Raw genomic sequence first — 72,089 nt, forward strand, 5'->3', positions numbered from 1 at the left:
AGGAGTCGTCACCTGGCTCCAATCTGTAATCATTATCACCTGCCTGTGATTAGCAGGCAGGTATATAGAATGATCAGAAAAGATGCAAGCCCGTGTTTTTGTTTTAAAAAATAAATTAACAAGCACTTTGTGAAGATCACAATTGAGTTTACAGTATATACGATCTGTGTTCATTTACATGTTCGCTCAGCTAATACAAACCTCATTCGCTGACATACATAGCTACACGTAAATGCTGTGTGCATACACAACCAATTTACAGACACTCGCAAATTTGTATTTTCAGTGCATGACAGACTGCATTTTTAAAGGAAATAAAGGCAGTGCCTAACCAAATGTGTTTTTACATCCATTTCCAAGATTGTTCAAATTCACGATTTTCACAATTTCTGTGACCTCTGTGGCCTCCGTGATAAAATCGTATCCTTAATAATTAAGGTTTCTGGTTTTCTATGTTTTATCACGATTTTCTACAATTCAATTGATGCCTGTTAAGCCATTTGTGTATCTCGATCACTACTGAGAAACGTGTTAATAGTAAAGTTGATTTCATTTTAAACCATAAGTCTTACTTTTTCATTTATAACCAAGATATGTAAATGTGTTTTTGCGCAGGAAACTTTATAAAAGAAAAAAGTCACTGTTAGAAATCCACCTTCAAGGTTGTATGTCTTCTTTCAGTGTCACTGTCACAATTTACCCATGCTGTTGTACAGTGATGCTAATTTATAAACAACTTGCATTTTATTATTATTATTATTTGTTTATTTAGCAGACGCCTTTATCCAAGGCGACTTACAGAGACTAGGGTGTGTGAACTATGCATCAGCTGCAGAGTCACTTACAACTACGTCTCACCCAAAAGACGGAGCACAAGGAGGTTAAGTGACTTGCTCAGGGTCACACAATGAGTCAGTGGCTGAGGTCGGATTTTGAATCGGGGACCTCCTGGTTACAAGCCCTTTTCTTTAACCACTGGACCACACAGCCTTTGCACCAGCTGTGGGGATGCCTATGCTCGGACACAGGCCCATGACTGCATTTTCCCAGTCTATCATTATACTTGGGTCCCCAGTGTTTCTCACTCACAATGTTTTTTCCCAGTACATCGTTATACTTTCCCCAGTGTTTCTCACTCACAATGTTTTTTCCCAGTACATCGTTATACTTTCCCCAGTGTTTCTCACTCACAATGTTTTTTCCCAGTACATCGTTATACTTTCCCCAGTGTTTCTCACTCACAATGTTTTTTCCCAGTACATCGTTATACTTTCCCCAGTGTTTCTCACTCACAATGTTTTTTCCCAGTACATCGTTATACTTTCCCCAGTGTTTCTCACTCACAATGTATTTTCTTGACGCTGGCCTTTTTATTCTTGGCCCCATCGACTGATCCTGAAAACAAAGCAAATGGTGCAACCGATTTGATTGATGGATATACAGTACCATTATAAAATCTTGCCACAGTAAATCATAGCAAAGTGTAATAATGCAGAGTGAAAGTATGATAAAGCACAGGTAAGCATTGAGAGGTATGGCAAAGCACAGGTAAGCATTGAGAGGTATGGTAAAGCATTGATAAGCATTGAGAGGTATGGTAAAGCACAGGTAAGTATTGAGAGGTATGGTAAAGCACAGGTAAGCATTGAGAGGTATGGTAAAGCACAGGTAAGCATTGAGAGGTATGGCAAAGCAAAGGTAAGCATTGAGAGATATGGCAAAGCACAGGTAAGCATTGAGAGGTATGGCAAAACACAGGTAAGCATTGAGAGGTATTGCAAAGCATAATAAAGAACATGGCAAAACATGGTAAACTGCAAAGTATAACCATGGGAAAACTACTAAATGAATGTGCAAAAATGCAGTAATACACTTTAAGCCAGATGGTTATAGAGATAGACTGAAAGATGAACAGTAAGACAGACACAAGGATAGAGAAGGCATTTAGATAAACAGGTGGAAGGAAGGAAGTACACAATGTGCCAAGCTGAAAGAGGATTGCCGACTGCTTTCACTCACCATTTTCTACCTTCTTGTCGCTGGTCTGCTTGTTCTTGTCATCGACGAATCCTGAAACAAAGCCATCAATACAATCAGATAGGTTTATTGATCAGCACTGAAAGCATGCAAATGTAAATGTATTTAGATTATCAATCCTTTATATACATGATATATACAAACCGGGGCCCAATTCATAAAGATTTAACAATGTTTTTTAAAGAGTGCTTTTTTAAACCTTGGTCTGATGCATTAAAATACATTTTGTTCAACACTACAACAGTCATGAATATCAAACCTGATTTCACCCTTGACTTCTTTAAATACTGAGTAGAGTAGAAATGTTGTGAAGGGGGCTGAGGCTCATGAATGCACATCTGCCCTGTTTGTTACCTACCATTACCAACTGTCTTGGGGCTGCTCTGGATGTTGTCGTCCTTAACAAATCCTGAAACAAAGCCATCAAGAGACAGCAAGATGTCATTGAGAAAATGAACCAACTACTTTCAGCCCTCGATCTCTGGTAGTCGGAGGGGTTTAAGATATACTGCATACAGACTGATTGAAATTGTTTGTGTTTTAGATAATGAACGAGACCCTTTTTCTCAAGTCTGGCCCATCACTTGTAGTAACTTGTTGACCCAAGACAGCACTGAATGGCTTCTTGAATGAGACCTTTGGTCTGTTTGCTATGCACTGGCCTGGTAAACAGCCCCACAGCATGCTTCCTGGCCTGTTATGGAATTGTATTTCTGATAGGATTACTGGTTCGTTTGATCAATAGGTACTTGGTAATAGACAGTAGAGATGATCATCTACTCAAAGACCCTTGTCGCCATAACCCTCTTCAATTTCCTTGATTTCTTTGCATGAAAAACCCCAATGTTTACAAATATCTCTCTCTGTCTCCTCTCCGTTTGCAAACTATTTTCTTCATCACCGTTATGATTTCACCTGTTTCTGTGGTGGTACATATACTAATATGGTATACTCAATGGTGGTACATATACTAATAGTTCAATGACATTATTATTATTATTATTATTATTATTATTATTATTATTATTATTATTATTATTTATTTATTAGCAGACACCCTTATCCAGGGCAACTTACAATCATAAGCAAATACATTTCAAGTGTTACAATACAAGTAAACCAATAAGAGCGATAAATACAATAACTTTTGTTCAAGCAAAGTACAAGTGTGACAAAATACAATTCAATAATATAGCAGATAATAGTGATAGTTACATCAGGATATGATTAAATACAAAATACTACAGGTTAAACACTTGGCAGATTACAGTATTCTCAAGTACAGGATTAAATGCAGTAAAATAGTCAGTTTGCTTCTCTCCTTTAAAGAGGGGTGTGATAATAATAAACATGCATCACCCTATCAAGCTCATAAAAACAACACCACAGCAGTAGAGCTGAACTCATGCAGTGAAACAGACATGCACTGATACAGACATGCACTGATACAGACATGCACTGATACAGACATGCACTAGAACCTTTGTCTTCTGAGTTTTGTCTCCTTACCTGGACTAGTGTGTGAATCAGTGGTGTCCCTCTGTCGGCTCAGCGAGGATTTCCCCTCTTCAGCGCGCTCTGTGAGAAACATGCAGCTGTACCAGTCAGGTTTAACAAATGGAAGAAACATTGAGAACAGCTTGCTCCTGTCCATGCCACCCTTTGCCCTGTCTCACCTAGAAGCACTGAAGCTCTCTTCAGTTAGTGCACTCTCCTTGTTCAGCTGGGTAAGTCTGTACATTAAGTGAACATTAAGTCTGCTTGTCTTAGTATTCATGGTGCCCCCCATGTGCCTGATCATTGATTAAGCAGTGGCAGGCTCAGTCAGATCTCTGTGAATATTCCTTGTTTCTTCCACACTACACCGCTGCTCCACTCCCTCCACTGGCTCCCTATTGCTGCTCTCATCAATTTAAAAACTCTTGTACTCGCCTATCACTGTCTCAACCTTCCTGCTCCCTCCTATCTCCCTCTCATTTCTCCCGACACCCCCTCTCGCCCCCTCCACTCCTCCACCATCAGCAGAATAGCTATAAACCCCCCTCCGCTCCCCTGCTTCCAGAGTCTGCTCCTTCTCCACCCGTGCACCTCAGTGGTGGAACAACCTACCCACGGATATCAGGACTGTCCCTGACCACCTTACAGAGCCTCCTCAAGACACACCTGTTCAGACAGCATCTGTAAACCTCACCTTTCGACTATACTGGACTATATGGCACCCAGTTGTACCAGCACTTGCATCAGCTTGTAATCGCACTGAACTGCTCCATACCCTGCCATATTCTACCACTGTTCTTAATTAAATCTACTTCCTGTATCTTGTATTTGATTTTATTTTTATAGGTATCCGTATTCACGTTTTTTGTAATTGTTTGTATTTGAAATCGTTCGCATCCATTTATCGTACTTACTACATGCTCTTAATGGACTTAACTTGTCTAAGCAAATATTTTTATTATAAGTTTAACTACTCTTAGTTGAATTCGCTCAAATATAATTATTTACTGTATCCTTTATTTTGCTCTTATTTTAATTTGATCTTATTTTCTACTGATTTTACTGTACTTTATAACTGCTCTTATCTGTAATGTGATATTTTATGTGATATTTTGCCCTGGATAGGGGCGTCTGCTAAGAAATAAATACAGTACACCCTTGCTATAACACCCTTCATTATAACGAACCTGGCCTCTATAAAAAAACTAAAAACGCTAATATTGTACTATATGTGACGTAGGTTAAGTGCAATAACGCTTGGAGTGGGAGGAGCTGTGTATATCACATCGGTCGAACAGCCTATGGGCGACAGGCACGGAACACAGGAGCTGCTGGCGATTGCCCATGAAGTGGGACGAGGCGGAACTAACTGGGGCTAAAGCCCAGTGACAGGGGGAGTATTTGTTGTTGTTGTAAAGCAGAGAGAGAGAAGCGAATAAACAGACAGAATTAAAGAAAGAAAAAAAAGACAACTCAAGGACCTGATTAACTTTTCATGTCAAACTTTTCATGTCGGGTTGATTTGGAATAATGATGGGATTCTTGCATGTTGGATTGAGATTTGGTGCACTTTGAAACTAATCACGTCAGGTTGATTCTGAATAAAAGTTTAAATTCAGGATTATTGTTTCATGTACTGGGTTTTAATTCTTTAACAAATTGGATAAAGCAAAAGCAGAATACTGCATGCATGAGACAAACAGGTACATGTAATTCTACTTTTATTCACAATCTCATCTCATTAACTTACTCCAACAGTTTTTCATTTTGATTGTCCGTTCACTGTAACGAACCTCTCCAGAAAAACGAACAAAAGGCTTGGACCCCGACAGGTTCATTATAGCAAGGGTGTACTATTATAATAATAATAATAATAATAATAATAATAATAATAATAATAATAATAATAATAATAATAATATGATCCTGTATTTGCCAGATACAGTATAGCGTGTGTATATCCAGGGATGATGTGTCAGTGAGCCCCTCCTGCTCAGCTGCCACAGCTGTGCAGCCCATGATGAGAACTGATCACATCAGCATGGCAATGCAGACAGACCGACAGTGGCAACACAATGGTAATGCAATCATGGTTCTGTATGGGCCAAAAGTTGCAGACAAGGGCAACTACAGTGAGAGAATGGTACTTTGTAACTATAACGCTCCTAAAAGACATTCAATGGCAATTCAGACAATAGCTCTAAAAATGAAACAGCAATCCCTTCCAAAATGAAGGATTAGGGTACCGATATTTCTAACATGTGGTGGCTTGTTTTTTTTCTCTCATTATAATTTGAAGTTTTACCTGGTGTGATGTGTGAATTGGTGGAGTCCTCTTTTGTGCTCTGGCTGGGTTTCTTCTCTTCAATGAGCACTGTGAAAACATGCAGCTGTATCAGGGGGTGTATCAGAGGGAAGAACCATTAGATTTCTAATAGTCTGATTTTGTATGCCAGGTCTCCCTTGATAGAGATTTTGATCTCAATGGGACTTTCCTGGTTAAATGAACGTTTTAACATAGAAAGCAGGATTTCAACCCTCCTCCCCATGGAATCTTTTAAATGAAAGATGAGCCCTGCAGTTCTGTTGTGTAGCTGTTAAAAACCAAGGGTCATTTCTTAAACAATGACCATGTATACTTTTTAAAACACACTGAAGAGATTCCCTACAGTGGTTAATGCATATCTGTTCTACGCATTTTAAATACACTACACTACATTATTTTTTATTTGAATTTGTTTCTGCTTTTTTGTGTTTGTCATGGGACGCACATGAAGTCTGGTACTTTCCCATAGGCAATAATGGAAAAGAAAATTACTTTTTCCTAAAGAAACAATCATGGAGCCCCCTATTAATTTTTGCTTTACATTAAAATATATGAAAAAACATAAGATTCATGACCAAATTGTATTGGTACATAATACAGCATCGTTGCATTGAGGACATATTCTCTATTTTGTCTTTGTCTTACAACCTGTGCAGTTTTTATAGTTTTTTTGATATGAATCTGGGATGCTTATGTTAATTTCCTCCCCCCCCCTCCTCAAAACAATAATGAATAATACATTTCTTCCTAAAACAACAACCATGAGCAGAAAGACATTTCCATGGATATCCAACACTGTAGGGAAGCACCTCAATGAAAGTATAAAACAATGTGAAGCCTCCAACAGTATTCTATTTCTCTGAGTGTAGGGTGTGAAAACCAAAAAAGAGCATGTGTTTTTCTTCCTTTAACCCCCAAGAGTGTAAAATAAAGCCAGGCCAGCCTGTTGCTTTCCATGCCAGCCCTTCCCCGTTCTCATTATTAGACTGGCTGATTATAAAGAAGCAATGCTGGACAGAAGGAACGAGTCACAGCAGGGGGGTTGTTGAGCTCCACTGTGAGGCCCATTGGAGGAGCTGTTTCCAAGTATTTACAAGTTTTGTGTGATTTCCATTTGCTTCAATTACAGAATTCATTCTTGGCAGGATGTTATGAACAGCTGATCTGAGCATCATCACTGCACTTTGTGTAAATCAGGGAAGCACAGCACCACCTAATGGGCCACAGTGGAAGTGTAACAATGTGAAGAACATCAATTCCAGATTAGTGTGTTCTTTACAAATTGCAAGCGTGCCCTGCAGAGGGACCAACGGTGCGCTGATATGCCTTTGCAGTCATTAATCTGTCTTCTGCAGTGTAAGCTGACATCACAGAGCAGCATTCCACAGCATGCAGTGCAGGGGCACTCCTCCGACAGGATTCCTCTGCTTACTAAAATCCTGTCCTTTCCATGGCTCATCCTTGTCCTCCTTACTTCTAATACAGCCTGCAAAACAAAGTATTGTTCTGGTTTTGTAGTACAGTACTATCATTTGGGATATACAGATTTTTGTTTTAAATTTGAAAATCGACAGATGAAAAAATATATTGCTACTTCTTCCTGTGCTGTAGGTCACATGGCCCGATTGGAACTAGACCACTGGAATGAAATGGACCGACAAGCACAGGAAGTGGTTAGGTATCAGGGAAGCAGGAGCAACTACTAAACTATAGTGTTGTATTGGAATATCTGCACATTCCGGATTGAAGTATGACAAAGCATACAAAGAACCAGATCTTCAACAGTAAGTGAACTGCGTGGATGTAAAATTGAGCCCTGTGGCACACTTGTAGATACCGTGCTAGGGTGAGATGTATAGCCGCCCATAGAAACACACTGCCTATGATCTGACAAGTATGATGGGCACCACTGTAAGACAATGCCAGTAATACCCACACAACATTCCAAGCGGTGAATTAGAATTGCCTGGTTTACGGTATCGAATGCAGCACTAAGCTCTAATAGGACCAGTGCACCCGAGTCAGCGGTCATGAACAGATCATTAACAACCTTAACAAGGGCTGTTTCAGTGTATAATAACTGTGTAAAGAGTGCTTGGTAAAGATTTATTTATTTTGAATTGATATCTATATTTATTTGCACAAGGTAATTTATAAACACAGAAGTCATTGTAAGTTTACTATTTCAGTTTAACAGGAAAAGTTAAAAACCTCAGCGTAATGACATTTGTAAATAACACAGAGCTACGGTGAATTCAAAAATGAAAATGTTTTCTTCTTGTTGACATAAAATAAAGTGTTTTGGATACAGTAGCCTGGATTTACATTATTTAATGAATGCAATGCTGCTCTATCTCTGTGGATTCACATTGTTTAATGAATGCAATGCTGCTCTATCTCTGTGGATTCACATTGTTTAATGAATGCAATGCTGCTCTATCTCTGTGGATTCACATTGTTTAATGAATGCAGTGCTGCTCTATCTCTGTGGATTCACATTGTTTAATGAATGCAATGCTGCTCTCTCTCTGTGGATTCACATTGTTTAATGAATGCAATGCTGCTCTATCTCTGTGGATTCACATTGTTTAATGAATGCAGTGCTGCTCTATCTCTGTGGATTCACATTGTTTAATGAATGCAATGCTGCTCTCTCTCTGTGGATTTATATTGTTTAATGAATGCAGTGCTGCTCTATCTCTGTGGATTCACATTGTTTAATGAATGCAATGCTGCTCTATCTCTGTGGATTCACATTGTTTAATGAATGCAATGCTGCTCTATCTCTGTGGATTCACATTGTTTAATGAATGCAATGCTGCTCTATCTCTGTGGATTCACATTGTTTAATGAATGCAGTGCTGCTCTATCTCTGTGGATTCACATTGTTTAATGAATGCAATGCTGCTCTCTCTCTGTGGATTTATATTGTTTAATGAATGCAGTGCTGCTCTATCTCTGTGGATTCACATTGTTTAATGAATGCAATGCTGCTCTATCTCTGTGGATTCACATTGTTTAATGAATGCAATGCTGCTCTATCTCTGTGGATTCACATTGTTTAATGAATGCAATGCTGCTCTATCTCTGTGGATTCACATTGTTTAATGAATGCAGTGCTGCTCTATCTCTGTGGATTCACATTGTTTAATGAATGCAATGCTGCTCTCTCTCTGTGGATTTATATTGTTTAATGAATGCAGTGCTGCTCTATCTCTGTGGATTCACATTGTTTAATGAATGCAATGCTGCTCTATCTCTGTGGATTCACATTGTTTAATGAATGCAATACTGCTCTATCTCTGTGGATTCACATTGTTTAATGAATGCAATGCTGCTCTATCTCTGTGGATTCACATTGTTTAATGAATGCAATACTGCTCTATCTCTGTGGATTCACATTGTTTAATGAATGCAATGCTGCTCTATCTCTGTGAATTTACATTGTTTAATGAATGCAATGCTGCTCTATCTCTGTGAATTCACATTGTTTAATGAATGCAGTACTGCTCTATCTCTGTCCATCTGTTTGCCGCTTCTTAGAACATAACTGTGATCTCAGGCTGTATACAAATTTGCGTCTCATTGGTTAGTTTCCCAAGTTACGGCGCGTGCAGCTCCTGGACTGGATCAAGATTACGGATCAGTGGAGCCAGATCCAGATCCACTTAGTAAAACACCTTTGCATGACCTGGCTCCAGTGATCCGAGATCCGATCCTGCGTTTTGATCTCGTTACTACAACTGGCCCTAGTGATGCCGGATCCGATCCAATTTTTCTTCCCATTGACTTCTATACTGACTAGTGATTTTACCAATCAACTATTGTGAAATAAAAGTTTTAGTACTTTTGCAATGTGAGAGAGACATTTCCCCATCACTGAAAAAGTTAGGGGGACATGTCCCCACGTGTAATTTATGCCTATGGCAGGACTAAATGGCTGCAAAAAAGACATTGTAGGATTTTTTTAGGTGAAAAAAAAGAAAAGCTATGTGTACAGTATTTATTGAAAGTACCTATGACTTCAAGGTAATGTTGCATTTTACTCAACTACAGCCTGTTTTTCAGAAGGCGCGTTTTAGAGAGAAAATAGAGGTTGCAATGCATTTGCACTGAGAGTTTTTTTGCCACCTAATGATACATCTCGATTTTCAACAAGGGCAGGTTAATTTCTCCTACTCACAACACCCTTTGCGACTCCTGCTTATGACTGATTTAATTGAGATGACAATTGATTTTCAGGTTCATTAACAAGCCAATTAGTCACATTTCAATAGTCTGGCCTTCCATTTAAAGGTGGTGTACAGTGAACATTTTTCTTTTGTATGGTACTGTTGGAGTGTCAATAAAAGTATCAGTGTAGTTTTAAGTGCCGGTTTTAACGCTAAGTGCATAAAAAACAACATTGAAGCTGATGCTGCTGATCAGTCTAGCTACCTGGAAGCCTGTGGTTAATGTATGTGTGACGTCACACCAGGATAAGCTAGCCGAGCAGCCCGCTGCTTTCATGCATTGTAATAATAATAATAATAATAATAATAATAATAATAATAATAATAATAATAATTTTATATAGCGCAATTCATACAATCTAAAAACACACTAATACATAATCATAAATTATCTATAACAATATCCTGGGAGACAGTCAGCATGGTTTTAGGAAAGGGAGATCGTGTCTAACTAACCTGCTTGATTTTTTTGAGGATGCAACATCGACAATGGATAATTGCAAAGCATACGACATGGTTTATTTAGATTTCCAGAAAGCTTTTGACAAAGTCCCGCATAAAAGATTAATTCTCAAATTGAACGCAGTAGGGATTCAAGGAAATGCATGCACATGGATTAGGGAGTGGTTAACATGTAAAAAACAGAAAGTACTGATTAGAGGAGAAACCTCAAAATGGAGCCAGGTAACCAGTGGTGTACCACAGGGATCAGTATTAGAGCCTCTGCTATTCCTAATATACTGTAACGGATGTAGCAGGACAGGGGGCCTGCGATATGAAAAATGTTTTGTTTTATGGCAGGGACAGAAGTAAAGCCTCCCTGCCAAGGTAATTGGTTTTGTTTGATTTAATTGTTTTATTGTTTGTTTAATTATCACCGGCACCTGGCAATGATTGGAAAGTAGAGCCAGGTGCAGAGTACAAAAAAGAAGCAGTCAGACTGCTCTAGGCTGCTGAGGAGAAGGAGTGTGCTGCTTCCAAGCAGTCAAGAAAGTTTACAGGAAAAGTTTAAGTTGAAAGAACGTTGTGTTTTTGTGTAGCAGGTAAACAGCTTAGCCGCCCTACCTTATAGCTGAGGTTCCTGTGTGTTTAGTTAGTGCTCAATGAGAGCTAGGTTTTTGTTTTGTTTATTTTTGTTTTGTAATAAAAGTGCACTAAAGTGCTTCACTGTGCAGGTCTGGGTCTGTGTTTTTAAAGGGCAAACAAGCCGATAACAGAGAGGCAACGTTACAATACATTAATGATTTAGATTCTGGTATAGTAAGCAAACTTGTTAAATTTGCAGACGACACAAAAATAGGAGGAGTGGCAAACACTGTTGCAGCAGCAAAGGTCATTCAAAATGATCTAGACAGCATTTAGAACTGGGCAGACACATGGCAAATGACATTTAATAGAGAAACATGTAAAGTACTGTCTAGATCATTTTGAATGACCTTTGCTGCTGCAACAGCGTTTGCCACTCCTATTTTTGTGTCGTCTGCAAATTTAACAAGTTTACTTACTATACCAGAAGTCACTCTCATAGCATGACTGCGGGCTGTTTGTTATTCTAAATCAAACTTAAGCAGATCACACAGCTCTGTTATAGTGCCTATATCCAATTTGTATCTACGCATAACTTGTTTCAGAGTTAGATCTAGAAATGTCTGACGGGGATGAAATATTCTGGGTTTAGTGTAGGGTCGTTTTTTTCCTCCTCCCTTCGCTCTCGTGAAGCGCTTTGATATTCTCCATTGTAGATTGCAGCTCAGCAGCCCTGTCAGCGGTCGCAGTTTAAGACACGAGCGGGGGCATGTCTTAATTAGTGAGTATATTTGGGTGTTTTGCACCTTTTGAAAATAAGGCGTTATTTTTAAAATAGAACCAATTATGAATTTCAATTCCTTAACAAGCTGTAATGCGAGTGTGTTTTTAAAAAAGTGTAAAGCCTAAAATTCCACTGTGTCTGCACTGACTTGTACGACTTTTAAAATACATTTTGCAACTTATCTGCAGTCGTAAATGTGTTTTGCAACCTGTTTTTCCCTCTGCCCCTTTTGAAAATCAGGCTGATAGTGTCTAAATTGGAGAGTAAATGACTCAATGACCCAAACCCTTATCTGGAGCGCTATTTCAGAACTATTATTTATGCCCCCTGTCTACACTATTTCCACATACAGAGATACAGGTTGAGGGGCAGCAGTGGAAAACAAAGTATGGCCAGCAATATTTTCTGTGGACGAGACATCTGTTTATAAAGATCCATGCTGGTCTTGGTGCCACGCCTGTTAAGACAAGGAAAAAACAAACAGTTAATTCAAATCTGTTCTTCCTTCCCTCAATATTCAAGTAGGTAAACTATTTACTTGATACATTTTTAAATGAGGGATTTAACCAGCTAATGCTGAACTTTAAACGTAACCTGACTGATCCCTTCAGTTAAGTGTACAATAGCATAAACTAGAAATGGGAGTTTTCCTAATCAAAAGGGAATGCTGTATTTGCAACCTTCTACAAGCCCACGCCATTACGAAGAAATACAGCACATGTTTAAAGCACAACACTGTAGTGCTTGTATTTTGAAGTTGTATTTAGAATATGCATATTTCTCAGAGACATCCTTATCAATGAGAAGGTGCTGCTGCTTCCTGTGTTGCAGCTCATACTCACCCCACTGGTCTAACAGCAGAGGGACCAAGATGAAACACTTTGTCTATAGTGCATACTGTTGTGTGTCCTGAACTGGCAAAAAAGCCAGAGAAGATGTGCTTGTACTGATGACAATAACAATAAACTGTCAAGCTAAACTTACCCCACTCTGTTTTTCTTTCCAAACATCAGAAATGAATTTGATAAACAAGCCTGTATCCTGAGGGGAAATCTATAGTTATGAGTGCCTTGTGTCTCCCTCCTCCTCCTTCCCCTCAGTGAACAGAGCTCTGTAAAGGTAAACCAGCCACACACACTGGAAGCTTTACAAGCCCAGTGTGGCAAGAACCAGTTCATTCTCCTCTAGTTACAACATTCCACACAAGACAACATCTGTATACACAAAACTAAACCCTGTATATAACTGAATATATTCGTTACAATGTTATTCAACCATACCAACATAATAGGGTAATTTATATTAGAGACCACACACACCTGCTGAAAAATGATCCACGGCAAATTCCAAAAGAAAAACCAACGAACTTACCACGCGCGAACGCTGCCATTCCATGTGGTTCTCTTTAGAGACATCTAGTGGCGAACACGAGAATCGCAGCCCTTTTCTTCATATCAATACTGTACTGATGTACATGCAGCAATGTATGTAGTCGAAAGCACTGTAGTCTGTTCCTACTTTGCGTACTGCGCATGCCCAGACTATTTTCTCCTGCACTGCGCATGGCTAGATTTAAGACCGAGAGGACGTTCAAAAACTGCTACCTATTTTTTGATGAGAAAGTACATGTTTTGTAACGTTACATTTTACTCCACATGTAATAATTAGTTTTATATTAAATACAGAGAGCTGGTACGTTTTAACGAACGGTAAAGTGTACTATGGAGCTAGCTACATCTTTTTTTTATTTTTTTTTTTATAAAATTCAGAGGTAGTTGTTCAGAAATCCATCTCTAATACATGTAAGAAATGGACACTTTAATACTAGCAAGTGATTCTAAAAGAAAAAGAAAACTAGATAAGGTGCTCAAAACATCTTAATTTTTGATTCGCAATGGTAGCAAAAGGCTTTTTCATTTTGGTAATGTTTTCTTTTGTTTGCTCATCAATGGCACCTGAGCACCTGAACTTGTAATTAAAATGAACGTTACTTTGGGCTCCCGGGTGGTGCATCCAGTAAAAGCACTCGCTAGAGTGCAGGACGCGCTCTATAGCCTGGACGTAGCCGGTTCGAGTCCAGGCTATTCCACAGCCGACCGTGGACGGGAGCACCCAGGAGGCGGCGCTCAATTTGCCGAGCGTCGACCGGGGGGGGAGGGAGGGTTAGGTCGGCCAGGGTGTCCTCGGCTCACCGCGCACTAGCGACCCCTGTAGTCTGGCCGGGCGCCTGCGGGCTTGCCTGTAAGCTGCCCAGAGCTGCGTTGTCCTCCGACACTGTAGCTCTGAGGCGGCTGCATGGTGAGTTCGCAGTGTGTAAAGAAGTGGGCGGCTGACGGCACATGCTTCGGAGGACAGCGTGTGTTCATCTTCGCCCCTCCCGAGTCAGCGCAGGGGTGGTAGTGGTGAGCTGAGCCAAAAAAAATTTGGGGCATTTCAAATTGGGGAGAAAATAATAAAAACTAATTGGCAACGACTAAATTTTTAAAAAAATTAAATAAATAACGTTACTTGTTGTACTGTAGCTGGTCGCATTAGCAGACTCAACAAATTGAGTATAAATTGGCAATCAAACCAGCTACGAGATGCTGCATATGAGAGATCATATGCGTTTGAAGCAGACACACCACAAAGCCATTGTTGTTGTGCTCCCTTCGGAGATGCAGCCACACTTGGTTTCAGCAACAGGGACAAAACAGCATTTCGACGGAGACAACCATGTCTTTCCTTCCACCTTGCAAAGGGTTGCTGGGATACCGTCTTCCACAAGCCCAATGCAGTATGTTTCAACAACCAGAAATGCGCTCAGCTAAGCAAACGATCGCAAACGTCTTTGAACTTTTTTCTGTTGGTGGTCTGTTCATGGCTGCGGTCTGGAGAGGTTGTGTGCAGTGGAATAAAATAATACAAATAATACAAATGAAACAAAAGAAAGCACTGTTTTGGCTGTGCGCTACAGCCAACTAAGTGCAGTCTCTGGTCCTTGGTAGTCCCGCTTCTCTCTCTCTCTCTCTCTCTCTCTCTCTCTCTCTCTCACACACACACACACACACCCACCAGCTTATCTCTCTCTGCATTGCAGCACAGCAGCCGCAGCCCGTTATATATTTCTATCCAGGGCACACCCCCCGTGCACCAGCCACCAATCCCAAGCAGACACTTCTTCCCGCTCTTGATCCCCTGAAGTTGCAACATCTGGTCCCTTGATTCTGCCAACAATGTTGTAACTGAGGACACTCGCGCAGCAAGCCCAGCCCTGATTGGTGGAGATTCTTCCATCTCTGACGTCACTGAACACCTGATGCATTGAACTGTAGACCCTGGGTCACAGAACTTTCCCGAAACACGGCTACAGCAGACCCACGGTCGTTACAATACGTTAAAAGGGCCAAAGTGAGTATAAGCTAATTCCTGTTCCTTTAATTATGAATGTTTTCAGTGTTTTATTTCTAGGTTACAGCATACAAATAGAACATCCCCAAATATTACAAACCTCTATTAGTGCTTCTCAAAATGCATAACAAAATCATACAATCCAGATCACCATTCAACATTACAAGCAACATTATCTATTACCGTACCTGTTACTGCTGCGCAGACAGCATGTTTAGTAATATGAAGGAGCTGGAAAGCAACTGCTCCAGTCTGGGTTGAATTTGCATCTACAGTGTTTGCGCTTCTTTGAGTTTTCCGCCATGACTAATGTATATCTTTCGAAAAGCGAAAAATCCTGAGATCCCACAGTACTGTTGTGAGATCCTGAGCAGGTCTCTGAATTTAACTGTCTAGCGATGAATTTGTGAGAGTTGGCAATGCTGTAAATCACAGTGTAGGCTACTGTAGCTCAGAATAGCTGTGCCACAAACAGTATGGAATTACAGATGCAAATTATTCTATCAAACCTTGCTCCACCAGAAATATGCTGTTAGATAATATGGATGATTATAAAATAAAAAACACCATTGTATCCGTATCTTGTGGGAGCACAAACGTTACTATGTAACATTTTACTATAAACGTTACTATGTAACATGATTTCCATTACATGAGAATAGGTGTTAAAACTTCATGCTGATATTGGATTCAACTCTCACCAAGATAAGCACCAACTAAGACATAGCTTCTTTTACTGTAAACTAATGTGAACCATCTGCGTTTCCTTCCATCTGATGATGTAGATATCCTTCTGCCTGGTGTTGATAGCTGAAGTGTAATGCTGGCTCCAGGGATCAACCACAGTGCGGCCTCCCTAGCGCATCAGCATGACAACCGTCTGGACTGAGCTGAGTAGGGTACTTCTCAGGGGTCTTCAAGTGGGCACCTTCCATCCTTGGTGTTTCATTGACTAGCCCACGACACCTTAAGAGGGCTTGACAGTGATTCTGGCGTCCCAGCATCACCCCCCTCCGCCCCCCACTCAGCTAAGCCCAGCTTACTTACCTTCCTTTACATCAACGTTGCTTTCTTTCTACTGTGCTTGAGGTCCACAACCAGAATCTTTAGTCTCAACCAGAGCCAGTTACTGCACCTCTCTGCTGCTTCAGATAAGTTCTTCACTACTTATCACTTCGCAACTCTTGACCACTGAATCCGATGTCTCTGAGAAACTGGGTTGTGGAGTGTGCCACAAATCCTCGACAACCCACCTCCACTGGGTAAACCTGGACTCTCCATCCTCGCTGTTCCGCTTCAGCACCTAGTTGAGCATACCAAAGATTATTCCTTTCATACGCCTCATCCACAGCATCCTCCCATGGCACTGTTAACTCTACAAGGTGAACAAGGTGTGCTGATCCAGACCACAAGACAATATCACGTCGAAGGTTAGTGGTGACAATCTCAGATGGGAAAATGAGCCGTTGTCCAATATCTGCCAGCATTTTCCAGTCTCTAGCAGCTTCCAGTTGTTAGACGAGTTTTGGTTTTAATACCTTTTCTTGGAGATTGCTCCCCAGGACGGAGGAATGTTGTTCTTCGTGTGTCATATATTGCTGGCATTGGTGGCAACCTGTTGGTCATGCTGCGCTTGTCTTCCAATGCTAAGGCCAAACTTCACAGCACCTAGTTGTGACGCCAAGTAAACTGTCCTTGGCTAAGACCCACCTTACATCCTGTCAAAATGTGTCTTAATGTAGCTGGCAATGAACACATGAAGGACACCATGAATCCTCTGCTACCCACAGATTAAGGTTCTGTGGTGATGGGAGAACATCATATGTTGACCTGATGAGAAAACTGATCTTTCTCTGTTCCATTGTCCATAGATCTCGCCAGCCGCTCTTGCATTGTTCCACACTCTCCCGTCTCGTCCATTCTCCCTGCTTGGCCTGGGAAACTGCCTTTACACACCTCATCCTCTCCTCCTGCTTTTGTACCTCGTTGACTACCACATTTTACTATAAATGTTATTATGTGACATTTTACTATAAATGTTATGTAACATTTTACTATAAACGTTACTCTGTAACATTTTATTATAAACTGTGTAACATTTTACTATAAATGTTATTATGTAACATTTTACTATAAATGTATCTAACATTGTACTATAAACGTTACTATCTAACATTTTACAGTTTCTACTAACATTACTACAATCTCCTTTCATTTCACTTTTATGCATGTTAATTTATTTTTACATCTCCATCTACGTCACCTTCTTCACAAGGTTTTTAATGCGGATGGGACTTCCCATCCACGCTACTAAACAAAACATTAACAAAATTATAAACCATAACAATAACGGCAATAATAACACCGTGTAACAATTTTTTTTTGGTTCCTGGGTAGTAAGTGTTATTTCCTAATTGCTTATGCCCCAAAAGTATAGAAAATGGCTATTATTTCCCACAAACTTTGCTTTTGTGACCAGGACAGTGATATTTTGAAATTTACCTATTTTCCAGAACATTCCAGATAGATTCAGTGCTGAGTAAACTTGGAGTAACTTCTAGAACTTTCTAGAACTTTCCAGTAATATAAATAGTAGTATAAATACAGGGGCATTAAGCCCACCAGTTCAGTTTAGTTTCAGCTGCCTAAGTGGATACATATATGCATTTTTCTGAGATGGCATCAAGGTCATAGGAGACTTCAAAATGGTGGCATTCCTGATGGGTCTCCAAGGCGGTTTTACCAAGTTTCCCTGCTATCTTTGCCTTTGGGACAGCAGGGACACCAAGGCGCACTACCACAGGCGGGACTGGCCACAGCGGACCGAGTTCTCTGTGGGGAGGAACAACGTCAAGTGGGAGCCACTGGTGGACCCCCGGAAGGTGCTGATGCCACCACTGCACATCAAATTGGGCCTTATGAAACAATTTGTCAGAGCTCTAGATAAGGAGTCGGCAGCCTTCAAGTACCTTCAAGACTTCTTCCCTAAGCTGTCTTAGGCAAAGGTCAAAGCCGGTGTCTTCGTCGGACCACAGATAAAGAAGATCCTGGAGTGCAATGAATTCCCCAAGAAGCTCACTAGTAAGGAGAAAGCGGCTTGGAACAGCTTTGTCACAGTGGTTCGGGGCTTCCTGGGCAATCACAAGGCCGAAAACTATGTGGAGCTGGTTGAGACTCTGGTGAAGAACTACGGCACAATGGGCTGTAGGATGTCCCTCAAAGTCCATATCCTTGATGCTCATCTTGATAAATTCAAGGAGAACATGGGAGCGTACTCGGAGGAGCAAGGCGAGCGCTTCCACCAGGATATACTGGACTTTGAACGTCGCTACCAAGGACAGTATAACAAGAACATGATGGGAGACTACATTTGGGGGCTGATTCGTGAAAGTGATTTACAGTATAATCGTAAATCTCGAAAAACTACTCACTTCTAAATCTTTTGTAGTCCTTTTTGTATTACTTTAGTATACATACATGTTCATTTGGATTCATATGTTGTTTTTTTCTGACTTTATGTGAACGAAAAGACACAAATTCGCCCGTTTTCTCATTGGAAATAGGTCAATTTCAAAATATCACTGTCCTGGTCACAAAAGCAAAGTTTGTGGGGAATAATAGCGATTTTCTATACTTTTGAGGCATAAGCAATTAGGAAATAACACTTACTACCCAGGAACAAAAATTGTGTTACACGGTGTAATAATAATAATAATAATAATAATAATAATAATAATAATAATAATAATAATAATAATAATACAACAAAACAAATACAAAATAATAAATTGCACAGGGGTGGAGGGATACCCCATTCTAAACATAAATAATGTATTTCATGTGCAGGGCTCCTCGCCCTGCCACAGTCACACTTGCATTTTTCAATGTATCTGCGTAATCGCTTACCAAAGTCTCATGAAACTTGGTCTTCTTCTTCAAGTCTTCAGATTTTTGCAGCCCAATGTTGGCTGCATTGTTGGCCAATGTCAGAGGGTTCTACCAGGTCTGTCCTTGAGCAAGGCGTAGGCATTAGTGGCACTGTAGTAGGTGTTCCATCACACCCACTGTTTCAGGACAACCTTTCAGCGACTCACGACAGTGTGTAGGTGTTCAGTGTTCTCCACAGTGGCCATTTCCTGTGTGATCCAAGTGCCAGTCGCTCAATCGGTTCAAGACCTACATCCCCAAGAGGCTCTTTCTTATCCAGCATTCTCGCTCGAGTGATATACGCTTGTTTTCTTCTGATCCTTTGAAAGGGAGCACACTCTACACAAAACTGTGTGGTGCTTTTAACTGACTCAGTGTTAGGGCTTGGTTGTGTAAGGGGTGGCGTCCTTGTGATTTTAACTGACTCAGTGTTTGGTCATGGTTGTGTAAGGGGTGGCGTCCTTGTGATTTTAACTGACTCGGTGTTGGGTCATGGTTGTGTAAGGGGTGGCGTCCTTGTGATTTTAACTGACTCAGTGTTGGTTCGTGGTTGTGTAAGGGGTGGCATCCTTGTGATTTTAACTGACTCAGTGTTGGGTCATGGTTGTGTAAGGGGTGGCATACTCATGATTTTAACTGACTCAGTGTTGGGTCATGGTTGTGTAAGGGGTGGCATACTCATGATTTTAACTGACTCAGTGTTGGGTCATGGTTGTGTAAGGGGTGGCGTCCTTGTGATTTTAACTGACTCAGTGTTGGGTCATGGTTGTGTAAGGGGTGGCGTCCTTGTGATTTTAACTGACTCGGTGTTGGGTCATGGTTGTGTAAGGGGTGGCGTCCTTGTGATTTTAACTGACTCAGTGTTGGGTCATGGTTGTGTAAGGGGTGGCGTCCTTGTGATTTTAACTGACTCGGTGTTGGGTCATGGTTGTGTAAGGGGTGGCGTCCTTGTGATTTTAACTGACTCGGTGTTGGGTCATGGTTGTGTAAGGGGTGGCGTCCTTGTGATTTTAACTGACTCAGTGTTGGGTTGTGGTTGTGTAAGGGGTGGCGTCCTTGTGATTTTAACTGACTCAGTGTTGGGTCATGGTTGTGTAAGGGGTGGCGTCCTTGTGATTTTAACTGACTCAGTGTTGGGTTGTGGTTGTGTAAGGGGTGGCGTCCTTGTGATTTTAACTGACTCAGTGTTGGGTCATGGTTGTGTAAGGGGTGGCGTCCTTGTGATTTTAACTGACTCAGTGTTAGGGCTTGGTTGTGTAAGGGGTGGCATCCTTGTGATTTTAACTGACTCAGTGTTGGGTCGTGGTTGTGTAAGGGGTGGCATCCTTGTGATTTTAACTGACTCAGTGTTGGGTCATGGTTGTGTAAGGGGTGGTGTCCTTGTGATTTTAACTGACTCAGTGTTGGGTCATGGTTGTGTAAGGGGTGGCGTCCTTGTGATTTTAACTGACTCAGTGTTGGGTCATGGTTGTGTAAGGGGTGGCGTCCTTGTGATTTTAACTGACTCAGTGTTTGGTCATGGTTGTGTAAGGGGTGGCGTCCTTGTGATTTTAACTGACTCAGTGTTGGGTCATGGTTGTGTAAGGGGTGGCGTCCTTGTGATTTTAACTGACTCAGTGTTTGGTCATGGTTGTGTAAGGGGTGGCGTCCTTGTGATTTTAACTGACTCAGTGTTGGGTCATGGTTGTGTAAGGGGTGGCGTCCTTGTGATTTTAACTGACTCAGTGTTGGGTCATGGTTGTGTAAGGGGTGGCGTCCTTGTGATTTTAACTGACTCAGTGTTAGGGCTTGGTTGTGTAAGGGGTGGCATCCTTGTGATTTTAACTGACTCAGTGTTGGGTCGTGGTTGTGTAAGGGGTGGCATCCTTGTGATTTTAACTGACTCAGTGTTGGGTCATGGTTGTGTAAGGGGTGGTGTCCTTGTGATTTTAACTGACTCAGTGTTGGGTCATGGTTGTGTAAGGGGTGGCGTCCTTGTGATTTTAACTGACTCAGTGTTGGGTCATGGTTGTGTAAGGGGTGGCGTCCTTGTGATTTTAACTGACTCAGTGTTTGGTCATGGTTGTGTAAGGGGTGGCGTCCTTGTGATTTTAACTGACTCAGTGTTGGGTCATGGTTGTGTAAGGGGTGGCGTCCTTGTGATTTTAACTGACTCAGTGTTGGGTCATGGTTGTGTAAGGGGTGGCGTCCTTGTGATTTTAACTGACTCAGTGTTGGGTCATGGTTGTGTAAGGGGTGGCGTCCTTGTGATTTTAACTGACTCAGTGTTGGGTCATGGTTGTGTAAGGGGTGGCGTCCTTGTGATTTTAACTGACTCAGTGTTGGGTCATGGTTGTGTAAGGGGTGGCGTCCTTGTGATTTTAACTGACTCAGTGTTTGGTCATGGTTGTGTAAGGGGTGGCGTCCTTGTGATTTTAACTGACTCAGTGTTGGGTTGTGGTTGTGTAAGGGGTGGCGTCCTTGTGATTTTAACTGACTCAGTGTTGGGTCATGGTTGTGTAAGGGGTGGCGTCCTTGTGATTTTAACTGACTCAGTGTTAGGGCTTGGTTGTGTAAGGGGTGGCGTCCTTGTGATTTTAACTGACTCAGTGTTGGGTCATGGTTGTGTAAGGGGTGGCGTCCTTGTGATTTTAACTGACTCAGTGTTGGGTCATGGTTGTGTAAGGGGTGGCGTCCTTGTGATTTTAACTGACTCAGTGTTTGGTCATGGTTGTGTAAGGGGTGGCGTCCTTGTGATTTTAACTGACTCAGTGTTGGGTTGTGGTTGTGTAAGGGGTGGCGTCCTTGTGATTTTAACTGACTCAGTGTTGGGTCATGGTTGTGTAAGGGGTGGCGTCCTTGTGATTTTAACTGACTCAGTGTTAGGGCTTGGTTGTGTAAGGGGTGGCGTCCTTGTGATTTTAACTGACTCAGTGTTGGGTTGTGGTTGTGTAAGGGGTGGCGTCCTTGTGATTTTAACTGACTCAGTGTTTGGTCATGGTTGTGTAAGGGGTGGCGTCCTTGTGATTTTAACTGACTCAGTGTTGGGTCATGGTTGTGTAAGGGGTGGCGTCCTTGTGATTTTAACTGACTCAGTGTTTGGTCATGGTTGTGTAAGGGGTGGCGTCCTTGTGATTTTAACTGACTCAGTGTTGGGTCATGGTTGTGTAAGGGGTGGCGTCCTTGTGATTTTAACTGACTCAGTGTTTGGTCATGGTTGTGTAAGGGGTGGCGTCCTTGTGATTTTAACTGACTCAGTGATGGGTTGTGGTTGTGTAAGGGGTGGCGTCCTTGTGATTTTAACTGACTCAGTGTTGGGTCATGGTTGTGTAAGGGGTGGCGTCCTTGTGATTTTAACTGACTCAGTGTTTGGTCATGGTTGTGTAAGGGGTGGCGTCCTTGTGATTTTAACTGACTCAGTGTTGGGTCGTGGTTGTGTAAGGGGTGGCGTCCTTGTGATTTTAACTGACTCAGTGTTGGGTCATGGTTGTGTAAGGGGTGGCGTCCGTCTGCCAGCTGTTTAGTTCATTCCTTCATTGAGGCGACTTCTCTTGTGATGCAGGCCATTTGTCATTGAATTTATTATGTTTCTTTTAGTATTTTTAAGTTTTAAAATATAGTGCACAATCAAACAGAGTACCAGACATTATCAAACACATTTTCAATGCATTGCTGATAATAATATTGTTCCGTATTAACTTTCTTTATTGTATGAATGCGTATTTTCCTAACAACCCCCCAAAATAAAGTGAATTACATTGTCCCCACTTTCTCATTCTGGAAAAAACCTGCAAAACTGTGTCCTTTCCTATTCTAGCAGCCCCACATGCTTAACAGTACTGTATTAGGCAGGGGAGTTATTTACCCTTCATATTCCAATGTTAACAGGGTGGCATTGTGACAGGCAGGTTTCAAGCTAGTGTCTCTGCAGCTGTCCCTGCTTCCTCTACCATTCATGTGCTGTTCTGTTCATCCTATGCTGTGGGTCACATGGTCTGACTGCAGTGATAATGTTGCTAGTACTGATAAGAGGTAGGTAAATGGAATGTAGAGCCACTCCTTTGGAACATTTGTTCTTCCCTTGTTTTCACATTATGTTATCAGTCAGTGTGTAGGTAAAGACTGTCACCACTAGGTGGGGCTAGTACCTGCAAAAATGTGGTTTTAATTTCCTCTCTCTCTCTCTCTCTCTCTCTCTCTCTCTCTCTCTCTCTCCAATGACTTGTATGTCATACACTTGTCAGAACCAAAGTTAAAGTATCATGTTTAATACTTTCACAAAGCTATTTACCGTTTGATGGAATAAATACAATTCTACAGAAACTGTTCTACATTGTTATACACCATTACCAGCATAGTTTCCTGTATATCAAACGTCATGTAATCCATCAAAACAGACTTTAAAACATTCTTTAAATAGCTTTGTGACTAGGGGCAATGAAAATCACTTACGAGTTCAAGCTTTGTGAGTGGGGCTCAATACTTTTTGTTTGTTTTTTTTAAACCGCATTCTCTAAATAACTGGAGTCAAAGCTGTTTTTTGTTACTGCTTCTCTCATTCAAGATGACTTGATTTTGATGCAGGTGAATTTGGTGAGATGAGCCTTGCTGTTTGGTGAGATAGCATGCCTTGTAGTATAGAGACTGTCTACAGAGTTAGGAAGCGGTAGCATTCCTCTCCCCAGCCCCTCTCCCAGTGTTTCCAATCCTGACAGCTCCATCTTGTTTAACCGAGTTTCGTGAAGGGGTTTGCGAGAGAGAAAGCTCTGTCAGGGCTCACTGCTTTATGGACAGCTTGAGAAAAAGCATGTGGGATTGTAATGTAAAACATGTGGTCTGGAGCAGCTATCCATTATCACACACTGCGACAAGGGAGGAAGCACAAGGCCCTATCCCACAGTCACGTGCAGCTTCACACTGCAATGTCATCTACTTGGTGACTGTTTAGCACATTCTTTCATAATTCAGTTTGAATAAAGCTGCAGCATCCCTCAGTCACGTTGGGGTTTGTGCTTGAATATAATCCCTCGATGTGTGTGTGAGTTGCCAGTGCGCTGCTGTATGTATGAGAAAGAAAAGAAAGTTTGTTTAGAGTCCGGGATGACAATAAATATCAGATTGTAAACAGTAGATAATAAAACTGTAGTGAACCATATATATCACTAATGTGCATTTTAATGCATATCAATAATATGAATGTGTACTATAAGCAGGTGAAATGTAAAGCTACATTTGTACTGTAAAATGCAAGTCCTTGATAGTTTAAACCTGTGCACTATCAGGGAAACACTTGGCAGTCCAGTTTGTTTATGTTCCCCAAAGATATAGTTTAAAAGCTTACCTAAGCGGACAAACGTTTCAGCAAATGAAAGCGCAGCCAGAACATTTCTGTGTTTTTTTTTTGTTTGTTTTTGTTTGTTTAGTGATAACATCTTAATCTAGATAACTAAGCGAAGAACATTTCTGGCATGTCAAAACTATTTTTAGAACAGTATTGGGGAAGCAATACCTTTAAAAAAATGGAATTCAATTTGCTGTCCAATAACACAAGAAAAGGAAAATAAAGGACTATTTTTGAAACTGTATAGAAGCCAGGGTGGACTGTGGAATTACATTGCCATGGTTACAGGCTCTGTTAGTTGATTCTAGTGACTGATCTGCCTAATACTTGGATTGCGTTGGTGTTTGCAGTTGGAAGGGAGCAGAATAGCGATTGGTAAGTCAATTTGAATGCTTGTTAGCCGATGTAACTACATCAGCTGGTTGAAGTAATTCATTTTCTATAGTGTTCAGAGCTGTGGTAGATTGAAGTGAATTTAGATAGTGTATAAACTGCACCAGCTGTAGACATGCAGGACAGTATAAATTGACAAACAGTGTCTTTGAACACCAGCCGTTCTAAGCGGCAGCCAGAAGGGCCACACGTCCAAGGGCAGTCTGAGCTGTGGCAGTCAGAGCAAGGACAGGTGGAGCGAGGATCTTTTCCAAATCTCTCCCAATGGCTACCAGAGGCCTCATTCCCACTCTGACATCTAATGTGTTGATCCCCTGGACAAAGCGTGCTCACTCTTTCTCTTCGCCTAGAACACTGGTAAGTACCTGCTCCAGATACCACTGCTAACTCCTTCTCCCCCTACACTGTATGCTACAAACTTAAAAATCTCTTTTTTCAATTGTCGTTCTCTGACCAACAAATCTCTGCTTATCAATGAACTTATAACTGATACTAATCTTGATCTTCTCTGTCTAGCAGAAACCTGGCACTCTGTAAATGATAAGCACTCTCTACATCTATCCACCCCAAATGGCTTCTTGCTCTATGACAAGCCACACTTCACTGGTAGAGGTGGGGGCACTGCTGTTATTGCTAACTCTGTGCTTGCCGCCTCAACTCTCTCTTTCCCAGCAAGCTCCCCTCTCCCATGTCCCTCGCCCTTGTTGTTATCTATCATCCACCAAAGAATAACTCTGCTTTTATTGTGGAGTTCTCGCAGTTCCTCTCCCTAATCTGCATTCAGCTGACAAAAATTCTACTCCTAGCTGATTTCAACATTCATGTCGATTTGCCTTCTTCCCCTCTAGTGACCGACTTTGTCACGCTGCTGGACTGTCTCGGACTCTCTCAATCTGTCAGAATTCCCAGTCACACCCGTGGACAAACCCTGGATTGACTCATCACCAAGGGTCTTGATATCTCCAATCTCTCAGTCTCAGGTATCGCTCTCTCTGTGACCATTTCTTAATCACTGCCAATATTAATCTTCCCGCACCTTCAGCTACTACTGATACTGTTACTTCCTTCCATCCCAAAAATCTGCTAAATCCTATGATACACTCAGAATGTGTCTCTTCTTCCCCTCTGACTGGAACTCTTTCATCTTCGGTCGATGATGTGGTGTCCCTCTACAACGCCACCTTTACTCAGATCATCAACACTGTTGCCCCGCTTACAACGAGAACAGTGAAGAAACATCACAACTGTTCATGGTATACCCTCAAACTTTGACTGCTTAAGTCTGCCTGCTGCAGGTCTGAGTGCAGATGGAGGTCGTCTGGACTAACAGTTCACAGAGAGATTTGGACCGATCACCTCAGTAGCTACAGACATGCGCTAGCTGCTGCCAGGGTGAAATACTTCTCTGAAATCCTATCCATGGGACACGGTAAACCAAATATTCTCTTCAAAACCATTGATCAAATCCTGCATCCAGCCATCGATAAATCCATCTCCCATTCATCCTCCTCTCCTCCTGCCATGATTTCTCCTCTTTCTTTTGGAACAAAATTGACACCATTTATTCTACGCTCTCCTGCCACAAACCCAGTATAGTACTTGACCACCTCGATTCCCCTCCAATTGCCCCTCCTCCTCTCTCTTCCTTCTCTCCTCTCTCCATTACTGATGTCTCCAGCCTGTTGTTGAAATCAACTACTGCCACGTACCCCTTGGACCCCTGGCCAACAAATCTTGTCTGTCTCTGTGCTTCTGACCTTGCTCCTTCCATTATACACACTCTCAACCTGTCCCTGGTTTCAGGCCTGGTTCCTGCTGCCCTCAAGACTGCCCAAGTAACTCCAGTGCTAAAAAAAAAACTTCCTTGACCCGGCTGTCTTATCTAACTTCCATCCCATATCCAATCTTCCTTTTCTCTCCAAAACTCTTGAAAGGGCTGTAGCCATCCAGCTGATGAAACATCTCACAGATAACAATCTGTTTGAATCTCTGCAGTCTGGCTTCCGGTCGCATCACAGTACCGAAACTGCTCTGCTCCGGATTGTAAATGATCTTCTGCTTAATGCTGATGCTGCTGCTCCCTCTGTCCTTGTCCTCCTTGACCTAACTGCTGCTTTTGATACCATAGATCATAACATTCTTCTTGACCGCTGTGACAGAAATACAATGAGTTCTGGTGATAAATCTTCCTCCCGACCTGTGAGGGCGCTAAAGAACGGGAGGAGAAGTATCTGGAAGGGCTGGCCTGACAGTTCGTTTCCGGGACCGGGAAGTGGGTCAGCCTGGAAGGAAGCGAGACTCTGTTGTAAGACCGTATTGATTTGACAGGTAAACAAGGGGCAGCTGCAAGTAAAAAGGCAGCTGCAACCGTTTACCTAGATATCATGCGGGATTACATATAGGGGCCAGGGTAACGCTGTTCTTTTCCTTCGTTTGGGTTAAACGGGAGAGAGAGAAGGACTGAGAGAGGAGCTCTCAATAACGAAAATAAAAGAGACGTGATACGTGTTTTTGGTGTTGTGTTTGTCTGTGTGGTAATTGTTTGTGTTTTACTTCACCAGACAGTTAGAGCACATCTCCGGAGCTGTCGCCGAGGGTCAGCACAATCCGGAGCACCACTGCACTAAACGTCACGGAAATACTTGTGTTTGCACTAAGCACCAGCACGACTGCACTCACCCAGGACTGGTGACCGTGTGTTCTTTTTTGTTCGGGACTGTGCCCTGTTTTGTTATCCCCGTGCTTTACACATTGGTGTGTATAGCCGGGGGTTTATTAGTTAACGGTCACCAGACCTGGATTATAAATAAAACACCATTTTTCCACTGTATACCGTTGTCTGCCTGTTCACTCCTGCATCGCATCACCGCTACACCTGTTCCCCTTCACTAGCCACTTTGCCACACGTGGTGTCAGATCCGGGATCATGGATCGCAACGCACTGGCGGAGCTGCTGCAGGCGCTGGAGAGCAGACGCGACGCAGAGGAGAGGAGGAGGGAGGAGCGCTACACGGCGCTCATTGAACGGGTAGGGCTGGCCGTTGCCGCAGCAACGACCCCTACCACAACACCGCTGATGTCGCCCCCGAAGGCACGGGCAATGAAGATGTCGGCGGAGGATGACCCGGAGGCGTATTTGGTGGCGTTCGAGCGGCTGGCTACCGCGGCGGCTTGGCCGCGGGAGTTCTGGGCCAGCCAGTTGGGACCCTGCCTGATTGGGGAGGCTCAGGCAGCCTACCAAGCCATGAGCGACCATCACGCCACCGAGTATGACCTGGTCAAGCAGGCTATCCTCCGCCGGCTGAACATCACCACGGAGACCCACCGGGCGCGGTTTAGGGAGTACCGGAGAGCCCCGGAGACACGCCCCAGGGTGGTTGCAGAGCGGTTGTGCGACCACATGGTGCATTGGCTGACCCCCGGGAAGAAGACCGCCCAGCAGATGGGGGAAGCCATTGTGGTAGAGCAATTTTGCCATGTGGTCGGCGCCGAAACCCAGGCGTGGATACGGCGCCACAACCCCGACACCCTGGAGGAGGCGGTCAAATTGGCTGAAGACTTCGAAGACTCCCTGACTTCTGCCCGGATCGGGATCCTGTCGGCCCCTGCCCTTCGGAGCAGCCGACCTCTCCCTCCCTCTCCTCCAACACCACCACCACCACCCCCCCCCCGCGTTCCAGGGACCCAGACCTCCTAGAACACCGACCCCATTGGGCCCCCTTGCCTCCCCCCCATGGAGACCAAGGTTGGCCCCCAGCTGGGGTAGAGGTGCTGCCCCTGCCCCGTTGCCATACCAGCAGCGGGACAGATTTATGACCTATGCCCCCTCTGTCCCTCCTATCTGTTTTAGGTGCCACCAGCCGGGACATCTGGCCAGGTCATGCCCCGCTGCCATGGAGTGTGACGTGGCCGCGTGCAATTGGGCACCTGAAACTGGTAAGCGTGGGGAAAATGGTCGGGAGGGGCCTTGTTTGATTAATGTTGTGTTAGGGAATGTGAAAACCCACGCATTAGTGGACACAGGGTGTGAGCAGACTTTGATTAGGACAGCTCTCCTGGGCGGTGTGTCGTGGCGGCCACGAGGTCAGGTGGCCATCTCCTGTATCCATGGAGATACGGCGGCATACCCCACATTAAAAGTATATTTATCGGTAGGACCGATAAAACGTCACCTTGTAGTCGGGGTGGCGGAAAGGTTGCCACACCCAGTTATTCTGGGTCGAGACTGGCCAAAATTCAAAGAATTGATGCAAATAATGGCAGTCTCAGCCACACACGTAAACGTGGCAGAGAAAAAAAAAAGGAACGAATTGGTGATGTGTTTCCTTTTCACACTGAAATGTTTTCCCCTCTTTTCCGTCCTAGAAAAACAAATAAGGAGAGACGGACCGCGAAATGGGAGGGAGCATTTGTGAGACAAGGCTGGGGTCTGGTGGGAGAGTGCTGCAAGGGTAACAAACGCCAGTCGAAGGGAGTGGGAACGCAGTGTGACCGAGAGAGCGAGGTTACTGGACCGACCAGAGCAGAGGTTATTCCGGCCCCTCTCAATGTACCGGACCCGTGGTACTCAAGCGCGGACCTAGTGTGGGGCCAACATAATGACCCGTCACTGGTGCACGCTTGGGGGCAGGTCCGGTCCATTGAAGGTAAGGATGTTGACGGCGCTGGGGCGCTAGTATATCCACATTTCAGTATCAAGGGGCAATTACTATATAGGGTAAACCTAGCCGCGGGCACAGGACAGCCTGTAACACAATTGTTGGTTCCCCCGTCTTGTCGGACCGAGGTCATGAGGCTGGCGCATGATATCCCTTTTGCGGGGCACCTCGGAGCCGAGAAGACGAGGGAACGGATATTGGCTCGATTCTATTGGGTAGGTCTTCATACTGATGTGTCGAGATATGTAGCCACATGCCCAGACTGCCAGCGAGTAGCGCCGGGTCGAGTGCGCCCCGCTCCTTTGGTCCCACTGCCGATTATTTCCACTCCTTTTGAACGCATTGCAATGGACATAGTGGGCCCTTTGCTACCTTCTGACTCAGGGTATACGCATATATTAGTGGTGGTGGATTATGCAACGCGATACCCGGAGGCAGTTCCATTGAGGTCCACTAGTGCCGCTGCAATAGCCACCGAGTTAGCGCAGATTATGGCTAGAGTAGGGATCCCCAAGGAGATTTTGACCGATCACGGAACCAATTTTCTGTCCAATACGTTACAGCAGGTGTACAAAATATTGAAAATACGTCCCATCAGGACGTCCGTTTATCATCCACAATCGGACGGTCTGGTGGAACGTTTTAATCAGACCTTAAAGTCGATGCTGAGGCGATTTGTAACACAAGAGCAGAAACATTGGGCATCGCTTCTTCCCTACCTCCTTTTTGCAGTGAGAGAAGTGCCGCAGAGTTCAACGGGGTTCTCCCCTTTTGAGCTCCTGTACGGCCGGCAGCCTCGCGGCATTCTCGACCTGCTGAGAGAGGGGTGGGAGGAGCACAAAGGCTCGTCCAAAAATGTAGTGAAGTATGTGCTCCTACTAAGGGATCGCCTGGATTTGGTCGGTCGTTTGGCCCAAGACAACCTCAGATCGGCTCAGCACCGACAGCAGCAGCATTACAACAAAAATGCACGGATTCGAACCTTTCGACCAGGGGACAAGGTAATGCTGCTACTTCCCTCATCAGAATCAAAACTGTGTGCTAAATGGCAGGGGCCGTATGAGGTGATTCGGGCTATAGGGAAAGTAAATTATGAAATTAGACAGCCCGATCGCCGGAATGAACGTGAAATTTACCATGTTAATTTGTTAAAGCCCTGGCAGGCACGGGAGGTCTTATTTATAGCCCCAGGCAATATGGAGGATGATTTAGGTCCCTGTCCAGAGACCCCGAGCACAAGAGCGATTTCGATGGGGGAACAGTTGGTTCCGGATCAGCAAAGAGAGCTGCGTAAGCTTATTGAGGAGTTCAGCGATGTTTTTTCTGATGTGCCCGGCAGAACCAACTTAGTTGAATATGACATTATCTCTCCACCAGGTGTCACAGTGCGAGAGAGACCGTACCGGATCCCGGAAAGTCGACGAAGTGGCGTGCGCAAAGAGGTATGGGATATGCTCGAGCTTGGGGTAATTGAACCTTCCAGGAGCGAGTGGTGCAGCCCCATTGTCATAGTGGCTAAGAAAGACGGCACCAACCGCTTCTGCGTAGATTTCAGAAAGGTGAACGCTATTGCTAAGTTCGATGCGTATCCCATGCCTCGGGTCGACGAGCTTTTAGACAGACTGGGAAAAGCGAGGTTTATTTCCACTCTGGACCTGACGAAGGGATACTGGCAAATCCCTTTAACCCGCAGCTCCAGAGAGAAAACCGCATTTTCAACACCAGAAGGGCTGTTCCACTTTAAAACCATGCCATTTGGGCTACATGGTGCGCCCGCTGCCTTTCAGAGACTGATGGACCAGGTTTTACGCCCACATCATGAATATGCAGCAGCGTATATTGATGACGTGGTGATTTACAGCTCCACCTGGCGAGAGCATTTGGCTAGGGTTGCAGCCGTCCTTCAGTCTCTAAGGGCAGCCCGGCTGACAGCTAACTTGAGAAAATGTGCGTTTGCCAAAACAGAGACTCAATATTTGGGATTTGTAATGGGAAATGGAAGGGTGAAACCTGTGGTCACCAAAATCCAGGCTTTGGTTGATGCAGCGATCCCCAAAACCAAGACTCAGGTGAGGTCACTACTGGGCTTAGCCGGTTATTACCGCCGCTTCATCCCCGAGTACGCCACAGTGGTTAACCCGTTAGTCGACCTCACCAAAAAGAGTGCTCCAAATTTAATTAAATGGTCAGCTGAGTGTCAGGGGGCGTTTGATACGATTAAGCGTAAACTTTGCCAGGCCCCCACTCTTATTACCCCAGATTTCACCAAGAGATTCATCCTCCACACCGACGCCTCGGATGTAGGTTTGGGTGCAGTCTTGTCCCAAAAAGTAGCTGGAGTAGAACACCCGATATTGTACCTGAGCAAAAAAATGTTACCTCGGGAACGTAACTACTCCGTAGTCGAAAAAGAGTGTTTGGCCATTAAATGGGCTACTCACTCTTTACGATACTACCTGCTGGGACACTCATTTGATCTTGTCACAGACCACGCCCCACTCACGTGGTTAAGCACAATGAAGGATAGCAATGCCCGGATAACTCGGTGGTATCTGGCGTTGCAGCCCTTCATGTACCATATGGTACACCGTGCGGGGAAAGACCACCAAAATGCGGATTATTTTTCCCGGGAGGGGGGAGCAATGGGAAAGGTAGATTTAGCCGAGTGTTCCTTCGGCTCCACTCTGAGCGGTGGGATATGTGACAGAAATACAATGAGTTCTGGTGATAAATCTTCCTCCCGACCTGTGAGGGCGCTAAAGAACGGGAGGAGAAGTATCTGGAAGGGCTGGCCTGACAGTTCGTTTCCGGGACCGGGAAGTGGGTCAGCCTGGAAGGAAGCGAGACTCTGTTGTAAGACCGTATTGATTTGACAGGTAAACAAGGGGCAGCTGCAAGTAAAAAGGCAGCTGCAACCGTTTACCTAGATATCATGCGGGATTACATATAGGGGCCAGGGTAACGCTGTTCTTTTCCTTCGTTTGGGTTAAACGGGAGAGAGAGAAGGACTGAGAGAGGAGCTCTCAATAACGAAAATAAAAGAGACGTGATACGTGTTTTTGGTGTTGTGTTTGTCTGTGTGGTAATTGTTTGTGTTTTACTTCACCAGACAGTTAGAGCACATCTCCGGAGCTGTCGCCGAGGGTCAGCACAATCCGGAGCACCACTGCACTAAACGTCACGGAAATACTTGTGTTTGCACTAAGCACCAGCACGACTGCACTCACCCAGGACTGGTGACCGTGTGTTCTTTTTTGTTCGGGACTGTGCCCTGTTTTGTTATCCCCGTGCTTTACACATTGGTGTGTATAGCCGGGGGTTTATTAGTTAACGGTCACCAGACCTGGATTATAAATAAAACACCATTTTTCCACTGTATACCGTTGTCTGCCTGTTCACTCCTGCATCGCATCACCGCTACACCTGTTCCCCTTCACTAGCCACTTTGCCACACCGCCTTCAGAAGTATGCTTGGATCTCTGGAACCTGTCTCTCCTGGCTGTCCTCTTACCTATCTGGACGCATGTAGTCTGTTTTTTATGATGGAAGCAGTGCTGACCCAAACCTGGTCACTTGCGGTGTCCCTCAAGGGTCTGTTCTTGGGCCTCTTCTCTTCAACATCTACATGCTTCCCTTGGGTCACCTCATCCGCCAACATAGCCTCATGTTTCACTCCTACACAGATGACACCCAGCTCTACTTAAAACTAGACCCTGGATGTCACTCTGCCATGGACCGGCTCTCAGCTTGCATCCAAGACATCGAGGTCTGGATGTCTGCCAGTTTTCTTCAGCTCAACATTAACAAATCTGAACTTCTAGTAGGATTGAAAACTCAACTCAAGAATCTCAATATTGCTTCCTTGAACCTTGGAAACTGTCTGCTGCTGCCTTCCCCCACTATATGAAGCCTTGGTGTACTTCTGGATAGTAACCTCTCCTTTGATGCCCAAATCTCTTCTGTAGTCAAATCCTCCTTCTACCACCACCAAAACATCTCAAAGGTCTGTCCCTACCTTTCCCTCCCGGATGCGTCACGCACCATAAATCCATTACAGCTGGTTCAAAATGCCGCTGCTAGGATCCTTACCAGATGTATCACCTCCACCAGCAGAGGAAGAATGCCTGCTGTCCCCATGTCCACCAGCAGAGGGAGAATGCCTGCTGTCCCCATCTCCACCAGCAGAGGGAAAATGACTGCTGTCCCCATCTCCACCAGCAGAGGAAGAATGCCAGTCCCCTACAAGAAAGGCAGAGCCGCACCAGTCCCCTGCAAGAGAGGCAGAGCAGCACCAGTCCCCTGCAAAAAGGGGAGACTACACGCTGCTCCCACCTCCGTCTCCAGGAGACTACACGCTGCTCCCACCTCCATCGCCAGGAGACTACACGCTGCTCCCACCTTCGTCGCCAGGAGACTACACGCTGCTCCCACCTTCACCGGCAAGAGCAGAGCAGCCGGAGCTGCCTCTACCTCCACCACCTCCTCCGCCAGGAGCAGAGCAGCAGGAGCTGCCTCTGCCTCCATCACCATCAGGGGGAGAGGAGCAGGAGCTTCCTCTCCCTTCACCAGTAGGACCAGGACTAGATGCTTGCGGTCCTCAGCAGCCCTTGCGTAGGCTGCTGAGGGAAGCACGGGGAAGAACCTCCCGGCCGCAGAGGCCGAGAAGAGGGCCAACACCCGCACCCCAGCTTGTCCTGACTCCCTGCCTTGCTTCGCCCAAGGATGCCTGCCTCGCTTCACCCAAGGATGCCTGCCACGCTTCGCCCAAGGATGCTTGCCACACTTCGCCCAAGGATGCCTATCTGGCATTGCCTGGGGCTGCCTGTCGCTCCGCATCGCCTGGGGCTGCCTGCCACTCCGCATTATTATTATTATTATTATTATTTATTTCTTAGCAGACGCCCTTATCCAGGGCGACTTACAATCGTAAGCAAAAACATTTAAAGCGTTACAATACAAGTAATACAATAAGAGCATGAAATACAATAACTTTTGTTCAAGCAAAGTACAAGTTTGACAAACCACAATTCAATAATACAGCAGGTAATAGTGATAGTTACATCAGGATATGATTAAATAGTGATAGTTACATCAGGATGTGATTAAATACAAAGTACTACAGGTTAAAAACTTGGCAGATTACAGTATTCTGAAGTACAGGATTAAATGCAGTAAAATAGGGGGCTGATAAGAGCAAAATAAAGCACATTTACATGAAGGGTGATAGTGTCCCAGGATACAAACAGAGGAGTTCTACAGGTGCTCTTTGAAGAGGTGAGTCTTAAGGAGGCGCCTGAATGTGGTCAGGGACTGGGCAGTCCTGACATCTGTAGGAAGGTCATTCCACCACTGCGGAGCAAGGGTGGAGAAGGAGCGGGCTTTGGAGGCAGGGGAGCGTAGCGGTGGTAGAGCTAGTCTTCTAGTGCAGGCGGAGCGGAGAGGTCGAGTGGGGGTGTAGGGAGAGATGAGGGTCTGGAGGTAGCTGGGTGCAGACTGGTCAAGGCATCTGTAGGCTAGTACAAGAGTCTTGAACTGGATGCGAGCGGTGATCGGGAGCCAGTGGAGCGAGCGGAGTAGTGGAGTAGCGTGGGCGAAGCGAGGCAGAGAGAACACCAGGCGGGCAGCAGAGTTCTGGATGAGCTGGAGCGGACGGGTGGCGGACGCAGGGAGGCCAGCCAGGAGGGAGTTGCAGTAGTCTAGGCGGGAGAGTACCAGGGCCTGGACCAGGAGCTGGGTAGCATAGTTGGTGAGGAAGGGTCGGATTCTTCGGATGTTGCTCAGGAAGAATCGGCAAGTGCGTGCCAGAGTGGAGATGTGCTGGGAATAAGAGAGGCAGGGGTCCAGGGTGACTCCAAGGTTCTTAGCGGAGGAAGAGGGAGAGTGTGTGGTAGATTCCAGAGGAACAGAGATAGAGAGATCAGAGGAGGGGGAGGAGGAGGGAAAGAAAAGGAGGTCAGATTTAGAGAGGTTGAGTTTGAGGTGATGCGAGTGCATCCAGGAGGAAATAGCAGACAGACAGGTAGAGATACGGGAGGAGATGGTGGAGTCAGAGGTGGGGAAGGAGAGGAAAATCTGAGCATCATCAGCATAGAAATGGTATGAGAAACCATAGGATGCGATGAGGGGGCCCAGGGAGCGGGTGTAGAGAGAGAACAGGAGAGGACCCAAGACTGACCCTTGGGGGACTCCTGTTGAGAGAGGGCGAGGTGTGGAGGTTGCTCCACGCCAGGTTACCTGGTAAGTGCGGTTGGAGAGGTAGGAGGAGAACCAGGCCAGAGCAGTGCCAGAGATCCCCAGGTCAGCAAGAGATGATAGTAGAATAGAGTGATCAACAGTGTCAAAGGCAGCAGAGAGGTCGAGGAGAATTAGGACAGAGGAGAGAGAGGCAGCTCGGGCACATTTAAGTGAGTTGGTGACAGACAGGAGGGCGGTTTCAGTGGAGTGAGCAGAGCGGAAGCCAGGTTGGAGAGGGTCAAGCAGAGAGTGGTTGGACAGGAAAGCAGAGAGCTGGCGGTGTACAGTCCGCTCGAGGGTTTTGGAGAGGAAGGGTAGGAGGGAGACAGGACGGTAGCTCTGGAGGGAGGTGGGGTCGAGGGTAGGTTTTTTGAGGAGGGGAGTGATAGAGGCTTTTTTGAAGGCAGAGGGGAAGATACCAGAAAGTAGAGAGGTGTTGAGGAGGGAGGAGATGAAGGGGAGTAGAGCAGGAGCAGCAGCTTGAAAGAGATGAGTGGGGAGGGGGTCCAAGGCACACGTGGTGGGTTTGTGACCCTGGAGCAGGGAGGAGAGGTCAGAGTCTGAGAGGGGCAAGAAGGTGGAGAAGGAGGGTGAGTTAGTAGGGGTTGCAGTGGGTGTAGGAGTTGGAGCGGGAGGGGGTGCGGGGGAGGGAGAGGTGTTAAAGAGTTTGCGGATATCTGAAATTTTAGAAGAGAAGAAGGAGGCAAAGTCATCAGAGGAGATAGAGGAGGGAGGAGGAGGGGGGGAGGGTTTAGGAGGGAGGAGAAGGTAGAGAAAGTTTACGTGGGTTGTTAGTGGAGGCTTGGATTACAGATTGGAAATAAGCACATTTACCAGAGGAGAGAGTAGAGGAGAAGGAGTAGAGGAGAGTGCGGTAAAGGTCTAGGGCAGCAGGGAGTTTGGTTCTCTTCCATTTCTTTTCAGCAGATCGCAGTGTGATTCTTGCCGAGCGGAGTGCAGAGGAGAGCCAGGGATGGGGAGGGGAGGGGCGAGCAGGACGGGAGGTGAGGGGACAGAGGGAGTCGAGGGAGGAGGTGAGTGAGGAGAAGAGGGTGGAGGTAGCAGAGTCTACGGAGAGTTGTGAGAAGGAGTCGATAGGAGGGAGGTGAGAGAGAGCAGTGGAGGCAAGGACAGAGGGGGAGAGAGAGCGGAGGTTACGGCGAGAGGTGACAGTGGGGGTAGGAGGAGTAGGGAGAGGGGGGAGAGACAGAGAAAAAGAGATGAAATAGTGATCAGAGAGGTCCAGGGGGGTGACAGAGAGGGTGGAGGGGCAGCAGGCCCTGGAGAAGGTGAGGTCCAGTTGACGGCCAGCTTTGTGGGTAGGAGGGGACGGAGAGAGACAGAAGTCGAAGGAGTGCAGGAGAGGGAGGAATCCAGCAGAGTGGCTGGGGTTGGAGAGATGGATGTTGAAGTCACCCAACAGGACAGTCGGGGTAGACAGGGAGGGGAGGGAGGAGAGTAGATAGTCGAGTTCATCCAGAAACTGAGTGAGAGGCCCAGGGGGGCGGTACAGAACAATGAGCAGGAGTTGACAGGGAAAGGTTAGTGGACTGCATGAAATTCAAAGGTACTGACAGAGAGTGAGATGAGATCGGAGGGGACAGAAAAGAGTAAGGAGGGAGAGAGGAGAAGACCCGTCCCACCTCCCCGTCCAGTGAGACGCGGGGTATGGGACAGGACATAGAGAGAGGACAGGGCAGCAGGAGTAACAGTGTTATCAGGGGACAGCCAGGTTTCAGTGAGAGCAAGGAAATCGAGCGAGAGGTGGGAGGCAAAGGCAGAGATGAAATCAGCTTTGTTAGCAGAAGAGTGACAGTTCCAGAGTGCACCAGAGAGTGTGCGGGAGGGGGGGAGAGGCAGAGAAATGAGGTTAGAGGGGTTAGAGGAGCAGTAGCGGAGGTAGGGCAGAGGACGAGGACGGGAGGACAGAACAGGGATGTGAGAGACAGTCATAGCAGAACAAAAGGCACAGTGGGAGCAGTAGGGTGGAGGGTACAGACCTGACTAGTAGAGAGCTTCTTCTAGAGCCCCGTTAGGTTTGGATCTATTGGAACAGCGTCTCAGCGCAGGCCTCCCCTTGCTGGACTCCCACAGCTAGACTCCCGGCTCTTTTGTTGAGGCGCTTCGGTTGGCTGGCGCTAAAATAGGCTGCTTAATATATATTAAAAAAAACAACTGCGTAGAAACCAATCAGATAGCAAAACAACTTCTATTCAATTAAACCACTCACCTGGTACTAATCACACACCAACTCAGCTAATTCAAACACCACCTTACAGAGTTACCAAATGTAGTTAATTAAAGATTACTTGAAGCAGGAGCTAGCCTATCTGCCTCAGTCCCTGGTTCCTGTAGACTGATCACTATTATATGCCCACCCTAGATGGGTTCCACCTCACTTTGCAAGGGGACTGGCACAACTGCTAACTGCTCTATTGACAATACTTTTACACACTTCAAAGGGGATCACACCACTGCAGGAGGCTGTGTGGAGACCAATCCAAATGCAAACCACCCTCCCTGAGAAGTTACAAATTGCAAATCACCTTAATATTCAAATAACCACACTACCTGGTTTAAAATCACATACACACACTCCTCCCTAAATTGAAACACCAACTAATAAAAATAATACTTAAATAGTTAATTATAAATTAGTAGGAGCAGGACCAATTACCTATCTTGCCTCAGATTTCTGGTTACCTGTAGACTCCCACAGCTAGACTCCCGGCTCTTTTGTTGAGGCTCTTCTGTTGGCTGGCGCTAAAATAGGCTGCTTAATATATATTAAAAAAAACAACTGCGTGGAAACCAATCAGATAGCAAAACAACTTCTATTCAATTAAACCACTCACCTGGTACTAATCATACACCAACTCAGCTAATTCAAACACCACCTTACAGAGTTACCAAATGTAGTTAATTAAAGATTACTTGAAGCAGGAGCTAGCCTATCTGCCTCAGTCCCTGGTTCCTGTAGACTGACCACTATTCTATGCCCACCCTTAAATGGGTTCCACCTCACTTTGCAAGGGGACTGGCACAACTGCTAACTGCTCTATTGACAATACTTTTACATACTTCAAAGGGGATCACACCACTACAGGAGGCTGTGTGGAGACCAATCCAAATGCAAACCACCCTCCCTGATACAATTACAAATTGCAAATCACCTTAATATTCAAATAACCACACTACCTGGTTTAAAATCACATACACACACTCCTCCCTAAATTGAAACACCAACTAATAAAAATAATACTTAAATAGTTAATTATAAATTAGTAGGAGCAGGACCAATTACCTATCTTGCCTCAGACACTGGTTTCCTGTAGACTCCCACAGCTAGACTGGGGTTGCCAGCCGCTCCGCATCGCCTGGGGTTGCCAGCCGCTCCGCATCGCCTGGGGCTGCCTGTTGCTCCGCATCACTGCAGGAAGTACTGTGGCCGGAACCCCACCAAGGGGAGCTGCCGGCCACGAAGAAGGTGGGGGAGGTCAGGAGACCTGCTCCCGCGCTCAGCTTCACCAAAACCCCAAGTCTCTGTCGTTTTATTTCCTGGATCTGGTCTGACGCCACCCACTCCGGCCGTCTTTGTGACACGTGGTGGGGCTGCCTGTCGCTCCGCATCGCCTGGGGCTGCCTGCCGCTCCGCATCGCCTGGGGTTGCCAGCCGCTCTGCATCGCCTGGGGTTGCCAGCCGCCCCGCATCGCCTGGGGCTGCCTGTTGCTCCGCATCGCAGCAGGAAGTACTGTGGCCGGAACCCCACCAAGGGGAGCTGCCGGCCATGAAGAAGGTGGGGGAGGTCAGGAGACCTGCTCCCACTGCAGCAGTTTTGCTGCCGGAGATCGTGGGGGAGGTCAGGAGACCTGCTCCCACTGCAGCAGTTTCGCTGCCGGAGATCGTGGGGGAGGTCCGGAGACCTGCTCCCACTGCAGCTTCTTCGCTGCCGGAAGTACTGTGGTCGAAGCCCCACCAAGGGGAGCTACCGGCTATGAAGAAAGGGGGAGAAGTCAGGAGACCAGCATCCCCCGCAGCAATTTCGCTGCAGGAGTGGACCAGCATGCTGTCAGCCATGCCACTACCGGCAGGGGTGCTGACAGCATTGCCAGCCATGGGCCCACTGAAGCCTCCCTTCCCAGCCCGAGACTTTGTCCTGGACTGCTGGGTTTTTAAGGGGGGAGGTGGCCATTGAGGCCATGTGTGCTGCGCACAAGGGGGGGTATATGTGACAATGTGCCCCGCCCCTGTGTGCATGTGTGTGTTAAGTGTTGTATGTTGCGTGTGTTAATGTTGGTGTATAGAGATTGGTACACGGGATATAAATGGGTCTGTGTTTCACGTGTATTTAAAAATGTAGATTTGTATTTAGGTACAAGGAGGGCACTAATCATTTCACGTGCTGGTTAAATGTAATATGTGAGCACGGGGTTGCATTTAATGAATTCACGTGCTGGGATTCAAGTGAATAATTAATTGGTAATTGAATCCCAGCACAACAGTATATATAGACACGGGGTTGGGTGTTCGTGAGTGGAGAATGGGAGAGAGAGAGAGAGGAGAAAGAAAGTAAGAAAGAAAGAAAGAAAGAAACGTTTGTTTGGCTTCACTCACCGTTTGTCTGTCTGTTTACTGTTTTAGTCCGTTTTTGTTCGTCTATTTATTTTGGCCTCAAGTGCCGTGTCCTGTTTTGTGTTTAAAACCTTTTTATTTTCTGTCTGTTAATTATTAAATTCTGAGCGCGATCACGCTTTTTATACCCAAGCAAAAGTGCACCACACTTGGAGAGCGCTCTTTTAGCTTCATGGCCCCGACTCTCTGGAACTCTCTCCCAGCTTTAGTGATTGCAGCTCCCACAGTTGCTCGTTTCAAATCACCTCTCAAGACCCACTTGTTCTCTCTTGCTTTCAATGCTCTTTAAGCCTGATATATGTTATAGCTGTTGTCTAAATTGCTATTTCAGGTTTTTCACTCCATCTTATTCGTATGATTCTGTATTTAATGTAATATGCCTGTATGTAATGTATTTGCATTGTAATATGCCTGTATTTAATGTATTATGCATTGTTCCTCACTATCTTGTAAAGTGCTTTGTGATGGTGGTCCACTGTGAAAGATTGATTGATTGAATGTGTACTATAAGCACATGAAATGTAAAGCTACATTTGTACTGTAAAATGCAAGTCTTTGATAGTTTAAACCTGGAAACACTTGGCAGTCCAGTTTGTTTATGTTCCCCAAAGATATAGTTTAAAAGCTTACCTAAGTGGACAAACATTTCAGCAAATGAAAGCACAGCCAGAACATTTCTGTGTTTTTTTTGTTTTGTTTTTGTTTGTTTAGTGATAACATTTTAATCTAGATAAGTAAGCGAAGAACATTTCTGGCATTTTTAGAACAGTATGGGGGAAGCAATACCTTTAAAAAAAAAGGAATTCAATTTGCTGTCCAATAACACAAGAAAAGGAAAATAAAGGACTTTATTTTTGAAACTGTATAGAGGCCAGGGTGAACTGTGGAATTACATCGCCATGGTTACAGGCTCTGTGAGACCCAACAAACAGAGAAAGAGAAGGAATTTGGCATGGCAGATACTTCACTCTCCATGGAGTCTCAGTGAAGCACAAAAACCTTCCAAAAATGTGAAGCTTCCAGAGCGGGGAATCTGTGTAACCCTCAGACAGGGAAAGCAGGGCAGTGGAGGACCAGGGGGAGATTGGTGTGATCTTGCATTGACAAACTGTTCAAGCTATTTGTTCCTGGTGATATTCTTTTGCAATTTCACAGCAAGCTGCTGAAGTCAAGATTGAAGAAACTGTTTCTTATTAAGAAAAGTATTTTTGGCAGTGTATGAATGTCAAGGGCCCCCTAACCACAATCAGTTTAGATTGTGTTGCAAAAACTGACATGGTGAACATTTCTTAAAATGATGGTAATGTTGCCAGGAATAGTTTTGTAAAAGTTGCTTCAAGGGCTTATAAGGCGAAGCAATTTCAGTGACTCACATCAATACTTAAACAATACTGTTTAAAATGGTGTAGCTTCAACTTTTCAGATATGGGGGAATACATGCAACTAGTTGCTTGAAAAGTTGCCAGAATAATGTTTTATTTAACGGATACATCGACACAAAAAAAACTTCTGTTATTCACGGAGGACATCAACTCTCAGCTGAACGTTTTGCTGTTTTCACCACAGAACCAATGTTAAGGCTTGGATGCTAAGTTCCAAGTGCAATGCTACAGGATGTGAAGCTAGGAGAAGAATCAGGCAGGAAACTCAACAAACACAGACAGAAATGATCATTTGATTGACAGGAACTTCTCTGTAACCATGAAGTCAAGCTAACAAGGAGGTAACTCCCACATTCATGTCAACCTCCAAGCAGTGGCTGGTCAAGAGTTATCCTAACTGGAAAGAGCCATGGTCAAGAGTTATCCTCTGAAAAGAGCCATGGTCAAGAATTATCCTCTGAAAAGAGCCATGGTCAAGAGTTATCCTCTATAAAGAGCCATGGTCAAGAGTTATCCTCTGAAAAGAACCATGGTCAAGAGTTATATTTGTTACATACTTTTGTGTCCACTGCTATCCAGTAATAAATCAGGATGATACAGTGGTGGAGTATAGGGTGTTCTCATTGGGTGATGACAGACTCCCCTCCACCTGTTCTCGGCATGTATGTAATCACATGTGCTATCAGCAGGGGGTGCTGTCTCCTTTGTGTGTGCTCATTGGTTTCTAGTAGAAGGAGCAGTAAGGTGCTGTAGAGACATATCCAGCTAGACCAGGCAGTAGTTCTGTGTGTAGTTCTCTTTATCATTTAAAAGCAGGCGTTATTCAAGAAGGGAGGATATTTAACTTTGACACCATCTTGTGAAATATGAGAAAGAAAATAGGAATGATGTTTATTTCATGCAAACAGTTTGTATATGTAATTAGTGACTGATGAAGAAAACAATTGATTTCACCGTATACATGGGAGCTTACCAGCAGTGTTGTGATGCACCACTCAAAAGGGTCCCCTGCTTTCATTGCTTTCATAATTTAGAGTGGCCAATTATTTTAACCCTGATTTTATGCCCAATTTGAAATGTCCAATCATTTTTCCCCTCACTGCAGCAATTCCCCACACGGCTCAGGAGAATTAAAGGTTCAGTGGGCATCCTCTGATCCCACGACCTAGCCAGCTTCCTCTTTTACACCCAGGAACTCAAGAGCAGATGTCAGCGAGCTACCGACCTTTGGAGGACAAAGGCCAGCCCTGCAGGTGTTTTCTTTGAGTTCACTGAGCACCTGGCCAGCAGGGTTTGCTGTAGCACTATGAGGAGTGACAGTCCCTGCCGGAGTTGCCTCACTAACCCACGTTTAGTTTTATTTATTAACAATACTGCATACAATAAAAAAGTGAAATTAGGTCCATGGAAAATGTTAGTTTTAGGGGGGAGTATCCCTATCCACTCCTGTTTAGATCATTCAATTAGAGCCTAATGTGTCCCTGCTCCATGAAGCCTCGTACTTCCTAGAATTCTCCCGTAGAATGTTCATAAACACATGCTGCTGTCACCGAATGAATGCCAAAGAGTCAAATATATGGATTGGTTCCCAGGCAATTCTTTGGCATTCTTAATTGAATTTGTACATTGAGTTTCCTAAGTGTTGTTTTTCTGCTCAATGAAGTACGAGGTCATTCTTTCAGTTCATATTGATGGGCTTGTAGTCGTGATGAGTGCTGGTGCTCCACATGCTGCACCCTGAGGCAGACGGCCTTGTTCCTTTGACAATGGCGTTTGCAGGATTCCCCTGTTCCTAGTCTAGCCAGCCGATGAGTCGTCCTGTGAGTTGCCTGGTCTGCATAGCTGAAACCCTGTGAATAATGCCTGCCAGTCGCATTGGATTAAAGAAAAACAAGGTGGGGGGGGGGGGGGGGGGGGGGAGGCTTCATTAACGATGGTTTGATAAAATTGAACCCATGGTTCATCTGCTGAATAGACCAGTGCTGTTACTTTACCTTCTTTACTGTAGGATTCTCTTGACCTACCTAGTCTGATTCATTTGTGCCCATCTAATGACAATGAAGTAAACTGCAGCAGCACTATAAAATCCTACAACACAAGTGTTGGCACAACTAATGTGTTTTGTGTCTGAACTTCAGAAAGCTGTAGACATACACAGTGCATACATAGTTCTCTTGCTATATTGTGTGTTCAAAACGTTACAGCAACTTCCTTACAGGTAAACTTGCTAATCTTTTATTTCCCAGTGTGATATTAAGTGGGATGGAAATCAGTTGTATGACTGATAAATGTGAAAGTGACAATAACCAAAGTCATATTATTATCAGGAACTTGTCTCCAGCGCCTCCCATTATAAGCGCGTATTCGGGACATTTCAATGTGGTGATAATAAGGGAGGTTGACATTAACAGCAGTGACTGTCCTTATCCTCGGGATTTGATCTCATCATTCATTCATAATCAATGGCTGGTAGGGCTTGATATATCTTCCTCTGCTTGTGTGGACTGTGCTGCTCATGACTGAGTCAGATCAGGTTTCTATTTTTCTTAACGGCTCCACAATCATTTTGGAGGCTGGCATCAATCTTAATGAAAAGGGAACATTCCTGGCATAGCTCCTTGAGCATGAAAAACAACCAGTGTTGTTCAAACCTTTCACTAAGAGGCGATAAGCGATAAAAATCACAAGCAGCCAAGTATTCCCCTCAGAGATTAGAAACAGGAAGAACGAGATCATGCTTTAATATCTCAATCAATCTATAATAAATCCACATGGAAGAATAGAGAGGGGTGCAGTCGAGGGAAGGAGCGCTTTTTCTTAGCAATGTGTTTTGTTTTTCTGTACAATACTCCAGCTTTGAGGGAGAATGGCTGGCTATTGCCAAAATAAACAGACTCACATCATAACCAGATGCTTGCAATATTTGTTCTGTTTGCACAACAGTGCAGCATGCCAGCTGAACCTCTTCGGTTGCTTTCCAGTGTTTCTGACTGTGCTCGGAATGCTGCTTCCAGTTTCTTTCTCGTTTCCCTGCAGACTTTTTGTTTTGCTCACTGCTTAACGAGCTGCATAAGAAGGTATATTTTATTATATATTTATTAACTTGCCTATAGATATCTATTTTTCTATGTAAATATATCATGTTACTACTGGGTGTACTCCTGCAGGTCATTGAAATTAACAGCTTATGAAGTGATTTTAATACCGCAAAGTGGCAGCAACTCCATCTACATCTACATCTTTGAAATGCCTGCACATTAAAATGTAAGTATTAAAAAACAAGCACAAAAAAGGGACCCAGTGATAATGTTTCTAGTGTTAATAAGAGGTAAGAAATGGATTTGAAAGCCTTGGTTAGCACTCCTTTCACTCCTCCTATATGCCTGGTAAGTTTGCTTGTTCTTTAATCATTTCCTGAAACATAGTTTAGTCATGCGACTGAAATGCCTAAAAAACGTTCCCACAATTGTTACTCCCATACACATATTTCAATAGGAATTCAGAGGTCTGAGGAATGTGTGTCATATTTCTGCTGATAGCCACTCACTCTCCTTCCCCTCGCTGCTCTCTCCTTGTTTGTCAAGCAGCCCATTGTTAGACTGGAAAGGGAAGCTGCTGCGCTGGCCCCATAGCTCCCAGTCCAAAAAGCCAAGGCAGGGATCTTGGAATGTCTCTGAAACAAAGCGCATATTCTTATCTGTGTTTGTGCACTGTGGCCTCTCCGTGACTGAGGGCATGTGATAGTTTTATTAGTATTACCATATATTGATTTCAGTAGAGGTATAATCTCTTTAGGATCACACCTGTTCAGAGTGTTAAAGGTGTTCTTTATACCAGACCTGGGCTCAATTATTATTATAATGACAGCAGCATTGTTTGTAGTAATTGCAATTACTATTACAATGCTATTCTATTAAATTATACTGTAATTACAGTTACAGTGATGCTGCAGTAATTCCAATTCCAATTCCAGTTCCACTAAAAAACAACATAAATAACTGCACACATTAACATGTTTACTCCAGTGGCGTAGCTAGGGGGGTGATTTTAGGGGTTTGAATCCCCTCCACCCCACCCCGAAATGAATTATTCAACTACGTGGGACAATGAAAAATATCAGCCATGTGGAAAAATCTCAATCCATCAGCAGCAACCACCCAACCCCACCCCCGAAAAGTAATCCAGGTGATTCACCACACGCCACCCCCCCCCCCCCCCCACTCCCCCCCGAACGAAATCCACTGTTATTGATCATCATCAAAAAAATCTCCATCCATCCCCAAAACAAAATCCTATCTACACCACTGGCTACACCACTTACTCTGTTTATTCTAAAGCAGTAATCACAGGTACAAATACACAAACATACTACTGGTATATCACGTTTTTTCAAAGAAATGGGGTCACTGAAAGTGGTTGAAAATACTTGAAGAATGTTCACTCAATGCAAAACACAACTGTGGGTTGGAAAGATGTAAACGAACTGTAATTGATCAATTATATGGTCATTACAATTACAAATACAATTGCAAATAATTACAGAGTACACAATTTCAGTTGTAATTGAGCCCAGGTCTGCCCTCTGCATCTGCATGATATTTCATTTGTATATCTGTTTATTCTCCCATGATGGATAGTTAATAACATCAGCAACATGTTCTACTGTCCCTGGAAAGGTAATGCTGGTGACTTTATTTAACATTCCCAATCTCCATGTGTGCTGATAACTTTCTCTGTTGATAAATACCATGCATTTGGATGAAATAAGCTTACACACACACTTTAAAATAGAATTGTGTGTATGCACATTTACTATGGGCTCAGGCCTCCTGACGGTGAGAGCCAGGAGCCCCTTGAGTCCAGCAGTTAGTCTTGACTAGACTATGCATTAACACCACTTTGTTCTTTACCGTCCTCCCATTGTGCTTCACCACTGTTCGCTGTGCTCTTACCCAGCGATACTCCTCATCAACCTTTAGAAGAACAGCCATGGACAGTAGTGCCTGTGCACAAACCTTGGGCTGATCACCTAAATGAACAGAAAAGGCTAGGAGTGAGACTGCTCCAAGATCCACTTCAGGACTAACTCTGACCTCAGAGACACAGATCTGCTGGTTAGTTTGAGCAAATTTAATGGAGGCAATAAAACAGTAAAGCAGCAATGATTTAAAATGGCATTGTGAATGGGTTGTTGTTATGAGAGAGAGAGAGAGAGAGAGAGAGAGCGAGAGCGAGAGCGAGAGAGAGATAGCGAGAGCGAGAGCGAGAGCGAGAGCGAGAGCGAGAGAGAGAGAGAGAGAGACTGACTTTTAAGATCCTTTATTAAACATTCCAATTAAAATCCATTAAAAATCAATAAAGGTAAAACACAACAAAAATAAGACTTATCAATATTAAAAATCTTAAAATACATCATGTTCTCCTTAAAAATAGATTTTAAATAAAAAAGGATCATAAAAAATCAATTGAAAAAAACCCCAGTGTTTTCTTTCTGTTAAAAAACAGATTAAACCAAAAATAATAAAAACACTGTAAAACAATAAAAATAAAATTAAAAACTAGAACAAAAACTGGAGCTCCCCCTCCTCACTCACAGCACACAAGGCGTCACACACCACCTCTCCTGGAAGCTCTCCAGATTACTGACCAGTTTAAAATACTCAAACTCTACTCTGATCTGGCTGACCACAAGCACCCTAAACTGACCCACCACACTGGTCAATCCAGAACCAGAGAGCTGGTTTTTCCTTGTCTTTAAAATAGCCAATTTTGCCTGTCCAAATAAAAAATTAATTAGAACACACTTGTTTTTCATTTTAAAACTGTACAAAAACTAAAAAGCTCCTTACTAAAAACAACCCCTAGAACGTTCAGGATTCCCTGCAGTAAATTAAAAAGTGGCCGCAGCCTCTCGCACTCACTATAAGCATGATAAATGGTTTCCTCTGCTGAGCAGAAAGCACACTGCTCACTAATACTGGGGTCCTCTCTGTGTAGAAACCTGCCCGTGGACACAATGCCGTGGAGAATCCTCCACTGCAGGTCCCCAACTCTCTTAGTGAGGGGCGGCTTGTACAGCACCCTCCACACCGGCCTACGCCCCTCCTCTACAGATAAGTGAACTCTCCACTTGGAATCTACCAGACCCCTTAGCCTATTGTACTCCATGGCTTTAACACACAATTTATATATAATTTTACTATTCATTGCATGAAAAACAATTTCCTCTACACTGTGCAAAGTGAGCAATGTCCCTCCATTCTCTCCACCCCCCTCTCCTCCCTCTCCTACTGCTGGTGACACAATCACCCCAGGGAATAAGGAACACTGTCTCTGCTCTGTGCCTCTGGACAGCTCCTCCCTCAGGACCTCCCTGAGCCGTGGGGAGAGGCAGCCCCTCAGCTCAACCATCAGTCTCCCTGCGAGCCTCTCGGAGTGCCAGCCCAGCTGTGCAGCTAGCTGGGAGGCAGTTAACCAGCAGGAGAGCTCAAGGTTGAACAGATGGATCATCCTGGTTATACCTGCTTTTAAAAACCTGGAACAAAGCGTCATCGACTGGAGGAACTTAACTGGAAAAAGTGGATTAAAAAATAGGGGCTCATCAAACAGGGCCTACCCGGTCAGGGACTCTTCATCCCTTTCCACCCTCACCAGCTGCCAGGCACTTAAAATATTCTGGTAAAAACTAGGAAGTCCTGCTTTACAAAAACTGGTGTTCTCAATTAAAAACAGGTGTTTACCTAACCCCAGCCCCCCGACTCTATTTAGGAGGAAACAAGCCAGCCTCTTCCAATGAGCCTCCTCCTCAGTGTACAGGAGTCTCTGTACCGCCTGCAGCCTGAAGGCTGCCACCCTGCTGGCAATGCTGACCAGCGCCTGCCCCCCTTCATCACTGGGGAGGTACAGAACTGCCGGCCTCAAACTGTGTCTCCCGTTCCAAAAGAACTCCAGCAGCACTTTCTGGATCTCCTCCACCAAGCCTCGGGGTGGGTCCAGGCACATTAATTAGCCTGTGCCACATGCTAGAGACCACCAGATTATTAATGACCAGCACCCGACCCTTGAAGGACAGTTGGGCCAGCAGTCCCTTCCACCTCTGCAGCCGCCCCCTCACCCTGTCCAACAGACCCTCCCAGTTCTTTCTCATATAATTCTGCGTTCCGAGGTACACCCCCAGCACTTTAATGCCTGTTCTGTTCCATTCCAGCCCTTCAGGCAGGACAGGAGGGGTGCCCTCATCCCAGCTGCCAGACAGGAAAGTGTTGCATTTTGCCCAGTTTACTCTGGCAGACGATGCTTTCTGGAACTCATTTAAAGTTTGCTGCAGTGCTTGAACATCAGCATCCCCACTCACAAACACAGTCACATCATCTGCGTAGGCAGACACCTTCACTGTGGCAGGGGAGGGTGTGGAGGGCAAGGAGGGCACCAGCCAACCTGCCCCTCAGCTGGTGCATCAGGGGCTCTATAACCAACGAATACAGCATACCAGACAGGGCACAGCCTTGTCTTATACCTCTGCACACTGGGAAAGGTTGACTCAGCCCATTGTTAATCTTTAAAATACTAAAAATGTTGGAATATAAAAGCTGAATATAAAAGATAAAAACAGGGCCGAATCCGAAAGCCTCCAGGGTTTTAAAGAGGTAGGTGTGGTCGACTCTATCGAAAGCCTTCTCTTGATCCAGGGAGACTATTCCTACATTAAAATCACAAATATCATTTACAGATAAAAAATCTCTAATAAAAAACAGGTTATCAAAAATGGAGCGACCCGGTATACAATATGTTTGGTCCATATGTACAATAGTTCCAATTACTTTTTTTAATCCGTTTGCGATTGTTTTAGATAAAATCTTTAAATCGGAGCATAAAAGTGAGACAGGTCTCCAATTCTTTAGCTGACAAAGGTCTCCCTTCTTTGGCAACAGTGTAATCACTGCCCTGCGGCAGCTGATAGGCAGTTCCTTGTGGCTGAGGCTCTCTCTCAGAACCTGGAGCAAATCCTCCCCTATTATGTCCCAGAAAGTATTATAAAATTCTGCTGGCAGTCCATCAATCCCTGGAGCCTTTCCGCTGGAGAGCTGCTTGACAGCAGTGGTCAGCTCCTGGTAGGTCAGCGGTGCGTTCAGCTGAGCCTGCTCTTCATCACTGAGGCTGGGTAACCCCTGGAGCAGCTGCTCAGTGTCCTTTAGATTGCACTGTTCTTTATTGTAAAGTTCCTTATAGAAACGCACCGCCTCTGTGCTGATCTCCTCCCGGTTATGCAGTTCTTCCCCACCAGGAGTCCTGACACAGCACAGCTGTCGGTTGTCTGCTCTCTTCCTTTCCAAGTTGAAGAAGAAACTGGTGGGGGCATCCATATCTCTCAGCTCCACAAATCTGGAACGCACGATCGCCCCCTTCACCCTCTCCTTCAGCAAGCTCCCCAGCGCAAGTTTCTGCTCTTTTAGGTACTCCAGGGTCTGCTCTTTAAAATCTGAGTTTAGACTTTCCTCTAGGAGGAGTCCAGCTCTCTCACAGCTGCGTTCAGTGACCTGGTTGCATTTATAGTATATTGTTGACAAAAACATTTTATTTGTATTTTACCAATGTCCCACCACTGTCTTACATCTTTATAATGTGTTTTTTCTTTTTTCCAAATTATCCAAAAAAATTTAAATTGTTGTCTAAATGTTATGTCTTGTAATAATTTTATATTGAAATGCCAATAAGATGTTCTGTGGGGTTCTGATTGAATTATTGCTGTAAATAATAGACAGTGGTGGTCAGAGAGACTACTGGGGATGATACTTGCTTCAATGCATTTATTTAAATAATTTTTAGAAATGTAAAAACGGTCTAGTCTTGCTCTATATATGCAGTTTTTATGAGATTGAGACCAGGTGTATTGTCTTGAATTAAGGTGCAAGCATCTCCAAACGTCAACCAGGTCACTGGACTCTAACACTGCAGCCAGCTCTCTGGAGGACTGAGGATGTGGTTCTTCATTATTTCTATCAATATTAAAATTAATAGTACAATTAAAATCTCCTCCCAATACAACCACATCATCACTATTCATATTAAAAAGAGCTTGCTTTAATTTCTTACAAATTAAAATTTGTTCCCCCCCCCCTTATTGGGGGCATAAATATTAATAAAAACATACACCGTACTGCCCAGCCTGGCTCTTACTTTTAAAATCCTCCCCTTCTCTATTTCTTCCATATCTAGTAAAACTGCCCTTAGATTTTGTTTAAAAATCACAGCCACCCCTGCACTAGTGCTGACACCGTGACTCATCACGCACAACCCCTTCCACTCCGCTCGCCACGCCGCCTCGTTCTCCTGATCAGAGTGTGTCTCCTGCAGAAACACCACCCCTGTCTGCTTCTGCTCTAAAAACTCTAAAAGCTGTGCCCTCTTAAAAGACTGTACAGCCGTTTAGATTAAAAGAATCAAAAACACACTTTTCCATCACGGCTAAAAAAAGTAAACCCAACAGACTAAAAAAAGTAATAAAAGAATAAAACACAGCCATTATTAAACATGAAATTTTGAACCATTGTTCAGATCCTTCTTAATTTTCTGAACAATTTTTTTAAATCTGTACCGTTTGGGCTGATCAGATTCTTCTATTGTTGCTTTCCTTGTAATAACATGAGCGGAGTGGAGAAATAATCTTAGATCAGGGAAAAAATGCTCTATTTCTACCCCTCTTTTCCCTTTTGTTTCTTTCATAAAATTATTTACCTGCTCCAGCGTATATAGTTTTTTCTTGCTGGCGGGTTGGCTATCGGGGATGTCTGAGATAAGCGAGGAGTCCGAGAGCTCCTCTCCCATCTCATCCGCGCTGTCCTCCTGCTCGCCCCCGAGTGTCAACTCCTCCGCTGCTCCCTCCAGTTCCTTAGCACCGGCCTCTGCCGCCTCCTCCCTTTCTCCAGCCACAACTGTTACAGGCAGCTGAGATTCAGCCAGCGGAGAGTCTTGCACCGCACCCGGCTCGCCCTCCACTGTGTTCTCTTCCCCCGCGTTATGAGGGACTGGCGCCCTGGCTGGAGCTTGCAGTCTCCCTGTCAGCGCGGGCTCGGAGCTCTGCACCTGCTGCGCTCTACCATCCGACAGCTCTACAGCCTTATGTTTAAATCTTTTCTTCTTAACTACTTCTTTGAATGGTTCTTTACCATTCTCAGCAGTTGCTGTATTTTGCTCCGAACCCGTCACTTTCTGGCTCACCCTCTTTGTACGAGGCCTTGGCGTTGGTGGATCTGCTCCGGTCTCCTTCCGCGATTGAGTCGCCTCCTCCTCGGTCTGCACGGGCTCTGGCTGCGGCTGCGATGCAGGAGCCGACTCTTCCTCCCGCTCACCCCCAACAGCCCCTACTTCCTCCCCGCCAGCATTGCCCTGCTCCTGTCCTGTCTCGGCTCTAGCCTCCCTTCTCGGGCAGGTTTTCCTCTGGTGTCCCTGCTCGCCGCAGAAAAAACATCTCATCGTTTCAGAACTAACAAACACCACACAATTAGTCCCTTCTACATTAAAATTCCAGGCTACATTAATAACTTGATTGGGATAATTTAATAAAACAAACGCCTGTCTTCTAAACGACATTACGTGCTTAACACTGTTATTTTTGCAGCCTAGAGGGAAATCTTTAATTGGGAACACAAGTTTACCAAACCGAGACAGGTTTTTTCCTAATAACTCGTTTTTTAGAAATGGGGGCACATTAGAAATAATCACTTTAGTTACTGGAGTCACCAAGGGAGAAACCTGAACAAATTCACCTTTCACTGTGAAACCTTCCTCTACCAGCCTGTTTACAAGCGTCACCTCCGCTAAAAATATTACCAGCGCTTTGTTCATTCTTGACGCTGACCTAATATTTTCAAAACCCACCACCTCTCCTACTGCCAGCAGGCACTCCTCCACCGACACCCTGGGGTCAGGCAGGCACCGTACCCCGTGTCAGCGAGTGAGAGCCCCCGACCCTCCGGAATGAGATCCCATAACGGGATCTCCACACACACACCACTAACCTATAAACAAACAAACTAACTAACTAACAAACACACACACACACACACCACAAATAACAACTAAATCAAACTTTTTTAACAAATAAAAAACTGTAAAATTGGGCGTGCAAAATTATTCAGCCCCCTTAAGTTAATACTTTGTAGCGCCACCTTTTGCTGCGATTACAGCTGTAAGTCGCTTGGGGTATGTCTCTATCAGTTTTGCACATCGAGAGACTGAAATTTTTGCCCATTCCTCCTTGCAAAACAGCTCGAGCTCAGTGAGGTTGGATGGAGAGCATTTGTGAACAGCAGTTTTCAGTTCTTTCCACAGATTCTCAATTGGATTCAGGTCTGGACTTTGACTTGGCCATTCTAACACCTGGATATGTTTATTTGTGAACCATTCCATTGTAGATTTTGCTTTATGTTTTGGATCATTGTCTTGTTGGAAGACAAATCTCTTTTGCAGACTCCATCAGGTTTTCTTCCAGAATGGTCCTGTATTTGGCTCCATCCATCTTCCCATCAATTTTAACCATCTTCCCTGTCCCTGCTGAAGAAAAGCAGGCCCAAACCATGATGCTGCCACCACCATGTTTGACAGTGGGGATGGTGTGTTCAGGGTGATGAGCTGTGTTGCTTTTACGCCAAACATAACGTTTTGCATTGTTGCCAAAAAGTTCGATTTTGGTTTCATCTGACCAGAGCACCTTCTTCCACATGTTTGGTGTGTCTCCCAGGTGGCTTGTGGCAAACTGTAAACGACACTTTTTATGGATATCTTTAAGAAATGGCTTTCTTCTTGCCACTCTTCCATAAAGGCCAGATTTGTGCAGTGACTGATTGTTGTCCTGTGGACAGAGTCTCCCACCTCAGCTGTAGATCTCTGCAGTTCATCCAGAGTGATAAAAAAAGTTTGAAATATCCAATAAATTTCGTTCCACTTCATGATTGTATCCCACTTGTTGTTGATTCTTCACAAAAAATTACAGTTTCATATCTTTATGTTTGAAGCCTGAAATGTGGCAAAAGGTCGCAAAGTTCAAGGGGGCCGAATACTTTCGCAAGGCACTGTATATAAATAAATATGTTTAAATTTCCCGGTCCTACCGCACCGGCGTGCCTCCTCTCTGCAAGCTCCTCCCACAACCCACAATCCTCAGAGAGAGAGAGAGAGAGAGAGAGAGAGAGAGAGAGAGAGAGAGAGAGAGAGAGAGAGAGAGAGAGAGAGAGAGAGAGAGAGAGAGAGAGAGAGAGAGAGAGAGAGAGAGAGAGACTTTGACTTTTAAGATCCTTTATTAAACCATTCCAATTAAAATCCATTCAATAACAATAATAATAAGGTAAAACACGATTAAGATACTTGCTGGCTCCTGGGAACAGCCGAAACCTCCCCAGCATAAAATCCTAAAAAACAACATCATGTTCTCCTTTAAAAACAGATTCATAGTAAAGTGATAAAAACACTGTAAAAACAATAAAACAAAAATAAATTCAAACTAGAAGTTGAACAGCAGCTCTCCCTCCTCACTCAACGAGCACAAGGCGTCTCCCACACACCACCTCTCCTGAAAGCCCTTCATGTTACTGACCATTTTAAAATAGTTAAAATCCACCATTACCCGGCTGACAACTAAAATACGAAATAATCTGGCAGCATCTGCTAGCCCTGCCTCTAAAATCTTATTTTTCCTAGATTTTAAAATGGCCAATTTTGCCTGCCCTAAAATAAAATTAATTAGAACACACCTATCCCTATTTTTAAAACTATAGGGGAACCCAAAAATAAAAGTATCTTTACTGAAAATCACCCCAAGGATCTGCAGGAGCCCCTGCAAGAGATGAAAGAGCGACCCCAGCCTGATACAGTCAGTGAATGTGTGGAACACGGTCTCCTCCTCCCCACAGAAGCAGCACTCAGCACTGATGCTGGGGTCCACGCTGTGGAGGAACCTTCCGGTAGACACGGCACAGTGCAGGATCCTCCACTGCAGGTCCCCTGCTCTCTTGCTTAAAGGCAGTTTATACAGCACCCTCCATACTGGCTGTCTCTCTTCTGCTACCTGCAAATGGCTTCTCCATTTTGTGTCCACAGTCCCTTTTAGGTGGCTGGACTGGACTGTTTTAACATGCAGCTTGTATAGTTTTTTCCCCTCTGCTTCTTGGAGTGCTATATTTTTAACTCCCTCCATTTTCCTTAGTCTCTCCATCCCTACCCTCTTCCTCACCTAAACCTGGGGATAAAAAAACTGTGGGAAAAAGGGGTCCCCTCCCTGATCAGGCCCCCCAGCTATTCCCTCCCCCAAAGCCTCCTTGAGCTTTGGTGAGAGAGAGTTCTTCAACTCATGAATCATCTTCTCAGCCAGCCTCTCCGAGTGCCAGCCCAGCCGCCTAGCCAGCTGAGCTACTGAGATCCAACCGAACCGGCCCTGACACGATCAGGTGAGCCAGTCGGGTTACACCAGCCCTAACAAAACTGGTACACAGTGCCCCCGACTGAAAAAACTGAATGGGAAAAAGGGGATTAAAAAAGACGGGTTCCTCCAGTAGAGACTGGCCTGTCACCGACCCCTCCTCCCTCTCCACGCTTACTGTCTGCCACACTTTAAAAACATTCACATAAAAAGAGGGGAGACCTGTCTTGTCTAACCTGGAGACATCAATTAAAAACAAGCTGCGATCTAACCCCATTCCTCCAACCCGTCTCAGAAAATAAAAAGCTATCTCTCTCCAGTGAGCCCCTTCCTCGGCGTACAGGAGCCTCTTCACTGCCTGCAGTCTGAAAGCTGCCACCCTGCTGGCAATGCTGACCAGGCCTTGCCCCCCTTCATCAGTGGGGAGGTACAGGACTGCCGGCCTCAACCAATGTCTCCCGCTCCAGAAGAAATCCAGCAGTACTCTCTGAATTTCCTCTACCATTTCCCGTGGAGGGTCCAAGCACACCAGCTTGTGCCATAACATAGAGGCCACCAAATTATTGATGACGAGGACCCTCCCCTTGAATGACAGCTGAGCCAGCAGCCCCTGCCAGCTGAGCAGTCGCCCCTTCACCTTATCCACCAGGCCCTCCCAATTCCTCTGCATGAAAAGCTCTGTCCCAAAGAACACCCCCAGCACCTTAATCCCAGTCCGATCCCACTGCAGGGCCTGAGGCAGCATGGGGGGACCCCCCTCCTGCCAGCTGCCTGACAGAAAGGTGTTGCATTTTTCCCAGTTTATCCGTGCTGAAGATGCTCTCTGAAACACTGCTAAGCTCTCCTCCAGGACCTGGACGTCCCCATCACTGCACACAAACACATTCACATCATCAGCGTAAGCTGATACTTTCACAGAGACAGGGACGGGTGAGGCAGGCACCGCCCAGCCAGACAACCTGCCCCTCAGAAGATGCAACAGTGGCTCTATAGACAATGAATACAGCATGCCAGACAGAGAGCAGCCCTGTCTAATGCCCCTGCTCACCGAGAAAGGTTTGCTCAACCCGTTATTAATCTTTAAAACACTAAAAACATTTGAGTATAAAAGCTCTATGTAAGAAATAAAAACAGGGCCAAACCCTGAAGGCTCTCAGGACTTTCACAAGGTAGGTGTGGTCGACCCTATCAAAAGCCTTCTCCTGATCAAGGGAGACCAATCCCACATTAAAATGACATGTTTCACTCAGGGTTAAAAAATCTCTAATTAAAAACAGGTTATCAAAAATAGATCTTCCTGGGATACAATATGTTTGATCCTTATGTATTACAGTACCTATACATTTCTTAACCCTATTTGCGATACACTTGGAAATTATTTTCGAATCGGCACATAACAGCGAAACAGGTCTCCAGTTCCTTAAAAGGCAGAGGTCTCCTTTCTTAGGCAGCAGTGTGATCACTGCCCTGCGGCAGCTGAGAGGCAGTTCTTTTCTCTCCAGACTCTCCTTCAGCACCTGGAAGAAGTCCTCCCCGATCTCTGTCCAGAAATGTTTGAAAAACTCGGCGGGGAGGCCATCTATCCCAGGCGCCTTCCCGCTGGAGAGCTGTGTCATCGCAATGGTCAGTTCCTCAAAGGTCAGCTCTTTATCCAGTCCACCCTGCTCCTCTTTGCTCAGGCTGGGTAGATCCTGGAGCAGGGTCTCTGTGTCATCTTGATCACACTGTTCTTTTGTGAACAGCTGCTTGTAGAACTGCACCGCCGCCTCACTGATCTCCTCTCTGCTATGTAGTTCTCTGCCGCAGGGCGTCCGCACACACCTCAGCTGCTGGCTGTATGCTCTCTTCTTCTCCAGGCCAAAGAAGAAGGAAGTGGGTGCATCCATGTCCCTCAGCCCCACGAATCGAGAACGCACCAACGCCCCCTTCACCTTCTCCTCCAGCAAGCTGCCCAGCACATGTCTTTTCTCTTTTATTTTTTGAAAGGTTTGCTCATTAGAGAGATCCCCATTATTCTCTATGTTTAGAATGTCTCTCTCTAACTCCCTGACTGCCTTTTCCAGTGACCTGGTAGCCTCCAGGGTGTACTGCTGACAAAAAATTCGAATTTGTTTTTTCCCAATGTCCCACCACTGCCTTAAATCTTGATAATTGTTTTTTTGATTTTGCCAAACTTTCCAAAACTCTTTAAAAACATTTCCAAATTTACAGTCTTTTAATAATTGAATGTTGAAATGCCAATAAGAAGATTTGTGTCCTTCAGTTGGAATAAGTACACTGACTAACAGGCAGTGGTGGTCCGATAGACTGTTAGGAATAATGCTTGCCCCTACAAAAAAATTGAGGTGACAACGAAATGAATAAAACTGATCCAGTCGTGCTCTAGATGTGTAGTTGTTACGGGACTGGGACCAGGTGTACTGTCGGGCATGAGGGTGCAGACACCTCCATACGTCAACCAGGTCACCGGACTGTAAACTGCAGTCAGCTCTCTGGAGGATTGAGGATGTGGCTCTTCAGTATTCCTATCTTTGGTAAAATCTATAGTGCAGTTAAAATCACCCGCAACCACTAATACGTCATTATTACTACATTTTAAAATGGTTTGTTTCAACTTGTTAAACAATAAAATTCTGTCTCTTCCCGTATTTGGTGCATAAATATTTATAAAAGTAAAGTTAAAACCAGCTATTTGTGTCTCTACTTTTAAAAGCCGCCCCTTCTCAATCTCTTCTACGTGCTGTACACTGACAGGCAGGTCTGATTTAAAAAGCACCGCTACTCCCGCGCTGGTGCTGGAGCCGTGACTGAACACACCCTGACCGCCCCACTCTGACAGCCAGACCGCCTCACTCTCCTGTTCAATATGCGTCTCCTGCACCATCACAACCCCAGCCCTTTTCTGCTTTAAAAATTCAAATAACTGTGCTCTTTTAAAAGACTGTCTACAACCATTAATGTTAAAAGAAATAAAAGTACACTTTTCCATGGCGGATAAAATATTTAAGACCTTCAAGTTAAAACAAACACTAAAAAATAAAAATAAAATTTTCCTTTTTTTAAAAAAATCCATTTTAAAATAAAGTTTTTGATCGTACCATCATTTTCTTTACAGTCTGTACTACTTTTTTTAAACGGTACCTCTTCTGCTGATCTAGCTCCTCAAGCGTTGACTTCCTGGAGACTATATGCGCAGAATGTAAAAACAATTTTAAATCAGGAAAAAAACTTTTAATGTCCACTCCCCTCTTACCTTTAGTACTGTCGAGAAAGTTGTTAATGTACTGCAGTGTATAGAGTTTTCTCCTGACGGGTTGGCTGTCAGGGACGTCCGAGATTAACGAGGAATCAGAGAGCCCCTCGTCATCCGACTCGTACATGCCCTCATCTTGTTCGCCATCCGCCCCGTCCTCTTCAGCGGCCTCGCTGCTCTCCACAGCCACAGCTTCAGCTTCAGTGCCCCCTGTCTTGTAGCCAGACTGGGGGAGATCTGTGCTTCTGCCTCCTTCTTCAGGGAAAGGTGGCACAGCCTCCGGGGAAGACGTCAGTTCCTCCTCAGGCATCGGTTGTGGATCGCCTCCGCTCTCCGCAACTTTCACGCCGGGAGGCTGAGTCTTCTCTCCGCTGCTCACAGATACAGACCCAGAGTCCCGCCTTGGCTCTCCTTCCTCGGAGTGCTTGTTTTTCTTTTTCTTTTTTTTCGCCACCACTTCATCAGTTTCCAGCCTCTTGCCCCGAAGCTGCTTTCGCTTGGCTGTATCTTTTGAGTTGTATCAACTCTGCTTCAGGTACCGCTGACTCGGGCTCCGCTGACCCGGGCTCTGCTGGTTCTGCTAACCCGGGCTCTGATGGTTCTGCTGACCCAGGCTTTGCTGTCCCGGGCTCAGCTGATTCTGCTAACCCGGGCTCTGCTGGCTCCGCTGTCCCGGGCTCTGCTGGCTCCGGGGGCTGCTCATCCTCCCGCTCTCCCCGATCGCCCCCGACCTCCTCCCCGCCAGGAGCTCCATTATCCTGCTCTGTTTCAGCCCGATCCCTGTTTCTGGGACACTGCTTTCTTTGATGTCCCTGAGCTCCACATTTAAAACACCTCATTATATCTGAACTGGCAAAAACAACACAATTCGTCCCCTCGACATTAAAATTCCACGCTACTTCAATAGTTAAATTAGGATCGTGCTGTAAAATGAACGCCTGTCTTCTAAAAGACTAAACATGTTTTACACTGGGATTTTTACATCCCAGAGGAATCGTTTTACTTGGATACATTAATTTTCCGTATCTTGATAATTCTCTTTCCAGTAACTCGTTTTTTAAGAAGGGAGGGACATTAGACAGTATTACTTTGGTTACGGGTGTTACTAAAGGTGAAACTTCAATAAAAGACCCCTGCACACTAAACCCCTCCTCCACGAGCTTATTTACCAAATCCACATCAGTTAAAAAGATGACTAGAGCTTTATTCATCCTTGATGCTGATTTTATTTTATTAAAGCCCACAACCTCTCCTACCGCTACCAGGCATTCCTCCACTGACACCCCGATATCAGGCACACAGCGGCAGCCGTGCCGGCGAGTCAGTACCCCCCCTCCCCCCGAACTACACGCCATATCGGCGTTTCTGCTGATCTACGACCAGCTACACAAACAACAACGACTCACAAATATACTAAAACTATTACGATAGACAGATAAACAAACAAACAAATTTTACATAAAACACAAAAATATAAATATATATAAATAAATAATCGCAAAAGTTTGGACTCTGCTGAATCACAACTCCCGCGCTCCACTCACCACCTGGCTCCTCCCACAATCCCACAATCCGAGAGAGAGAGAGAGAGAGAGAGAGAGAGAGAGAGAGAGAGAGAGAGAGAGAGAGAGAGAGAGAGAGAGAGAGAACTAACCAAACAAAAAGGCTCCTCTCACCCTGCAGGCACTGATCAAAATGCTCCAGGCACGAGTAAAACAATAAAACAAACATAATCAAATACAACAAACATAATCAATAAATACTCTTCAATAAATAAATTCAATTAATTCAATAAAACAAATGGAAAACAAACAAATCCATTCACAACCCATAAACATTAAATAGCTATAGATTGTGACTAAAATCATGCTCTATATGACTCTCCCTACTTTTCAGGATAGCCAGCTTGGCCTGCCCCAACAGAAAATGTGTCAATTGGCAACCATACAAAAGCTGCTGTCTGTACTGCACCCCAAAGATGAAAACAGTTTGGGAGAACCCCAGGGAGAGAGCAGTGAAGATTCTCCTCAGTGCAGCAAACAGTGTCTGTAATCTAGGGCAGTAAAGAAAACAGTGACACACTGCCTGTCTCTCAGTGCAGAACGGGCACTGATCTCACACTAGAGGGTCCAGGATACTCAGAAAAGCGTTGATGGTGACGATGGCATGGAGGATCCTCCACTGGAGATCCCCTGATCTCTTGAGGAGTGGCAGTTTATACAGGCTCCTCCAGGCAGGTCTCACGCTCTCCTCCACAGCGAGGCGCTCTCTCCACGGGGTGTCAGGGAGAGACTGCAGCTGCAGATAATGTACTTTTATACAGATTTAATACAGCTTCTTTTTATCCACTCTGGAGAGAGAGACTAGATGGGCTGTTAAGGGTTAGTAGCTGGCCTGGATTATCAGGGGTCTGGGTGACAGAGGGGGAAGTGTCACTGTCTGGCCAATAATGCTGCAAGAGGGAGGGACTCAAATCTTAAAGAAACCTGGCTACCATCTTACAGACCTGAACCCTAGACAACTGGTTCGGGTGCACTTATCCAGCAAACATTATTAAAATCAATCAAATCCCTCATCTTTCTAAAACCTACTCTCATTAGTAAAGAAACAAAACTTTTAAAATTTGAAAGCTCTAAAACTAGGATTAAACAGCAAACAGCATCCAGGGCAGGGCGGGGCTCAGGGGGAGTACAGGAACCTCTGGACGGCCTGCAGACAAAGCGTTGCGATCCTGCTGCTGATGTCAGTGAGACTCTGCCCCCCCCTTCCTGTACTGGCAGGTAGAGGACCCCCTTCCTTACCCAGTGCATCTCATGTCAGAAGAACTGCTTTTGGTCCAGTTGATCTTAACAGAGGAGACTTTCTCAAACTGATGTTGACAGCCACACAGAGTCTCCACATCCTGCCTAATGGACACAAACACTGTCAGGTAATTTGCATAAGCAGAGACCTTGACAGCCTGGGAGGGGTTGGCAGGGATCGGGATGCCAGACTACAACTGCCTGATCCTATTCAGGAGGGGTTGAATTGAGAGGGAGTAGAACATACCAGACATGGGCAGCCCTGCCTGATACCTCAGGCCACCATTAATCTTCAGTACACTGAAAACGTGACAGTACAACAACTGTACAAGCTCTATGAAGTCTTGAATTAAAAAGATGATGTCAAAAATTGATCTGCCAGGGACAGAATAAGTTTGATCCGACTGGACCGCTGACCTCATGATCTTCTTCAAACGGTTTGCCGGGACTTTCGACAGGATCTTGTAATCGAGACAGAGGATGGACACTGGTCTCCAGTTCTTCAAGCAGCTCAGCTCTTCTTTCTAGGGGAGCAGGGTAATCACCGCCCGTCTCGTAAGCAACCCCTCCTTGATGCTCTCCAGCAGCACCATGTACAAATCCCAGCCCAGCAGCGCCCAGAACTCTTTATAAAATTCCACAGTGATCCCATCCAGTCCCAGCGCTTGGCCATTTTTTATTTGCTGCATTGCATCAGTGAGCTCTTGCAATGTACATTTCTCTCAGCTTCCTATGTGAATAAGAAACTGTCACAAACCCACAGATCTGCATTGGGTCCTCCAGCACCTAGCCGGTCGGGGTCTTCAAACAGTGAATCACCCTGCTTTTTGCTGCTTTCTTCTCCAACCCGAAGAAGAACTTTGTTGGCTTGTCCACCTCTGTCAAGCCCTGGAACCGGGTGTGCACCAATGCTCCTTGTGCCTTCATGTCCAGCATGATCAACCAGTGACTGTTTTTTATATTTCAGGTCCTCTACAGCCTGCTATTTGGTTTAGATTCCAGAGCTTTGGAAAGCTCCAGAATCTCCACCTCCAGCTTCTCCACATTCAGGCTGCCAGTAGCATTCTCAGTGTACTGTTAACAAAAGATCTTTATTTGGATCTTGCCTATGTCCCACCACTGCCTCAGCGATTTAACACCAGAACGACGGTGTTTATAGGCATACCTAGAACAACCATATTAAAAACAACATAAATTATAATTCAGGTCATATAAAGCACTACACAACCGAAACATTGTAAATAAATGTGTGTATATACAGGAATATTTGAACAGAAATGTGTTTATATACAGACATACTACATAACGTGCATCCTCAAAAAATGGTAAAAAAAAATGAAATAAACAAATATTTGAATATCAAATACAGGAATATCATATATATATATATATATATATATATATATATATATATATATATATATATATATATATACACACAAAACTGTACAGTATCAAAACATTTTTAAAGAAATGGGTTTATATTGCCTACATAGCAAAGCGCAACTGAAGAGTTGCGTTTATATACAGACATACTATAATCAAAATGACATGAATAAATAAACATAACAGAATGGGCTTCAGTCAGATGTGTACTGTACTGTACAACTAAAATGATGTAAATAAGTATCACATTTTTTAAATAAATGCCTACATAAGCGCAACCGAAGCTCTACGTTTATATATAGGCATACTATAATCGAAATAAAATAAATAAACATGTGAACAGAATGGGCTTCATTTACAATTGTTTAAGTGCTGGCACAAACCACACAGACTGAGCTTTTGAAAATATACAGTGCACTTACCGCATGGTCCGTCTTTGCTGCATCAGAATCATTGAGCTGTCAAGGCTAATTGATGAGCCTTATATATAGTGGCTCTCAAAAGTATTTACCCCCCTGTAGCAGGGCGAGTGCCCTGCACGTGTGTATTTAGTGTTGGTTATATAATTTGTATGTGGAATGGGTTTATTTTGTGTCATTTTGGGAGCTGATTTGTTTAATTGAATTATTGTTTACAGACGGACGCTCGATTGAGACTTGCTGCCTGCTAGGCTTATTTGAGGGGAAGGGCAGCAGGTGATTGGCTGGGCTGGACCTCAATCAGCAGGTGGGCAGGTCTTGATCGAGTGTCCGTCAGGTTAAAAACATCCGCGGGAGATGGCTCAGGGCTGCTGCAAGGCCTGCCGTTTTCACGGCACCTTTGATTTATAGTTTATGGTATTGTGTTTTATTTTGCACTTTTTGTACAGCTTGATGTACTGGTCCTCTGTGCGTTACCATCGCTGGTAACGTCACATGACCATCTTTATTTTACTTTCGTTTTGTGTTTGTTTGTTTGTGAATAAAACCTGCGCGCCTGTGCCGGCGTTTTCAACAACACCACGTCTGTCTCTCTGTATGCTTGAACAGCGGCTACCCACACGCGTGACACGAGGAAGACCCTGTCACATATGGTGTCAGAGTGGGATTCCGCTGCATCCTGCCGAAGTAAGGCTAGATGGCTAAGGAGAGACAGGAGGAGCAAACCCCTGAAATTTTTTTGGGGGGGACAAGGGCAGACCGCAGGTAACCCTGAGGGGCTGCTGAAGGAGATGGATGGAGCCGCTGTCCTTAATGGAGCCGAGAGATCCCGAACGCCAGAGAGGCCAAGGAGGGTCCGTCCCCGAGAGCTGCAGAAGGAGGAGTTCCGGTCCTGGAAGCTGGCGAGGGAGGAGCCGGAGAGACTGCCTGCCCGGGAAGCCAGCGGGAGGAACTGCCTGCCGAGCGTCAGCGAAGGAGGACCTGACGTTCGTGGGAGATCGTCTCAGAAGGAGGCGGGGCAATCCTTCGAAGAGGAGCCCTGTGAAGGGACACTGGGTTTAGGGGGTAAGCGGGTTTGAATGGGCGCCCCCGCATAGAAGCCCAGGGGTGAGACTAAGTGTTGGTGAATAGTTATAAATGTTAGTTGATTATTGTTAAATGATTTATTGGATAAATGATAGTTAGTTATTGATAATGTGAGAATTATTGTAGTGATGTTAGTAATGGTAATTATAGGAATGATAAATGAAGGTTAAATGATGATAGTTAAATAGTGATAATAATGATGATCAATTATAATGATAATAGTAAACTAGTGATGTGTATGGTGAAGGTAATAGTAATAAGGATTATGGTTAAATTGATAGTAATACTTGTGGTGATGGGCATATTGATAAATGATTAATGATGGTAAATAATAGTGAATGATAAAGTGTAGCTATAATTGTGGGGATTTAACATTTAGCCAGTTAGCTGTCTGGTGGTTGGTTGAGGCTGACTGGGCTCTAATGTTCCCTCCCACCCGCCCATATGTGTTAGAATAGGATTTAAAAAAAAAATAATAATAAAATGTGGAAGACTGGAAGACTGTAACTCCTTTAGAGTTGCCATAGGCCTCTTGGTGGCCTCCCTGACTAGTGCCCTTCTCGCCCAGATACTCAGCTTTTGAGGACGGCCTGTTCTAGACAGATTCACAGTTGTGCCATATTCTCTCCATTTCTTAATAATGGACTTAATACTGTGCTCTGGGGGATATTCAATGCCTTGGAAATGTTCTTATATCCTACCCCTGATTGGTGCTTTTGAAGAACCTTATTCCGGATTTGCTTTGAATGTTCCTTTGTCTTCATGAGTAGTTTTTGTTAGGAAATGTACTAACCAACTGTGGGTCCTCCCAGAGACAGGTGTATTTAACCTGAAATCATGTGAAACACCTTAATTGCACACAGGTGGACTCCATTCAACTAATTATGTGACTTCTAAAGACAATTGGTTGCACCAGAGCTTATTTAGGTGCGTCATAGCAAAGGGGGTGAATACTTCAATCAATTATTTTCTGTTCTATATTTGTAATTAATTTAGAACAATTTGTAGATTTTATTTTTCACTTTGACATTATGGACTTTTTTTGTGTTGATCAGTGGCAAAAACTCCTAATTAAATCCATTCTGATTCTATGTTGTAACACAATAAAATGTGGAAAAGTCCAAGGGGGGTGAATACTTTTGAGAGCCACTGTATATATATAAGCAATTTCCCTTAGAATTACTGTTAATTTGATTTCATAGAGCACGATACACATCACAGACAAAATATACAAAACAATTAAAAACAAAGTATTGATATCGTACTGTTACCATATTCACACGCATTGCATAATAATACAAAGCAAATTAAAGATCTGCTTGCTGAAGCAGTTTTTATTTTAGCCGACGAGTTGTTCAGTTGTAGCAGCCAGGCAGCAATGTTGCAAAAGGCACAGGGCAGTGACGTCACCTCCCTAGCAACAAGCCTGACTCCTATGCTGGGAATGGGTTCTTTCAATGCAGCGGGTTTGTGCATTTGAGAAAGGAGAGGAAGACTCAGTCCTGCTATAGAAGTGTGATTGAACCCTGGGATCCTTCAAGAAGCTGCTTGATGAGATTCTGGGATCAATAAGCTACTAACAACTAAACGAGCAAGATGGGCTGAATGGCCTCCTCTCGTTTGTAAACTTTCTTATGTTCTTATGTTCTTAAACAATACTTAGGACCGTCCTGCAACACACATTTACTATGATGTTTATGTATTGTAATATTTGGCTAGAAGTAGAAATTATGTTTGAATCTACACTTTAATACACTAGACAAGTGTGTGTGGTGTTGTTTGTGTATTAATTCACTATAGATATCCTGCTAGTGCCTTTACTGTAGGCCGCATGGTAGACTGTTGGAGTAACATGAAGTACTGCAATTACATACTAAAAGCATCTTCCAAACTGGTATAAAAACCAAGTAAAAACTGAAAGATCTTCAACACAAGGAATAACAGGAGCCTGTTTTACACACAGTGGAAATGGTGGAGGCAGCTTGACCCCTTAGCCACAATGTGGATGTTCTGGAAATAAACAAAAACTGTAAACTGCTCAACAACACCCAGTTTGTTCTGATAAGGTAGGCTGCATAGAGGGCTAATCAGTGGAAGACCACAGTACACATAGAAGTCAAATTGAAGTGCATTCAAACAATATGGAATGAAGCTGCACTTTGCATTAAGAGCTTCCTTCAGTAATAACTGATCTGAACGTACTGTTTCTTGAACATGCCCTTTCAAAGCTCTGAGTTTGATCAGACCGAGTACTAATAAGAAGTAATAACATTTATTTCAATCCATCTTTACCATTTCTTTAAAAGGGGACCAGTGATAATGCTGTTATTAAGAAGTAAGAGAATATATCTGAAAGTCTTGGAAGTACTAGCAATAGTTAGCACTACTTTACAGCACAACTTCTCAAAGGAAGATGTGGCCAGTTTGTTCCCGTATTTGTAAATGCAGGTACATTAACAAGAACATAATGTGCACAAGGCACGAACAGCTGCTGAATGCATGGGCTGTTTGACAGTGGTAAACGTGTCTGTACACAGATTCATCATGGAAACAGTCAATTAGGCCCCACCAGTTTCAATGTGATAGCAAATGTAAGGAATTTCTTTGTAGTTCACATTTGATGTCTGTTCACTGAACTCTTCATTCAAGCAACACAAAGGGAGTGTTTATTTCCAAGTGTGTTACTACCAATGAATGACTTGACAGACACAGCTTTAAAATGAAATACAATTCAGCTGTTGTTCCCTGATTCCTCACCACTATGTGTGTAATGGAATGACACCTGTATTAAAGCATTTTCGGAAATGCATACTATATTTAGAAACATATGTAGATATTAATGTCTAGTAAACTGTTTAGTTGAAGGTGTTCTTGCATTAGTAACATTTTAAGAAATGAACAGTCTTTTTATTTTTTTTAAACAGTGCTGTATTGAAATGTATTATTATAAGTTAAATGGTGTGGAATTGTGACTGGTATGTTGTAGCAAGTTAAATCACAAATGGAATGATGGTGCTCCAGTATAAGAGTGGAGACTGGTGAGGGTACATGGAATGAGTTACTGAGGCATGTTGAGGCTGATTACCAGCTTCTAGGAACATAGGGGAGAGGAGAGGAGGCCATTTGGCCCATCTTGCTTGTTTGGTTGTTAGTAGCTTATTGATCCCAGAATCTCATCAAGCAGTTTCTTGAAAGATCCCAGGGTGTCAGCTTCAACAACATTACTGGGGAGTTGGTTCCAGACCCTCACAATTCTCTGTGTAAAAAAGTGTCTCCTATTTAACCTCCTCTTTGAATGTTCTCGCTGTTATAATATTGGAAAAACTTTTTTGGAATTGGTTTTAGCCCCCTTAGCAATGTTCATTTCTATCTCTCTCTTGGCCACTGATGTGCTGAATGGCCTCCTCTCATTCGTAAATGTGGCTTTTTGCTGTGACAACTTCCTGTTGACATGTCAAAAGTTCTATAGTTCTCAATGTTTACAAAACACACAGGCACAAAGTTGTTGGGCTTAACTTCTCCACAGGTAGCTGCTGGAAGTGGGCTTTTTTTTTATTGGGATATGTGATGAAGGTACTGAATTCAAAACCACCCATAATGAACCTGTTTTATTCCAGGGATGAATGCACGCGGTTTAGTGAAGTGAAATCAAACCAGTATGACACCAGCTGTGTTATTCTTCATTGTTCCCATTTCATTCCTTTTGCAGTACTGGTGCTGGGAGAGGACCAGTCTGCTTCGTTTCTGCTCAGTTGCACTGGCTGCGGTGCTGCTGGCATGGCTCTGCTGGTCATGTCATGAGCTGAATGAGAGCTGCTTTGCAAACAAACACAATGTGGGAGGAACATCCACATCTAGTTCAAGTACTTACTCCTAATGAATAGGGCTTCTGGTTTTAGGGTTGTACATGATTTTAAAAAATTGTTATTATAAATTAAGGAGCAGGATTTTCAAAAGTTTGTAAATGATAACTCCAGTGTTAATCAACAAATCGTTATGTACCATTGATTTTGGCATTTTCAAGAGGTCGTTATGCCTATCTCATTATAAAATAATCATGCCTGAACACACGATGACATCGCAGGAAGGGATGCATGGATGCATAAAGTACAGTGGCAATGGAGCGAATCAATAGGTGAAAAGATAAGGCTATGGCAGTAATAAATATCTACAATTTTGGCTAGAACTTAATGCAACGTGATCGTGAAAACCACATATGATTGGAGACATGCATGGATTCTCTCTTTCTATTAAACACAAACACACACACACACACACACACGGTATTCCGAGATCATTGACATGGATTTTGCCTAACGTATTTGTAATATTGTCTGTACAGTGTACACTCTCACCTTCACACATCTGTATGCACATATTGAGTTTATTTATTGTGGAGGTGCGCAAACAGTACCAGAAAAAATGCATGATTAGAGGAATTCACAGAGCAATTAACTATAAACAGATTGTGTATTGGGTTGGAGAGTTCTACCGTAATTTTAAAAGCTTAATAAATATATAATGAAGTGTTACATACATGGTATACATGTATAATAACTAACAACTACAAACACAAATGACACTTCAAACTTATGTATTTATAGCCTACAATCATACATACTAAAATACATACAAAAGTAGATGTCAACATAAGAAAATAAATTCCAACCAATATACATAGATGGCTTACCCCCTGCCCCATCCAAATTTTTTTTTTTTTAAAGTGATATATTTTTTTAATCTGTTCCGTCCGATTTTTGCCCACACCCCAGATAATCGTAAATCAGCATTTTATATGTGAAGTGTTCTAAATAAATGTACATTCTGGATGACAAAATGCACAATTTTAAATGAAGTTTACAAAATAGATATTCCCATAATCTTTATTTCATTTCCATTTGGCTGCTGCCATCTCGCTGTATGCTAGTAGTTTCCATAACAGCGAATTCTGCTTCCATTCATTTTTCTTGATCTCGTTAGCGTGCATTTTGATTAACGAGTTCCTCTTATTTAGTCATTGAGACAGGAAATGATGTACGTGACCTGCGACAATTAAGCTTTTTAACGAGAAATGCGTTCATTAACAACCTCATCGACTCAATGTCAAAGCATTAACAGATTGATTTTAATTAAATCACTTGCTACTAAAGCTCTCATTACTATTCCAAAAGTCCAACCCCCCGTCCACATAATGGAACCTGGGCAATGGGTGTGTGTGTAGGGGATAGCCTGACAGGACGAAGTATGGCGGGGTCTTCAACTCTGGGCCGCTATGGTAGCCGTAAACCCTGATAATACCTACCTGACAGGGCACTGGCACAAGTCCCACAACAGCAGATTAGGAGGAAGTGGATACTTAAATCTTCAATGGCTGTGACGGTGGATTCGGGCTGCAGCAGAGCCCGGTTCCCAATCGTCTCTGCTCACCTTGGGCTAAGACCCTGCTGTGTCAAGATTGTGTGGTTGCTGGCGTACAACGGCAACCCCACGTTAAAAGAAATCATGCACAGGCACCTTCCACTGTTTCACCCTAGCACACAAAAAGTCCTTCTGCGATCACCTAATGGCGACAAGAGCAGGATTGTGAACCTGGAACGTCAGGATTCTCATGGACAACCCCAACATCAACAGACACAATCGGTGCACTGCAATAATTCCCCAAGAACTTAGACGCTTCAACATTGACATCGCTGCCCTGAGTGAGACACGCCGTGCAGGAGAAAGCCAACTCAAAGAGCTAGGCGGTGGGTACACCTTCTTCTGGAAGGGGAAACCGGAAGAAGAACGTGTCTCCACGGGGTTGGCCTTGCTATCAAAGACAAACTGATTAGCCACCTTACTGACACCCCTGTTGGAATAAACAAACACTTTATGACCCTTGGCTCACCCTAACATGGAACCGGCATGCCACTGTCATCGGCGCCTATGCCCCGACTCTTGATGCCACAGATGAAGCCAAAGAGGAATTATACTCCAATCTTGAGCAAATCCTGACCCAAGTTTCAACGGGAGACAAACTGATCCTCCTTGGTGACTTTAATGCCCGGGTTGGAAGGGACATAAATCGGCAGGGAAGGAGTGAGGAAAACTAACTCCAATGGAATCCTCCTTTTGACAAAATGCTTAGAACATGGGCTTGTCATTACCAACACCCTGTTCCGTCAGAAAGACAAGTACAAAACCTCTTGGTAACACCCTCGATCCAAGCACTGGCACCTGATAGACTATATCATCGTCCCAGCCAGAGACATAAGGATGTCCTCATAATTAACGCCATGACAGGAGCTGACGATTGCTGGACCGACCAACAGCTTATCTGCTCTGTCATCTCCATCAGCACTGCAACAGAAACACTGCCGCAGGAAAATCAATGTTGAGATACTCAAAGACCCCACCAAGCAGAAACAATTCAGCCAACACCTCACAGCCAACCTGTCTACACCTAGCCAACAACAACCACATAGTGTTCACAGCGCCTGGTCTGCCCTGAAGTCTACCATAATCAGTGCTTGTGAACAGACTCTTGGTTTCTCTTCCAGAAATAGAAATTGGTTTGATGAGAATGACCAGGAGATCCTGGAGTTGATAGACTGCAACTGCAAGGCTTTTATGGCCTGAAAGCAACACCTTGACTCAAGGGAAAAGAAGCCGAAGGCTGAAATCCAACGGAAAACCTGTGACCTGAAGAACAGATGGTGGGTGGAGAGAGCACAGGAGATCCACCATCTTGCAGACAACCAAGATATGCAGAGATTCTTCAGTGCCGTCAAAACCATCTATGGCCCAAGCACCCAAGGACCAACACCCCTGAGACCCAAGGATGGAGGGGAGCTCATTGAAGAAAGAGAGGCCGTGAATGCCCACTGGAAGGCACACTTCAACCAAGACAATGACTTCGACGAGAACGTCCTTGACTCTATCTCACACCATACCATCCAACATAATCTCAGCAAAATCCCAGCCCAGCAAGAGGTTGAAAAGGCCATTCAACAACTTAAAAACAACAAGGCCTCCGGAGAAGATGAAATTCCTGCGGAAATACTCAAATATGGTGGAGAAGAACTTGTCACAGATTCATGCCCTTATCACCCTCGTTTGAGAAGAAGAAAGCATGCCAGGAGATCTCAGAGACACCGTAATCATGACAATCTTCAAGAAAGGAGACAAGTCTGATTGTGGTAACTGTAGAGGAATCTGCCACAGGAAAAGTACAAGAATCCTCCTCAACTGCCTCCTCCCAGTGGCTGAAGAGCTCCTACAATGCAGATTCCAACCTTCAAGAGGCACAGTTGACATGATCTTCACTGCACGGCAAATACAGGAAAAATGCAGGGAACAACGACAACCTCTGTTTATGGCCTTCTTTGACCTCACAAAAGCCTTCGATTCCATCAATTGAGAGGGGCTATGGAAAATTCTCCTTAAATTCGGCAGCTCACAAAAATGTGTCGCCATCCTTCGTCTGATCCACGATGACATGCAAGCTGTGGTCCTCTCCAACGGTTCCACCACAGACCCTTTCCCAGTTAAGACAGGAGTCAAGCAAGGCTGTGTCATTGCACCTACACTTTTTTCAATCTTTCTCGCCGCGATGCTCCACCTCACCACCAACAAGTTCCCTGCAGGTGTGGAGCTAATCTACAGAACAGACAGGAAACTGTTCAATCTCCGTCACCTCCAATCTAGAACTAAGACCACCTCAACCTCAGTCATTGAATTGCAAAGCCTTTTTGTCTGCACACATACAGAGTCTGAGCTTCAAACCATTGTAGCGTCTTCAAGGAAGCGTATGAGAAAATGGGCCTCACACTTAACATCCGGAAGACCAAAGTCCTTTAGCAACCAGCTCCTACTGAACAGCACCACCCCCTGTCAATCAAGACCCACAATG

The 72,089-nt window shown here is 44.4% G+C and overlaps 1 protein-coding gene, 1 long non-coding RNA gene and 1 pseudogene across 2 annotated transcripts; 2 read left to right on the plus strand and 1 right to left on the minus strand.

Annotated features, from left to right (window-relative positions):
• The window catches only part of LOC117423647 (kyphoscoliosis peptidase-like), a 9,295-nt pseudogene extending 5,604 nt beyond the window's left edge, over positions 1 to 3,691 (minus strand).
• A 23,454-nt stretch (positions 3,692 to 27,145) lies between these two features.
• On the plus strand, positions 27,146 to 33,026 carry LOC131697951 (SCAN domain-containing protein 3-like). The gene is made up of 2 exons (XM_058990026.1): positions 27,146 to 28,868; positions 32,700 to 33,026. The coding sequence occupies exon 1, from the start codon at positions 27,859 to 27,861 to the stop codon at positions 28,627 to 28,629; it is 771 nt and encodes a 256-aa protein (XP_058846009.1). The 5' UTR covers positions 27,146 to 27,858; the 3' UTR covers positions 28,630 to 28,868; positions 32,700 to 33,026.
• Positions 33,027 to 44,782: 11,756 nt separating this feature from the next.
• Positions 44,783 to 46,946, plus strand: LOC117422951 (uncharacterized). Its single transcript, XR_004547715.2, has 3 exons — positions 44,783 to 44,916; positions 45,007 to 45,103; positions 46,796 to 46,946. It is a non-coding gene; the product is annotated as an uncharacterized LOC117422951 (long non-coding RNA).
• Positions 46,947 to 72,089: the final 25,143 nt, after the last annotated feature.

This window comes from Acipenser ruthenus, chromosome 17 (assembly GCF_902713425.1).
Source record: "Acipenser ruthenus chromosome 17, fAciRut3.2 maternal haplotype, whole genome shotgun sequence".
Classification (NCBI taxonomy): Eukaryota; Metazoa; Chordata; class Actinopteri; order Acipenseriformes; family Acipenseridae; genus Acipenser; species Acipenser ruthenus.

Excerpts from the sequence above, each read along its gene's own strand:
- LOC131697951 (XM_058990026.1), top strand. The coding sequence starts at position 27,859 with ATGGATCGCAACGCACTGGCGGAGCTGCTGCAGGCGCTGGAGAGCAGA.